This window comes from Lycium ferocissimum, chromosome 7 (genome assembly GCF_029784015.1).
Source record: "Lycium ferocissimum isolate CSIRO_LF1 chromosome 7, AGI_CSIRO_Lferr_CH_V1, whole genome shotgun sequence".
Taxonomy (NCBI): domain Eukaryota; kingdom Viridiplantae; phylum Streptophyta; class Magnoliopsida; order Solanales; family Solanaceae; genus Lycium; species Lycium ferocissimum.
The window spans coordinates 16,937,491-17,009,579 of record NC_081348.1 but is presented as its reverse complement, the minus strand read 5'-3'; the positions used below and the strand labels follow the sequence as shown (position 1 = coordinate 17,009,579).

At 37.4% G+C, this 72,089-nt stretch overlaps 3 protein-coding genes across 3 annotated transcripts; all 3 read right to left on the bottom strand.

The window, feature by feature from the left end:
• Positions 1-9,408: 9,408 nt before the first annotated feature.
• LOC132061978 (uncharacterized) lies at positions 9,409-10,601 on the bottom strand. The gene is made up of 3 exons (XM_059454646.1): positions 10,124-10,601; positions 9,832-9,890; positions 9,409-9,780 (listed from the first exon to the last, which is right to left on the bottom strand). Exons 1-3 carry the CDS (start codon positions 10,599-10,601, stop codon positions 9,409-9,411), a joined length of 909 nt encoding a protein of 302 aa, XP_059310629.1.
• Positions 10,602-35,183: 24,582 nt separating this feature from the next.
• On the bottom strand, positions 35,184-40,572 carry LOC132061977 (receptor-like protein 9DC3). The gene is made up of 5 exons (XM_059454645.1): positions 40,470-40,572; positions 39,192-39,830; positions 38,785-38,955; positions 36,766-38,679; positions 35,184-35,454 (listed from the first exon to the last, which is right to left on the bottom strand). Exons 1-4 carry the CDS (start codon positions 40,570-40,572, stop codon positions 36,776-36,778), a joined length of 2,817 nt encoding a protein of 938 aa, XP_059310628.1. The 3' UTR covers positions 35,184-35,454; positions 36,766-36,775.
• Positions 40,573-47,019: 6,447 nt separating this feature from the next.
• On the bottom strand, positions 47,020-53,066 carry LOC132061976 (4-hydroxy-tetrahydrodipicolinate reductase 1, chloroplastic-like). Its single transcript, XM_059454644.1, has 8 exons — positions 52,959-53,066; positions 50,414-50,510; positions 50,113-50,246; positions 49,943-50,017; positions 48,594-48,695; positions 47,572-47,681; positions 47,395-47,482; positions 47,020-47,211 (listed from the first exon to the last, which is right to left on the bottom strand). The coding sequence occupies exons 1-8, from the start codon at positions 53,064-53,066 to the stop codon at positions 47,143-47,145; spliced, it is 783 nt and encodes a 260-aa protein (XP_059310627.1). The 3' UTR covers positions 47,020-47,142.
• Positions 53,067-72,089: the final 19,023 nt, after the last annotated feature.

Here is a 72,089-nt window from a genome sequence, read left to right as displayed (position 1 = left end):
TGAATGTATGCATGTGGCCGAATATGTGTAGTGTAATTATGTTGAGTTTTATGTTGTATTTTAGTTGTGCTTATGATGGAATTTATATTGGAAATGAAAGATGGATGAATTTGATGGAATATGGAAATGTAGGGTGTGGCCGTGTAGTATAGAGAATTGGAATGGAAGTGAATTATCTTTGCCTAATATGTTGGTTGTATTGTTGAGAATCTTGTAATGTAAATGAAGGAAAAATGACGTAAGTTTGTAGTGAAATGGAATGTTGAAGCTTATGTTGTTTAAGTATGATTTTATGACCTTATGATAATTAAGTTGTTAAGGTGTGAATTATGATGGTTATTGATGAACTTGGAGGATAGGAATATGTTATGAATATGTATGTTAAAGATTAGAAGATTTGGATAAATTATGACTTTGGTGGAAAGTCGTATATTTTGTATAGCTTGAGTATATAGTGTAGAAATGATATGAAATGCTTCCGAATGGCATCGTAACGATTTTGATAGTAATGAATGTGAGTATGATGGTGTTGGTTTGAAAATGTGAAGTCGGAATGGAAGTTATTGTATTATGTCGGAAAGTGGGCTAGTTGCGTTATATTATGTTTTGATATGATTGTTGATGTTGTTGTTGGGTGGTTGTTGATTATTTTGAGCCGAGTTCAATTCTCGGGGTGTCGTATTTATAGGGGAGATGCTGCCAAAATTTCGGTAGGCAAATGCTAAACCAAAGTTGGAATTTTCAAGCCTCATGAATAGTAACTAGTAAAGGTGACCATTTGCAGATTTTTGGCGAAACGGGACCGGAGTTTCGACGAGCTTAACAAGCGAGGAAGGTATGTAAGGCTTTTTGTTTCCTTTTCATGGCACGACATAGGTGTGTTGGCTTCGGTTTCGACCCTTGGGGTCGCTCCTATCCTTCGGAATCTATATCTAAAGTTGAGCCGTTTTCATTCAATCGAATTGAACTCAATTAGACTCCAATTGACTAGATTGTTTTTTTGACATCTAGAATTTGTACAAATCTAATCCGATCATTCTAAAACACTTAATAATGATACTACGAGGTTCAACGAGTGTGATTTAAGTACGCCACCTCATTTGACCCGAGGTGGGCCCGCTATTCCCGAACTTACTTCTATTATGCAAATGAATGATTTTTGGACAATATTTAAAAGAAAACGTTTTAGCTACTCTTCTATTTATTACTTAAAAACTGTTTTAAATATTCCGTTAAGTTCTATGACGTGCTTTGATATGTACCATGAGTCCGAACGTTCTGTCCCGACATAGTCCGCCGTGATGTCCGAAAGGTACGCATTATGACTCCGTCCGATTTCATTGATTTGATTTGTCGTTTGATCTGCCTCATCGAGTCTCTGGACATATATATGTTCTTTTTATTGCATTTAGTTTCTCACTACTCCACTCGTGGATGCCTCAATGTTTCCCCCACTGAGCCCGGGCCAGGATTTGTTATCAAGCGCTTTCCTCTGCATTGTTCGCCGTGCCTCGGTGTGAGGGGGAAGTATGACATGTACATGGGTCCGAAGTATGATGTGCCATGTACATATATTTTGATATCTGATTATGTGATGTGACGTGGCCACTTGGTATGTTATGATTTGTTTCGGAGATATTCCCTGCTACGAAGTATGATGTGTTATGGCGCGGAGAAGGGCGCCTGTTCGTTCACCGAGTCCCATAGCGGGGCCGGCTTTGGCATATGTTTTCTGCGTGCATTACCTATGATTTCTAGTATGCATTTTTGATTACCTATGCATCTCATTTGTTTTTCCGCATATTCTGTTCTGATTTTAATGTTATTTATTACGCCTCTACGCTTTACATATTCGGTACATTTTCCGTGCGACCCCCTTTCTTCGGGGGCGCTTCGTGCCACGCGGTACGGACGTTTGATTTGCCGATCCGTACGCCTAGGTTATGCGCGTCATTTGTTTGAAGCGCTCCCTTGTCCGGAGCCTGCAATTTGGTATAGACTTTTTATTTCATATGTACGTATTTATTCTGGGTACGGCGGGGCCCTGTCCCGTCATATGGCTATGTTTTGTTCTGTAGAGGTCTGTAGACATGTGGTGTGGGTTCTGTATATGTTTCGTGAGATTTGCGTACGTTTAGAGTTTATCTATGTTTTGTGACGGCCTTATCGGCCTTCGTGCGGCATGCCCACTTGTCCTTGTTAAATTATTATTTCTGCTTATTTGTAATATTTTGCTAAGGTAGGGTAAGGTACGTATGAGTGTCCAACTAGGGCACGTGTCGCGGCCTACGGAGTTGGGTCGTGACAACAATACCGGGTCATTAATAGGAAAATAAGGTTATATGACCAGTCGAGCAAGCGTTACAATGCAGAATTAAAGCTGCATTTATTATTCATTATTAGTCATTATTGGAATTTAATCACAGCTTAAGAGCTGATGTATTTGTACTATAAAAGGAGCTAACAACCCTGAAAAGAGCATCAAATAACAACCACTTATACTCATTCTTTTGCAATTCAATCTTTACAATTTGCTATTCTACTTATTCTTTTACACCGGAATAACTCTCATTTTCTTAGAGGCGGAGTGAATATTTGTTCCACTAGAGGAAACCCATCGAAGGATTTGCTCAAAGGATCAACAAAGCCCAGACTTATTTATTCCATTATAGCTTATTTAACATCTCATATATTTTTACCTGATTGATTATAATAGTTTTCATTGGCTTTATTTCATTCATTTATAATAAAACAAATCACGTATCCTTTAAACCACAAATAAATTCAACTGTTCTCTTTTTAGGGTAAACAGTTTGGCGCCCACCGTGGGGCTAAGGATAATAGTTATATTGTTTTGTTGCTCTAATCATTAAATTTAACATTCTTAAATATATGTTACCAGGTAAAACTTGAAAATGACGAACACTGAAAACCAAACTGATGGAGTGTTGAACAATTCAAACACTCAGGAAAGAAATCAAGCAGTAGGAGAGGACCAGAGGAGGAACGAGCAAGTTCCAGATTCACCTTGTGGATCCAAGCACACCGGAGATGATTTCGTTCCTAACGATGATCGTGATCAGGAAGAAGTGGTTGCAAAAGCAGATCTGAGGATAGACAAAATACTGGATCTATTGGAAAAGCAGCAGAAAGCTGTTGTGGATTTGCAAGCAGGGAGAAATAATGTCGGAGTTGATCCATCCAATGCGGAGGCAGTGCACGAAGAAGACAGTGGTGAAGCTAGTAACAATGGGGCAGGACCCGAGGGATTCAGTACTTGGAGGCTGTTTCCAAACTGTTAGAGAGAAATGAGAAAGAACTAAACAGCTGGTTGGATCGGAGTGAAAAGGAGTTTAAGGCGTTCAATACCCGGATAGATCAGATTCCAGGAGCCCCACCAGTGCTAAAGGGGCCGGATTTAAAAAGATATGTGCAATTGCCATACCCGCCAAGTGCATCACCTAAATTAATCCCAAAGAGGTTTAAGATGTCGGATCTGCCTAAATATTACCGATCCTCAAGAGCACGTGACTGTCACGCCCCAATTTGGTGAACGAACGGGCACCTACAATATCTCGCTTCGATAGGCGAACCTGTCCCTTATTCACAACCCAATCAACAATAAAATAAACCCAATCACCAAAAATATATGATAAGTCTAACATAAATAGATAAATAAAGTAAGTACGGAATAATACATCAATCCCCAAGAATCTGGTCTAGGCCGTACAAGAGTCACTACAATAAGTCCATAACTCTGAAATACGAATACATAGTCTAAAAGTAGAATACTACCTCAGAATAATAAGTAAGACAAGTAGAAGAAGACATCGAATCGTACAATGGATCCGTCCAAGTACTCACCTAAAATGCTCGTCAATCACCATAGGACTCGATCACGAAGAGAGGAAGTCTATCTAGTCATGTACTCTGCACTCATAAAAGAATGCAGCAAGGTAGAATCAGTACAACAACACGTACTGAGTAGGCATCATGGTCGACAACAGTTAGATAACATATGCAAAAGAAAAGAGACTGAAAGATAGACATGCTTACAATTATATATAACACAACACAGTCCAAGAATATCATATCCAGTACCAAATTTACCAACTCTAGCATATCTTCTCAAGATCAACTATAAGTCTGAAGTACAACCTCAAAAGTCACTATCAAGTCCAAGTATCACCATAAGATCAACCATTAAGTCCAAATACAATATCATATGTAAATATGAGGATGAATACAACGCAAATGCAATGATACACACACACGGGCGGAATGTCTTGTCGCCTCGACGATATAACCTATGGGGGACCGCTAAGTCCATGTACCTGCTGTGGCGCACAGCTCGATCCAATAGTCAATGTTGCGGAACGTGCAACCCGATACAAGTCAGTGTTGCGGTACGTGCAACCCGATCCCAGTAAGTGTTGTGGCGCGCAACCTGATCCCGATATATGTATAAATGAGTGTATGCATGATAACAATGCCAACAAAAATATAAGAATCAATCGTGCCACACATGGATACATATCTCAATCACAATATCAGTATCATAACTTTACTTTCCTTTCCAACAATCTTAATAATGATAAATACGCTCTCCAAGTCATAACGCAATCACTAAGCATCAACTCTAGAATCAATCACGTGGCGACAAGCCAATAAATCACAATAAGACAATAACTCAATAGAACACAATAAGGCAAAAAGCTGTAGTCCACAACAATACCAACCTAAGTATTCCATCCAAAACTCCATACCCGAAGGTTTACATGCTTTCTCTAACAATCACTAACTCTACATATGATTCACTAACCGAAGTATAACTAAAAAGGTAAGCTGTAACCTACCTGAATGCCAAACAGGAGTCACGAACCGTCAAACCTTGGCCTTGCCCTTTCTTTGTGCCTTCAAATACCCAAAGTCTAATCATATTCGAGTTCTTCATTAGGAATCAAGAAGAAAAATACCCATATTGCTATACTTCTAATTTAGGTCAAATTCTAACTCATGAAATTTAGGGAAATAATTTGGGGAAATGGACCCACAAGGGTAAAATGGGAAATTGGCAGGTGAAATATGCAATTCATGCTCTAGATGATCAAACCCACTATTCAATTGCTAAAACAACTCAAGATTAAGCCTAATTCGGATTTAAAGTGAAACCCCCAAATTTGGGTATGAACCCTAATTCTTTAATCCTCAAATTAATCACTAATAATGGAAGAACTAAGGTTAACAACAATGAATTCATCAAATTCTATGTTTATCTAGTCAATTTCACCATCAATTTCCATTTAGGAAGTCTAAAACCCATTTCAAGAAATTATCAATAAACTCATCTTCCCCACTTTTATTCTAATGATTCTAAGCATGGATTAAGGATTTAGGAAGGTAAATAATGAAGTCTAAGGTCAAGGATCTTACCTCAATGAAGATTCAGTCCAAAAGCTAGTTAATTCGCCCAAAGTGTGCTTAGAGAGTGATGAAGGGAAATGATAGGGTTCAAGGGTTTTAACTTAAGAAAGAAAGAAATAATCTGCCCGTCATCATTTGCCGGATCGGCCCCGCACCGTGCGAAAGCGAGCTTGCTATGATACCACGTGGCCTACTATGGCCACCAACATAAAAACTCGACCAGCCGCTACGGCGGTTTCACTTTTGCTATCGCGAGTCTGCCACAACGGATATCTGTACGCTGGGGCAACTTGCCACAATTCCTCACATACACTCTATAGCAGTCTGTTCCTCGCTACAGTGGGACCGCTACCGTGAGTCTGGCCCCACTGCAACGGACACAAGACACCAGAAAAATGCTAGTTTTTGACAAGTTCCAACCCGAAATCCAGCTATCACCCGAGGTCTTACAAATACAAAACAAACATGCAAACACACATAAAAATGCACTATGAACTCATCCGTGGCCTCGAAATTTCCAACAGAGGTCTATTTGACCAAGTCAACCCCCAATGGCCTAAAGCCAAGTTTCCAACCCAAGTCCCAAAACGCTCCCAAGTGCCTTGGGAACCGAACCGAACATCCCACCAAGTCATAAACGGTCATCCCAACCTCTCGGAATCAATGAAATTCCAAAAATGCTCTGTTTATCTAAAAGTCAACTTTGAGTCAAACATATCTCAGTTAAGGCTCAAAATTCCAAAAGTCACACTAAAACTCGCCCGATGACCCCGGAAAAGGGTCAAGAGGGGTAAAAGGGCCAATAGTAATATAACGACCAATCGGGCCATTACAGTGACCACATACACATGTCTTTGTTAAAGGAGCGATATGCGGCCGGATAAGATGAAATTGAATACGATACATTCTCGCTCAAGAAATTTGGTGAGATCTTATCCAAGGGGGCAATGGCTTGGTACTCATTGCTTTCGGATGCCTTATTAAAGCCTAAATGCTGGAGCAAAGAAGGTGTCAGCAAGAAAAGCGAATATATTTAAAATTGATCAAGGTGATGATGAGTTGCTCAGAGAATTCGTTATCCGATTCCAAAAGGAACGTATGCTGCAACCGACTGTTCAGGATAAGTGTTCAGCGGAGGCGTTTACTAAGGGGTTAAACCTTAAAAGTTCTAGTGCTTCATTAAAATTAAAAGAAAACTTATTGGAGCTCCTTGCTACAACATGGGCAGACGTTCACAATAGGTACCAGTCAAAAATCCAGGTGGAGGATGACCAGTTCGAATTGCCAGCTAGGTCAACTGGTCGGAGTTGGAACTACGACAGGCCAAGAAAGAATGTTGATTCTGATTCCATATTTGGAAAGGATAGGTATCAACCGTATGGTCATCAGGAAAGGCCTCGCTCAAGGCTAGAACAGAGCCGGGGCAATCAGTATGAGAGACCAGTTTCAAATAGGAAGGGTGAGTCTAGTCAGAGTAGACGAGGATTGCAGCCCAAGGCAACAATAGTTGATTCTGTTACAAGTAAAACAGAGAATCAAAGATTGTTGGAGCACAGCTTCAATATTGACTTGGTGGAGTTGATTAGGTGATAAATAAAATTGATGGCGTGAAATGACCCAGATCCATGAGGACGGATCCAAGCCAGAGAGAAATGAGCTTGTTTTGTGATTATCATGGGACTCATGGTCATCGAACAATTGACTATCGGCATCTCAGGGATGAGGTAGCATGATTGTTGAAGGACGGCTACTTGAGGGAATTCTTGAGTGACAGGGCCAAAGATAACTACGGAAAGCATAGGGACTTGGTTAAGCAAGAGCCTCAGAATGAGCCTCACCATGTTATTAACATGATAATTGATGAACCCGAGCAAATAAAAGAAGTACCGAAAGAAATCAAATTGTACTTTTAGATCAACAACCGAAAAAGAAGGTATACCTGGGCATCAGATTATCCTCGGAGCTTAGGTTTAATGTTGTAAATTTTTCTTATAGATAATGCCGATTGTTTTGATTGGTCCTATTTAGGTAAAACAGGGATCTCGTCGGAAATACTACCTTTAGTTAAAAGGAATGAGACGACGGGTGAGTTCGGACAAATGAATTCGGGACTGGAGCGGATGGATGTGTTATCAATAGGGAACATAAGTATAAGGGAAGTTTTACCTCGTCCTAATGATCTGTTAATTTTCGCTTTGATCAATAGTATTATGGTTTCTGGAATAGCGGTAGTTCTGAGAAGTGTGGTGAACATTATTCAGTGGGGAGTCATACAACAACTAGTTGAAATGGACGAAATCGAATTGTCCGAGGAGGGAGCCATTGACTTACTTCAATCTGTAGTTATGGAATTAATAGTAGCCACAGGAGGCGGAGAAGGAAATGTGAAGTTTCAAGTAGTAGATGAGGACTAGAGTTTCAAGGTTGTACTTGGGAAACCCTGGATTCAGGATACGAACGTCGTGATCTCAGCTCCCCTCAAGCAGTTAGAATTTCTGACCCTGGAAAGAGTGGAGTACGTCCTGACAAGAAATTTTAATTAGTGGAATGCTCGATAGTGGCACAGTCGAAGAGATTGGCACAAAAAAAAAACTTGCAGATAAGCGGGAAGAATAAACTAATGATGAGTGAGCAAAGAATATAAGCGAAGAACTGTTTGGTCGGAGAAAGTATCCGAGAAGAAAGTGGAACCAAAAATCTTCAGGATTTTCAGGCCAAGATCAATTTGAAGTAAGCTTAAATTATTTGAATGGGTCTTTCTCTAAGAAAGTTTTAATATTTATTGCATAAACAAAGGATTGATTCCGGAATGCTTCCCAGCAAGGATGGAGCCTGGAGGCAAGAAAGGATGACAAGGATATTTGGAGGACTTAGAGAACACATCTTTGCACTCTTTTTTCCTTCGCCCGGTTTTTGTCCCTTAAAATAGAGAAAGGGTTTTTTCGGCAAGGGTTTTAATGAGGCGGCAATAAATGTGTTACTCTCGATAAAAAGTCAGAAATTGGGAATAAACCTAGAAAAGCTTTCAAGAAGAGTGGTAGCAAGAACTTGATTAATTCACGATCCATAGCAACAAACCTTAAAGTTAGGTGTTGTAAGAACTAGGGACTGTTGACCAGATACTAAGCTTGTTAACCAAAGTTTGTACGATTGCAATAAATTTATTTCTCAAATGCTTGATTAAGAGCTGAAAGAGAATTATATTGGTCAAATAGGCTTTTCAACCAAAACTTTGACTGAGTATTATTCATACTCAAGTTATATACAAAACTACGAGTTTGCAATTGAGCAAATAATGTTCAAATGAATCGGAGACGTCTGATTCATCAACATAATTATAAGGCCTTATTCATAAAAAAAAAAATTGAGTCGGATGATTCATTCCCGACCAATAACTCAAATACGGAGGTAATTAACCCCACAAAAATCAAACTCGAAGATACATAAAACCCGAGTAAATCAAATATAAAAGCAATAAAATACAAAAAGCCAGACTCTAGGACATTCAAATCCGAAGGAATCAAGCTCATAGTCAATTGAACCAAAGAAGATATTTGAACTTTGAAAAGTTCCTATTAATCCATAAAAAAAATTACTCCGGATAAGCAACAAGATTACTTAATCTAAACGAACAAGAATTCGCTATGTGCCCAAAGTTCAGCTAAAAGTATTGCATGAGTACAACTCCCCGTAGCTAACCCTGCTTAGTACACTTGCAGTTCGACCCTTCAGCATGGTATGCACATTCAAATCCATGAGAGAGTGTCTTACCGACTTTTTCTCACATAAAGAGTGCATTATCTCTTCATGTTATTACTCGACATACTCACCTTTCAAGGCCTTGAGTGAGATAAGGTTAACTATTTCTTGATTTTGCGCTCGGAGCGGTCACCTTTACCAACCCACTTGTTGACTACTCCTTTCTCACTCCACTCCTCTCATCCAATTACTTATAGAACTTAGGAACACAAACCAGCTTGGGTCCTAAGTAATGATAAAATGGATGAACTTGGTGTCTCTTCGCGCGAGCGGGTAACAAGCTCTCTTTTCTTCGAGGACCAAGTTCCGATCGTCTTGGTTTGCTTTCAACATCCTCTCTATTTCTTCGTGCTGACAGAGATTTTTCTTTACTAAGTCCTCAAAATGACCAGAATAATCATAATGAGTCCAAAGCCAGTCGTCAGATCTAGAGATACATTTTTCTTCCTTGTCATTCTCATCTTCTGATCTTGCCATAAGGGAAAAGTTAGAATTATATCCTGGAGCTTCGTTATCAGTATTCATCATAAGTATCTCCCTTGCATCCCTGCCATCTTCAGATTCATTAGGGAAGTCTTCCCAAGCAGCTAGAGCTTCCTGGACCAAGGTATCAGCTTTCGTTTTTTAGCTAAACGTGTCCTCAAGTACCTGGTACTTCTCTTTTTCTTCTTCGACATTTCTGCTGCTGCTTCCTAACTTTGACAAGCCTTTAGTGATGTGTATCATTTCAAACTCATCTCCACTTGAGTCACTTTTCTTTTCTAATTTGACACATTTCTTCTTCTTCTTCTTCTTCTTTTTCTTTTTCTTCTTCTTCTTCTTCTTTTTCTTCGTTGCTTCTTCTTTTTTTCATTTTTCTTTTTTAGCTCATAAATCTTGAGGTCATTGATTAGTTCATCGAGTGTCAGTTCTTCCAAATCCATGGATTCAAGGATAGTACTAGCTTTTACTTCCCATGAAATTGGCAGCGCCCACAGCAGCTTGCGAACTAAGAGATGCTCCTCAATAATTTTACCAAGGGAATGAAGTTCTTCAATGATGGAAGTGAATCTAGTGTACATATCACGAACAGACTCACTTTCCTTCATTTTGAAGAAATCATACTTTGTGGTAAGCGTCTCAATTCTGAGTTGCTTTGCTCTACAAGATCCTTCATAGACTTTCTTGAGAGCATCCCAGATTTCCTTTGCAGTTTTGCAAGAAGCAATAAGATTATACTCTTCTGACCTAAGACTGCGAATAAGAATTTTCTTGGCCTTGAGATCCTTTTGTACGGCTTCTTTGTCAGTATCACTGAGTTCCTTCTTTTCTTTTGGATCTGATTTTTCTTCAAACTCACAATCTTTGGCAGAAGCATAAGGGTCGTCACAAATAATGTACCACAACTCAGGGTCCTTGGTCAAAATAAAATCCCGCATTTTTGCCTTCTACCATTCATAGAATTCTCCATTGAACCTTGGTGGTCTTGTGAAAGATTCTTCTTTCTTCATGTTTGGTGAAATAGCCATGACAAGGATCCTTTCTAAGTATTACCCTTTTAGAAAGAATTTGCTCTGATACCAATTGATAGAACCTATGGATTCACCCTTTCTGGTTCACCACCTTAAAGTTCACCAAAACAGTCTAAGGGACCTGGTCCCTAAACTACACACATGGACTACAACGTCTTCTGTATTTTTACCAGATTTTTCCACTGACTCACTTTTATTTGTTGCATCATCTGACACAGCCCTTCCTATTTTAACCTCGGTATCCAGGATAATAGCCCTTGCAGGCAACCTCACCTCTTTTTCACAACTACCAATCACAGTATCAACATTTATGGTACTTTCTACTTCTTTTATACTGGCTAAGAGGTTGGAGATTCCTGATTTTTGAGGTTGTTCTTCTAAAACCCTTTCCTTAGTCTCATGCATCAACTCTACTAACCTATAGACTTCATCACCTTTGTTTTGACTTGACACCTCTATCCCATCATCACTATCAACTGTTTCTTCCGTAAGACCAAAATGTTAGGAGGTAGTAAAGGTTTTGGCACTGATGTCAGAGTCGGGGTTATCAGACAAAGAGGGTTTTGTGGATTCAGAGAAAAAAACTTTTGATTTTTGTTTCTCAGTTGTAGAGGGACCAAGAACAGTTGGTTTATGTGAGAGCACATTGGGTTTTTGGATAGTAGAATTGTGACCTTCTTGAGAAAGGGAGGATGATAGTGGGTCTGTCGGCATGGGTTCTTTGGAAGATGAGCAAGTGGGGCTGGTTTCTGTTCGAATAGAAGATGAGGACTCAAGATTCGACATGGTTTATTTTGAGCAGAAAGATGAAGAAGAGAGTGGAATTTGATGGAGTGTAAGGGTTGAGTAATATATGTGAGAGAGAAGAGGAAAGATTGTAAATCTGCTTATAAAAGGAGAAGGAACCGATTCCCATTGGTTTAAACACAGAGTACTTTTACACTCGGGTCGGTTCAGAAGAAAAATGAGACGTTTGGGCTTAAAAGTAAGTGGGAACTGATGATGACATGGCACTTAGGCAAAATTAAAAAGTATGTAAATGCTTGAACAGACCACTAACCTGAGTCATAGGGACCTGGTCCCTTGACCTTTTGTCATGACCTATTTTGCCTAAGTCGTGCGGGTACATACCTTTCCCACCTCGATAAGCGAACCCGCAATCATATGATAATAAAAACATAAATAATTAAATCAAGCAACGGGAAAGAATAAATACGTAAGTCTCACGATGATATATATAGTAGAATAGTGTGAAATAATAATAATGCCCCAGGGTCAGTCTAAGGCATACAAGAGCATCTAAAAGGAAATAGTACAAGTCTAGAATAATAATACATAAAAATGTCTATATCTCTGAATAGGAATAGGACATAAATAATAGAGAAGTCTTCAAGGCAGCGAACGGCCGTGCTCACCTAGAAAACTCAGTGCTAATGCGAAGACGATAATCGACCACGGGAGATGGAGACGAGAACCAACTTCCGATACTACGCATTCAAGGAATGCGACAGGGTGTAGGTTAGTACAAAACAATGGTACTGGTAGGCATCATCGGCCGACTAAGCATAGCTAACATAATTCAGATGTCACGACCCAAGCCAATGAGTCGTGACGAGTGCCCGACCTCTACTGACCAAGCACCCTTAACCTCGTATCTGGATCTCACTGAGCAACCGGGTGGCCGATATATAGTTTATAACTGAGCTATACTAACTCCTGTATGCATCAAGAACTCACAACCAACATATATATATATATATATATATATATGTATATGTATATATATATACACACACACATACGTGGTGAGAATAACAGTGCAAGCCGACTAGGCCGCTACATATGCTGTACAATAAAAATAAGAGCCGACAAGGCTACATAACATCCCAGCTACATACAACTATCTACAGACCTCCATGGAGTATGAGCTGTAGAAAGGACAGGACAAGGTCCCGTCATACCCATATATACATGTCAAAATAGCTTACCAAAAAGGACTGTAACTCCGAGCCAAGTGGAGCGCGCGTCCGTAGCCGAGTGGAAGACTTGCGAGCCGGATCGCACTGTCCGGCTACCCGAACTCGCGGGCGTGAAGAACGGCGCCCCCCCGAAAAGGGACGTCGGTACAAAACAATGTGCGAGTATGTAATAACCGAAACCGGGCGAAAACAATACAATGCGGGAGGCCAAAGAATGCCCCGAATGTCTCACACGACTGTCTCATATGAAATGCAATATAATGCTATTATATATCTCGGCGACCAAGTGGCCGGAGCAGCAACCGAAAAATCTCCGACCGTCGGCCGTGCAATCCGTCTCACCGACCCATAGGCTAGGCAATCTGTCTCACTGACCAAGTGGCCAGGCTAAAAAAAAATATATATGTATATCATGCATATCTTTGAAAAATATTTATTCTGTAACATGTCTTTTCTGTCTCTCTATAAACTCAAGGACATAGGGAGGAGATATGGCCCCTTGGAAGGAATAACATAACACTCGAAAACTATGCCATAATATGACAAGCTCTACTTTGACAAATCCCTAGTCATAAGGTTCTTTACGCTCCTACCATATATGGAATCATGCCAAGAAAAGAAGGAACGACCTTAACATACCTTTTGGGTCTCCTTAACTACTCAATGCTTATCCTTCCGAGCTTGTAAATCTAAAGTTAAGATGATTCGCACTAAGGGTAAGTCATTGAAACGCTTATAAGGTCAAATTAGATTAATTGGTAAGCTAAAGAAAATCGGAGAACATTTCCCTTGTATCTTCTACCTCTTCCAATCTTAAAAACAACTCCCAAAACACAATAAAACATCAACAATTCCATAATCAAAAGATTGCATTCAAACTATACTCAATTCAATCCCAAAACTTCTTTTCATAATCAATCCATAACAACAACTCCTTATACACTTGTATACGACAATTCCTTAACATCAATATTATCCCTCATAACAAGATTATGCTCAAAACATGCTAATAATTATAACACAAGTTAATTCACAACTCAAAATATCATCAAATGCATATTTGAACTTTTCCGCCAATTTCTTCTCCTCAAATCTTAACATAATTACAAGACAAACTCATAAACATGAAACTAAGATGACATCTTACCTCAAAATTCAAGAACACTTCAATTCCATGGTTACTCCACCTTAAAAATACTCACCCAAACATCTTCAAGAAGAGGAGACAAGTGTAGACCTCACTTGGAACTCTTAACCACTTTAACCTTCACTTTGATCCTTGGTTTAGGCTTGGAAATATGTTGGAATATGTTTGGAGAGGTTTCTAGACTTGTAGGAATATATGTGCATGTTGTGGAAGGGTCTAGAGTTGGGAAATGACCCAAAAATGACCAAAAGGGGTCCTTTTATACTTGCCAAGGTCGGTGTAAAAATTTCGCGCCTTTGTAGCTAACGCATCGCGCATTGTAGCTGGCTCATTCGCGCACTGTAGCTGCACGTCTCTGCTCCGCCGGCCTAACTTGTAACGTCCATAACTCTCTACTCCGATGTCATATTGATGAGCGGTTTGTTCCGTTGGAAACTAGACTTCATGAACTTCATTTTAGGTTGTTACTTTACTTCAAAAATCTTCATATACTAAAAGACATACTCTCTAAATTTGACCCAAAATTTCTGTCCAAAATTCGCCAAATTTTTTCAAATTTTTGACAAACTTATTTTTTTTGATTTGCTTGATCCCTTAACCTTTAGACACTTGCTTAACACTTGTTAAGAATATTCCTTAACGTTATAAGGGTTTCATGACCTCTCCGAGCTTACGTTAGTTTACTCACGACGCAAACGACACAAACGACGCGAAAATTTTCGAGGTGTAACATCATATAATAAAGCAAGAAAAGCAGATAAACCAACAAATACGAGTCAAACATAATAGAAGCCAAATATGCGTCAGCACCTAAGTGGAGCATCTAATCCCAAGTGCGCAAAGTCTCAATATATCGAGTCTGAATCCAACATCACAAGTACAACATCAAATCATCTCCAATCAAGCCGTGATGCAATGCAATGCAATAATGTATGAATGCCATGCAAATGCTGTACACATGTACCCCGGACGGAAATATCGACATCTCGGTAGCACAATCCAAGGTGACTCGCGAAGTCTAAGTGCCAACCATCCCGGATCTTTGGCCAACAGACAGACGAGACCCCGGATCTTTGCCCACGGGGTGTTCTCATTGGCACCACCCTGGGGGGACTCACGGAGTCCATGCACTCAACGAACATCGAATATTGAATTCTCACGTCACTCAAGTAAAAATCGAGCCCAGCTAATCACAGTGTTTCATCAAGTATCATCGATATCTCAACGGATATCATGAAGAATGAGAGTGAGTACAATGCATGTATCATCATCAATAATCATGCTTAATATCACAAGTACCAACAACGGGTACGTCAACAATAATTTGAATCACAAGTACCGACAGTGGGTACGCCAACAATATATCAGAGTCACAAGTACCAACAGTGGGTACGCCAACAATATCATAATCAAGATGGAACAATAGATTCCAATATCTACTAACAACACGTGGCATCAAGCCAACACAATAGAACAATCAAATCACAACACACAGGTGGCTAGCCCCAAACACACAATAAGGCCCAACCTAAGGCAATATCCAATCCAACTTCATACCCAAAGGTTCACATGCTGTCTCCGATAATATCGTCTAAATATATATTTCGCTACACGAAATCTCACCAAGGGTAAGTCATAACCTACCTGGATGGCCGAACCGCAACCACCAGTAACTCACTCTTTTGCCTTGCCTTTTCGCTGAGCTTCAGAACCAAAGTAGTCCAAGCATAATCAAAATCTAGATTAGAAATCATGAAGAATGATACTAATATTGCTACCATTCAATTTAGGTCAAATCCAAACCTAGAATTAGGGAAACGGGGCCCACAAGGGCAAAACGAAAAATTCAGAAGCAAAATATCAAATTAAGCACTAGATGATCATAACCCAACCATAATTGCTGATTCAACTCATGAAATCCCCTAATTTTGAAATTGAAGCAAAACCCCCAAATTTCGGTATAAACTCTAACTCTTTGATTTAAGAATTCAATACTAATAATGGAAAAATAAATGATTTAACCTTAGATTCATCAAAATCTAGCATAAACCCCATTGATTTCATCATTAATAAGCCTAGATCAAATGTTCATCAAAACCCACTTTCATCTTCCATTACTAAGGGATTATTAAGAGAAGGGGGAATTTATGATGATTAGGATTAATGGAATAGTAAAAGGATTAGGGGAACTTACCACTAAGAATCTCCACTAAAAGTCTCCAAGAACAGATCCCAAGAGTCTATTTTCGTAATGGTATAGAATGAGGGACTAAAGGCTTTTAACACTTCATTATTAAGTATACCCACTGCCCGTAACTCGCTTTGGCGACGTTGGGACCGCCCCAACGCAGCCGCTCCGGCGGTCTCCGGCGGTAGGGTGGCATGAAGGCATACTGCCGCCGCGGTGGTGGTGCCGCCAAAGTGGGCACCGAGACACCGTAAAATTCACCCAAGTTTCAAAATTTAATCAGATTTTTTGACTAATTCCCGATGCCATCTGCTAACATACCATACACATAGACACACATAAAAATACGCTACGAACGTGCTCGTGGCCTCAGAATTACCAACAGAGGTCTCGTTGACTGAGTCAACCCCCGATACCTTAATTTCAAGTTTCCAACCCAAGTCCAAAAATGCATCCGAGTGCATTAAGAATCGAACCAGATATACACACCAGTTCTAAACGACCCTCCAGACCTCTCGGAATCAACGGATTTCTGAAAAAGGTCCGTTTACCCCAAAGTCAACTTTGGGTTAACTATTTTTCATTTTAAGCCCAATTTCACCAAAAAGTTTCCCGAATCCGATCTAGATGCCTCGAGAAGCGTGTCAACGGTCCCCTCAGGTCAAAAGTGAGATAATCAATGCTCGGGAAAGGGCAAAAGTGCCGGAAAGACTATAACGACTAAACGGGTCGATACATCAGATACCAATTGAACTGTCGCTCGTCCTCGAGCGAACAAAAGAATAGAAACAAAAAAATACTCGAATCGATGGCGGGGATATCGGGTACGTACATGTGTCGGACTCGACCTCTCAGTAGCCTCCTCAACGAAGCGGTGCTTCCATTGCACCCCCGTCGAAGCTATCTTTCGACCTCAACTTTCGAACTTCCCTATACTAGATCGCAATAGGCTCCCTCTCATAAGTTAAATTCTCATCAAGCAATATAGAATCCCAACGAACAATGTAGGTACCGTCGGCATGGTACTTCTTCAGCATCGAAACATGAAAAATCAGATGAACTCCCGCCAAGCCTAGCGGCAATGCCAACTCATAAGCTACATCACCTATACGGTCAACAATCTCAAATGGGCTAATATACCTGGGGCTCAACTTGCCCCTCTTACCGAACCTCATAACACTCTTCATGGGTGAAACCATCAATAGAATTCGATCACCAATATCAAACTCCAAATCCCGGACCCTTCTTGTCCGCATACATCTTTTGTAGACTCTGAGCTGCCAAAAGCTTAGCCTGAATAACTCTCACTTTATCAAAGGACTCTCTCAACAGTTCCGTGCTCCAAGGTCGAGCCTTGAATCCATCAAACCAACCTACCGAAGATCTACATCTCCTACCATATAAAGCCTCAAAAGGCTCCATACCAATACTCGAATGATAACTGTTGTTGTACGCAAACTCTACCAATGGTAAGTGCTGATCCCAATGACCACCAAAATCAATAACACACGCTCTCAACATGTCCTCGAGCACCTGAATGGTCCCTCGAACTGACCATCGGTCTGGGGATGAAAAGTTATACTAAGATCCAATCGGGTACCCAACTCCTCATGAAACTCCCTCCAAAAACGGAAAGTGAAAATAGTACCCGATCAGATACAACAGAAATAGGAACCCCATGCAATCTCATAATATCCCGAAAGTACAACTTGGCTAACTTCTTCACGGTATTGGAAACCTGAACTGGAACAAAGTGAGCGGACTTAGTCAACCGATCAGCTATCACCCAAATGGAGTCAAACTTGCACAGGTTGTTCGGAAGATCGGTAACAAAATCTATGGTAATCCTCTCCCACTTCCACTCGGGAATGGGCATTCTCTGAAGCACCCCACCGGATCGCTGGTGCTCATACTTTACCTGTTAACAATTCTCACAATTAGACACAAAATCAACTATATCTCTCTTCATCTGACACCACCAACAGTGCTGTCCCAAATCACTTTACATCTAAGTCGCCCCCGGATGAATAGAATAGCGAGAGCTATGAGCCTCAGACAAGATCAACTGAATTAAATCACCAACACGAGGAACGTACGCGTGTCTATAATCCTCAAAAATGCCTCGAATCAATCACGGCCTCCTTTGCCTCACCCCTCAAAACTCTATCTCGAATCTTGTTCGGCGAGTATCCTCAAATTGATGAGTCGATCCGGTCCAATAAGGATGACCCCCCTCTACACAAGCTAAAATCCTACCTGGAGCCGAAAATATCAAGGCGAACAAAAGCTGTCCGCAGTCTAAACCTCCATGGCAAACGGACGCTCGAAAATAATCAATCAAGCTAAACTCCCCATAATCACTTCCTTGCGACTCAAGGCATCAGCCACCACATTGGCTTTCCCGGGATGATAAAGAATAGAGATGTCATAGTCCTTCACGAGCTCCATCCATCGGCGCTGCCTGAAATTAAGATCTCTCTGGGTAAACACATGCTTTTAGACTACAGTGATTGGTAAAAACCTCACAATGAACACCGTACAAATAGTGCCTCCAAATCTTCAAAGCGAAGACCACGACCAAAAACTCCAAATCATGGGTAGGGTAATTCTTCTCATGAATCTTCAACTGACGAGAATAATAAGCTATCACTTTACCTTCCTGCATTAACATAGCACCCAAGCCTATAAGGGAGGCATCACAATAGACAGTGAAATCCTTACCCTCCACGGGTAATGCTAAGATCGGGGCTGTAGTCAAAAAAAGCTTGAGTTTTTGAAAGTTCTCCTCACAATCATCTGTCCACTGGAAGGAAACATCCTTCTGAGTCAATTTGGTCAAAGATAAAGCAATAGCAGCAAAACTCTTCACAAAGTGACGGTAATAAGTGCCAAACCCACAAAACTACGAATCTCGAATGTGAGCTGGGCCTCGCCCAACCCCTCACAGCCTCAATCTTGACGGATCAACCATAATCCCATCCTTAGACACGGATGGCCCAAGAATGCTACAGACTCTTACCAGAACTTACACTTACAAAACTTAGCAAACATGATATGCTTCTTCAACAACCGAAGAACAGAATGAAGATGGCTCACATGCTCCTCTCTACTCTTGGAATACACCAAGATATTATCAATAAACACAACCATGAAGGAATCAAGGAATGGCCTAAAGATGTCATTCATTAAAGTCATAAACTCAGCCGGGGCATTGGTAAGCCCAAAAGACATCACTAGAAACTCATAGTGGCCATATCTCGTCCGAAATGCTGTCTTCGAAATATCCTCCGCCCTGATCTTCAACTGGTGATAGCCGGAACGCAAATCAATCTTCAAAAACACCGAAGCACCCTGAAGCTGGTCAAACAGATCATCAATACGAGGCATAGGGCACTTGTTCTGAATAGTAACCTTGTTCAGCTGGCAATAATCAATGCACATCCTCATTGTCTCATCTTTCTTCTTCACAAATAACATAGGAACACCCCAAGGGGAGACACTCTGTCTAATGAACCCCTTGCTCAACAAATTTTGTAACTGCTCCTTAAGCTCTCTTAAGTCAGTAGGTGCCATCCGATATGGCGAAATAGAAATAGGACGAGTTCCCGGATCCAAGTCAATATAGAAATCAATGTCGCGATCGGATGGCATACCCGACATATCTGACGGGAATACCTCTGCGAACTCGTTCACAATAGGAATAGACTCAAGGGGTGGAGATGCAACAGTCGTATCACGAACATGAGCTAAATAGGCTAAACACCCCTTACTTACTAACTTCTTCGCTCGAAGGAAGGAAATGATCTTCTTCGGAGTGGGACTAGGAGTACCCCTCCACTCAAGCCTAGGAATGCCCGGCATGGCTAAGGTGACTATCTTGGCGTGACAGTCCAAGATCGCGCGATAAGAAGAAAGCCAGGACATTCCCAATATAATATCAAAGTCCACTATATCGAGAATCATCAAATCTACCCAAGTGTTATACCTCATAAAAGTAACCAAACAAGACTGGTAGACTCGATCAACAATCACAGAATCTCTGACCGGAGTAGACACATGAACAGGTATATCTATGCTATCACAAGGCAAATCCCAACCAACGGCATGAAATGCAGATACATACAAATAGGTGGATCCAGGATCAAATAACACAGATGCTGCTCTATGACGGACAAAAATGGTACCTGAAATCACATGACGGAAGCCTCTGCGCCGGCCTACCAGGAAATAAATAACAATGGGCTCCACCATGCCCGCCCTGAGATTCCCCTCTCGTGCTCTGAGAACCACCTCTAACTGGCTGGGAACCACCTCTAGAACCATGAGAAACATCGCGACCGACCGAGCGGCGCTCCGAGAAGCTCCTACTTCGATCACCAGATGATGTCTGGGTCCTTGGCGGCTGATAATCCCACCTGGATTGGGGACATCTCCTAGCAACATGCCCGATCTCTCCACAAGAAAAACAGGTAATAGGAGGCGAATATTAATACACAGAAGCTAAGCCGGATGGAAGCAACCACGTCCCCCGGTCCCGAGAACGAACTCTCGGGAGCTCTGCCCGGTGGCTGGGGAAGCTTGTAACACTGAATGCACAGGACAACCAGAATATGGCTGATACAGCCTCAAAAACTGACCGGCGCCCCTCGAACTAGAACCACCATAACTCCAGTCTGACATGGCCTCTTTTACCGCCACCAAAAGCACGGGCCTTAGCGCCCTCAACCATGGAAGCATGCTCGATAATAGATTGGAAGTAAGCCCCCATAGACTCCATCTGAAGACAAGAAATATGTAGAGAGCCCACTAGTACCCCAACAAAATGCCTGATCCTATCGGCCTCGGTAGGGATCGAAAGGAGTAGAATAGTGGGCCGTATATAGAAATGGGTCACATAGACTCCAAAGACATGCCCCTCACTCAAGATGTAAAAACTCCTCCCTACGCGCTCGCAAGGATCGGGGCACATACTTCTCGAGAGGCCCGCAAACCGAGTCCAAGTCAAGGGAGGGGAAACCTCGGTGCGCGAGCCACGAAATACCTCCTCCACTACGTCTTCGCGTTGTCGCGAAACCGGTAGGACATATAATCAACCCCGCGGGTCTCCACGATCCCTATCCGTGCGGCCGTAAAAGAACTCACGCACATATCCGAATAAGCTCATAAGCATCCCTGCGAAGAAGTACCCGGAAACTTAAAACTTGGCGGCTCTAACCCCGAATCTCCCCAACAAGGTCCCGATCTAGCGCGTTTACAAAGACCCTCCACGGGCCCTAATATCATCTCCGGGAGCGGGTATCGCGTCAATGCAAGGAGCCATAGCCGCAACCGGACGTGCTACCCGCAGGTCCTCGCTCGGGGGTCCGCGCCCGACTCTAGTCTCCGCGAACCCCCACCGGGAGTAGTAACACCCGGCCGCCCGCCCGGACATCAAGATGAAGTAATACTCTGGCCATAGTATCATGCATGGCCTGATCCGAAGTAACCTCAGGCTATGTCTATGCTGGGGCCACTCCATCGTCTGTGGCCTGGCCTCGATCCGGCTGATACTCAAGCTCGGGAGACAGAGACCTCTCCCGCCGCTGCCCCACTGCCAGAGCCCTCCCCGGGCGGGGCGACCTCTCGTTCTGCCGCGCGCTCTAGTTGTCGCTCGCCCTCGGGTGCTAGCCATAGCTGCGGGCTCTGGTATCTAACCTTAGAGGTCGTAGTAGCTCAAGTCCTGACCATCTGTGAGAGAAGAGATAAGAGTCAAATACCAATTTGATCTTTCCAGATACCAATTAGAATATAAAGTAGCGCGAAAGAATGAAAGAAGGTGAGATTTTCTAAATGTCCTATAGCCTCTCGCAGATAAGTACGGAGCTCATCGTACCGATCCACACTAGACACGCTCTTGTATTATAGACCGGGTAACCTAGGGCTCTGGTACAAACTTGTCATGACCTATTTTGCCTGAGTCGTGCGGGCACTAACTTTTTCCACCTCCGTAAGCGAACCCTCAACCATACTATAAATAAAGACATAAATAATTAAATCAAGCAACGGGAAAGAATAAATACATAAGTCTCACGATGATATATATAGTAGAATAGTACAGAATAATAATAATAATAATAATAATAATAACCCCAGTGTCTAGTCTAAGGCATACAAGAGCATCTAAAAGGAAATAATACAAGTCTGAAGTCTATGTCTCTGAATAGGAATAAGACATAAATAATAGAGAAGTCTTCAAGGCAGCGAACAGCCGTGCTCACCCAGAAGACTAGGTGCTAATGCTGAAGACGACAATCAGCCACGGGAGATGGAAGCAGAACTAACCTGATACTCTGCATTCATAAAGGAATGCAGCAAGTGCAGGTCAGTACAAAACAACGGTACTGGTAGGCATCATCGGCCGACTAAGCATAGCTAACATAATTCAGATAATAAAGTAAGAAAAGCAGATAAACCTATAAGTATAAGTCAAACATAATAGAAGCCAAATATGCGTCAGCACCTAAGTGGAGCATTTAATCCCAAGTGTGCCAAGTCTTAAAATATCGAGTCTGAATCCAACATCACAAGTACAACACCAAATCATCTCCAATCAAGCCGTGATGCAATGCAATGCAATAATGTATGAATGCAATGCAATGCCATGCAAATATTGTGTACACATGTACTCCGGACGGAAATATCGACAGCTTGGTAGCACAACCCAAGATGACTCGTGAAGTTTAAGTGCCACCCATACCGGATCTTTGCCCAACAGACAGATGGGACCTCGGATCTTTGCCCACGGGGGGTTCTCACTGGCACCACCCTGGGGGACCCGCGGAGTCCATGCACTCACTCAATCCACGATTCCGGAACGAACATCGGATATCGGACTCTCACGTCACTCAAGTAAAAATCGAGCCCAGCTAATCACAGTGTTTCATCAAGTTTTATCAATATCTCAACAGTATACCATGAAGAATGAGAATGCGTGTAATGTATGTATCATCATCAATAATCATGCTCAATATCACAAGTACCAACAATAGGTACGCCAACAATATATCTGAATCACAAGTACCAACAGTGGGTACGCCAATAATATGTCAGAGTCACAAGTACTAACAATGGGTACGCCAACAATATCATAATTAAGATGGAACAACAGATTCCAATATCTACTAACAACACGTGGCATCAAGCCAACACAATAGAATAATCAAATCACAACACACGTGTCACGACCCTAATTACCGATCGTGCGGGCACCTACCTTATTATCACCAGTAGGAGAACCCTTAACCCATTAATCATTAGCCAATTTTAATTTCTTTAATCATTTATGCTTAAACAATCAATGATCATGTGAATAAATAAATAAATAAGCAATTCATAATTAATAGATAATGTAAGTGCGGAAGTCTTAACTATTACACCCCCAAGATCTGAAAATCATCATACAAGGACTCTAATCAACAATGTCTAAAGAATGAAGTATAACTCAAATATAATAACAAGTAATGTCTGGAATGAAAATAGATATCTGGAAAGAGAGATCTCCAGGTGGCATGGCATGGATAGAAGCTCACCCTCGGATCTGATCGAGCAAACTAGTTTCAAGCTAGAGATGTAATCTGGATGAAATCTGCGGAACACAATACGCACTCAAAAAGGGTGCGAGAAGGTAGTATCAGTACAAACACTATGTACTGGTAAGCATCATAGGCCGACTAAGATTAGTTCACGTATATAAGCATAAAATCAACAAGATAAACAGATAGGCACTTAATACTTAATTCCAAGTCATAGAATATCCCATAACAGAGTCACAACCTAAGGTGAAGCTTCTAACCCACAAGTTTGTCAAGTTCTAATAATCTCACCTGACAATCACAGCCCAAGTTCCTTCCCCAGGTAGAGTCACTAATCCATAATTTAACTCAGTTAATGATCATATCTATACCACAACAGCCATTTCAATAAACACACCAAAATCAAAACTAAACGAGCCATATAATAATGCAGAATAAAATGTAACGATGTGCAATGCAAAATATGATGATGTGCAATGCAATAATGCAAACACACATCGTACACACATGCTACTCGATGTCATAGCTCGGTGGTCATGACTGCGGGGGACCCATGGTGTCCATGTACCCTCGTTTCGGATTCACTCTTCGGACCCGAGTCATAAATCCTCCGCCTCGGAAAGAACCTCAGTCGCGGCCATATCAATATACCTCTCGTCTCTGGAATGGACCTCGGACCACGAGCCCATAATTCAGGTCATATTTGTGCCTTTTCATATATATATATACCACTCATTTTCGGAATGAACCTCGGACCACGAGCTCACAACTAGCCTCAAATAGCATCATCGGTTCAATAAAAAGATTATATTAACTTCTTCACTAATTACACATCACAATGTATGTCTCAATGTATTTCAGTTCATTAGTATGTATGGACTATGAACAATTAACAATATCATTGTCAACCCAAGGCATCATGCCACAAGTCTTCCAAACCATTTCCATCATGCATGAGGGTATGAATGCATAAATGAGTGTAAACGTGTTAAATCAATGCAAACCAATAAAGCAACAGTGAAGGTACAAGTCACAAAACCATAAGTCATATCAAGACTTGGATCAACTCAGTCATGAAATAAATCATACAATCGTCTCAACCAACATAATAGTCTATGTCCCTCTTTACTTCCACGTGTAGCAAGTATGCCTTACAACTAAGTCTTGTATTACTAAGAAGCTCCACTTTTCTATGTATTATCATCGACGAGCAAATCATACATCAAGGGTTCCCTACGTATTATCATAAATATATCAATCACGATTCAGGTCTAAACCCAGTATTCCTTCCTTTCTCCGATGATATGTGTCACAATAGAATTGAGTACAACACGACAATTCAGGTAATAAGTCTAATCACAATAACGGGGCAACGAGCCACCATCAACAACAATCAACCTAATAGAAATCCATCCCGAATCGCCACGGTATGAATACAACTACACCTCATATTTAAAAGACATAAAGTAATGGGACGAGCCCACAAAATCGAAATCATACCAACCTAGCTAATATCCATTAAACACCATGTCCGAAGACCTAATCATGCTTTCTCCCGTCAATTCTACACAATACATATGTTTCGCTAATCAAAGTCTAACTAAAGTAAGTCATAACCTACCTGGAATGCCGAGTAACAGTCTCGAATCGCCAAACCTTAGCCTTGCCTTCCTCTTTGGAGAACCTCAAAATGATTAACGTCTATCAAATATGAATTTTACATTAGAATACGAATCTAAGGACCCATATTGCCATAGCTTTACCTAAAACCTAAAAATGGACCCAAAATAGCAAAACCCGAGCCCTAAGGGCAAAACCATAATTTTATTAAAATTCGGATACAATATAGTCAAAATAGTACTCTACGAGTCTAAACGAGTCCAACGATACCCATATTGCTATACTTTTAGAAAAATACCCAAAATACCCCTACAATGTGAATCCGGGTTCATGAGGGTAAAACAGGAAATTTAGTGCACAATTATGTTACCCATCATCTAGTTAACCTTCAATCTTAATTTCATGGAATTATGTTCATCACAAGATATATAATTTAATCTTTTCTATTTTTAGGCCTAAGGTTCTTAACCCATTAGTTCTTCACAATTAGTCTGTAGGATGACTATGAGATGATGATAATCGACAAATAAATAAAGAATACTAGGTTAGAATATTACCCCAAAGTGCTTATGAATGATTTTCCATTTCTCTCTCCCCAACCCTTCAACTATTGAAGGTTTCATCAATTTTTGGGTACTAATCTTTCACCCACCATTAATGGAGCTTAACCTTGTCATGGGATTTGAGGAAGGAAAGATAATGAATCACATACGGGTTTGCACTTACTTTCAAGGAGGAACTTCACCCTAGCCTTAGGAAAATAGCCTCTCACATTCTAAGGAAGTGTTTTTGGGTTTATGAGGGGAAAACTTGAAAAAAAACAACTTAAAAACGGATTCTGCCTAGTGCGCCCCTTTCGCTATAGCGGGTGCCCTTTTTTCTGATTTGTTCAAAACTTCGTTTTAGCCCCCGGAACCTCCTGAACACAAACCATATATGCTTTTTGATTGTAAACCACGCTACGGACGCAACCGTGACCTCGGAATTCCCAAAGAGATCATTTTAACTCGGTGTTGACCAAGTCAACCCCAACACTATGAAATTAAGCCTTCACTCGAGACTCAAAACATCCCCGAACGCTTTGGGACCCAAACCAATGGCTTCACTAAGTCATAGGTCGTACTAACGGGACTCGGGAAAAGGGTCAACAAGGTTAAATAGGTCAAAACACTATAACGACTAAACGGGTCGTTACAACACGGGGCGGCTAGCCCCAAACACACAACAGAGCCCAACCTAAGGCAATATCCAACCCAACTTCATACCCGAAGGTTCACATGCTGTCTCCGATAATACCATCTAAATATATGTTTCTCTACACGAAGTCTCACCAAGGGTAAGCCATAACCTACCTGGATGGCCGAACCGCAACACCAACAACTCACTCATTTGCATTGCCTTTCCGCTGAGCCTCAGAACCAAAGTAGTCTAAGCATAATCGAAATCTAGATTAGAAATCATGAAGAATGATACTAATATTGCTACCATTCAATTTAGGTCAAATCCAAATCTAGAATTGGGGAAACGGGGCCACAAGGGCAAAACAGAAAATTTGGAATCAAACTATCAAATTAAGCAGTAGGTGATCATAACTCAACCACTAATTGCTGATTTAGCTCATGAAATCCCTTAATTTCGAAATTGAAGCAAAACCCCCAAATTTCGGTATAAACCCTAACTTTTTTATTCAAGAATTCAACACTAATAATGGAAATATAAATGATTAACAACCTTAGATTCATCAAAATTTAGCATAAATCCCATCAATTTCATCATTAATAAGCCTAGATAAAATGTTCATCAAAACCCACTTTCATCTTCCATTACTAAAGGATTATTAAGAGAAGGGGGAATCTATGATGTTCAGGATTAATGGAATAGTAAAAGGATTAGGGGAACTTACCACCAAGAATCTCCACTAAAAGTCTCCAAGAATAGATCCCAAGAGTCTATTTTCGTAATGGTATAGAATGAGGGACTAAAGGCTTTTAACACTTTATTAATTATACCCACTGCCCGTCACCCGCTTTGGCGAAGCTGGGACCGCCCCAGCTGAGCCGCTCCAACGGTCCCTCGACTGCTTCAGCAAGTCAAGACCAATTTGCTTGGACCACTCCGCCAAAGCGGGCACCAGACACCAGAAAATCCACCCAAGTTTCACAATTTAATTCGATTTTCTGACTAATTACCGAGGCCATCTGCTCGCATACCATACATATAGACACACATAAAAACACGCTACGAACGCGCTCGTGGCCTCGAAATTCCCAACGGAGGTCTCGTTGATCAAGTTAAAACCCGATACCTTAATTCCAATTTCCTAACCCAAGTTCCAAAATGCATCCGAGTGCATTGGGAATTGAACCAGATATACACACCAGTTCTAAACGACCCTCCGGACCTCTCGAAATTGGCGAATTTTCAAAAAAGGTCTGTTTACCCAAAAGTCAACTTTAGGTCAACTATTTTCACTTTAAGCCCAAATTTACCAAAAAGTTACCCTAATCCGATCTAGACGCCTCGAGAAGTGCGTCAATAGTCCTCTAGGGTCGAAAGTGAGATAATCAATGCTCTGGAAAGGACGAAAATGTCAGAAAGACTATAACGACTAAACGGGTCATTACACCTTTATAAAGACAGCTTAGGCAAAAGCTCTGAAGAGTGCAATGTCTCCAATGCTAGGTTGTCCTGAAATTGCCATGTGAGCATACCTGTAACAGTATAAGAACGAGTTAGATATCTCCAAAAAACACTTCATGCATTGTACCTCTTTTCTCAACATATCCATTCATTGAGGAGCTATTAGATAATTTGAAGCATCCACATTTTCAGCTGACTTAATCTATGATGCTCAGATAATGTTTCAAGGATTTAGATGGCATCACTGATTGTATATTCAACTCCACTCCATGAATTCTCTTTAAATTCATAAAGAACCCAGTTCTCAGACTTTAGCATATCCAGCAGGCTTATGTTGTCTCCTGACAGGGAGTGATGACCAGGTTCTTCGATTGTTTAGGATATGGTTGTCTTTTCTTAGATACCGTCAAAAGAGAGCCTTTTGAACTTGGTTGAGTTTTAGTATGCGACTCAGCACTTAGCGCAAGTATAGTGGTGTTTAGCCTTTGGATACAATAGACTTCAGAGATTTTAACATCGTCCTTCCTAACCTTTATTCAAATCCTTGATTTCACTGGAGTAGGGAGCCTTTTGATGGTTTACAAGTTTGCAAACACAAAGGACGATTTTCCTTATTTGTCATCCTTTTGTTCAGAACTTTTGTCCACGAGGTGGACTTCCCTCTCTTTTCTCCTCTTGAGTCATCTTTAGGAGGAACTTTTGATATCCAAAGCTCTTGCCTTGAGAAATGAGGAACCTTATCAAGCTGAAGTGATAGCTTAGAAACCTCAGGTCCTATATATAAAGGGACCAGGTTCTTTTGCATTCTTTGGTCACTGGACTGTACCTACTTCATTTGCTATCCTTAGCTTGAGTTATCATCTCGACCTTACGCTTTGTTCTCCTCTGCTTTTGTGATCTCCGTTCCTTTTTAGAGGACAGTTCACAACGAATCTCCAGGAACAGGATCCCGAACACACATTCATTAAGCACAAGCCTAATGAAATAACCACCTATCATCAACAAGAATTACCCTTTTCTTGTCTTCAGCACACCACTTGTTGTCATTTGCTATTGATATCATGTGGACCTGGTCCTCCAGACTTTGTATCCTGCTCATTTACTTTATTGATAGGGACCAAGTATACATCTGTTGACAGGATAAGATTGGCTATGTTGAACTCCCTGTAGCTAACCCTGCTTAGTACACTTGCAGTTCGACCCTTCAACATGGTATGCACATTAGAGAGAGTGTCTTGCCGACTTTTGCTCACATAAAGAGTGCATTATCTCTTCACGTTATCACTCGACATACGCCCACCTTTCAAGGCCTTGAGTGAGATAAGGTTAACTATTTCTTCAATTTTGCGCTCAGAGCAGTCACCTTTACCAACCCCTTGTTGACTGCTCCTTTCTCACTCTAGCCCTCTCATCCAATTACTTATAAAACTTAGGAACCCAAACCAGCTTGGGTCCCAAGTAATGATAGATTTGATGAACTTGATGTCTCTTTGCACAGGCAGGTAACAAGCTCTTCTTTGTTAGAGGACCAAGTCCCGGTCGTCTTAGTTTGCTTTCAACATCCTCTCTGTTTCTTTGTACTAACTGAGCTTTTTCTTTACTTAAGTTCTCAAAATGACCAGCATAATCATAATGAGTATAAAGCCAGTCTTCAGATCCAGAGATACATTTTTCTTCCTTGTCATTCTCATCTTCTGATCTTGCCATAAGGGCAAAGTTAGAGTTATATCCTGAAGCTTCGTTATCAGTATTCATCATGAATGTCTCCTTTGCATCCCTGCCATCTTCAGATTCATGCAGAAGTCTTCCCAAGCAGCTAGAGCTTCCTCGACCAAGGTGTCAGCTTTCGTTTTTTAGCTAAACTTATCCTGAGGTACCTGGCACTTCTCTTTTTCTTCTTCGACATTTCTGTTGTTGCTTCCTAACTTTGACAAACCTTCAGTGATGTGTATCATTTCAAACTCATCTCCACTTGAGTCACTTTTCTCTTCTGATCTGACACATTTTTTCTTCTTCTTCCTTCTTTGCTTCTTGTTTTCTTCATTTTTCTTTTTTAGCTCATAAATCTTGAGGTCATTGATTAGTTCATCGAGTGTCAGTTCTTCCAAATCCATGGATTCAAGGATAGTACTAGATTTTACTTCCTATGAAATTGGCAGTGCCCACGGCAGCTTGCGAACTAAGAGATGCTCCTCAATAATTTTACCAAAGGGATGAAGTTCTTCAATGATGGAAGTGAATCTAGTGTACATATCACGAACAGACTCACTTTCCTTCATTTTGAAGAAATCATACTTTGTGGTAAGTGTCTCCAATTACCGAGTTGCTTTGCGCTACAAGATCCTTTTAGACTTTCTTGAGAGCATCCCGTTTTTTGTAGTTTTCATAAGATTATACTTTCTAAGACCGTGAGAAGAATGGCCTTGAGATTTTTCTTCTTTATGTATCACTGAGTTCCTTCTTTTCTTTTGGATCGATTTTTTTCAAACTCACTCTTTGGCCTAATGAGGGTCGTCACAAATAATGTACCAATTTTCTTGTCCTTGGTCAAAAATAAAATCCCGCATTTTTGCCTTCCACCATTCATAGAATTCTCCTTTTCTTTTCTTGTGAAAGATTCTCCTTTCTTCTTGTTTGGTGAACTAGCCATGACGAGGATCCTTTCTAAGTATTACCCTTTTAGAAAGAACCTGCTCTTATACCAATTGATAGAATATATAGATTAACCCTTCGGTTCACCACCGAAAGTTCACCAAAACGCCTAAAGGACCCGGTCCCTAAACTGTTTTCACAGATAATGATGGAAAGTAAATAAGGCAAGATATTTACGTGGAAAACTCCTTGCTCAAGGGACTAAAAACCACGACCTACCCCAGTGGGATTTTCAACTTCACTAAACTGAGCAATGTTCATATTATAACCTATTGCAACCTAGGAATTAAACTCTTAATTTCTCTCCCTCACAATATCCCTATTGTAAGCAACTCTCGACTACCTCTAGCCAAAACTAATACACCTTTGCCTATCCTAGACAAGTGTACCACTCAAAGGTTAGTAGGTGAACAGCCCACAAACAACTTCTGAGAATTCAAACTAATACACCTAGACTAACTCTAGCCTAGGGTACCACTCAAAAGCTTGTGAAGATAAACTTCTTACAAGCAGCCCTTGAAAATTCAAGCCCCTACAAACAACTTCTTAAAAGAGAAGAGTAGGTTTACAATTTGTAGAACAAAGGAACAAAGACTCAACAACCTAAGGACTTGAAACATCTTCAGTTCAGGGATCTGGTCCTTTGGCTTGTTGAGGCTTTGTTCTTGAGAGCACCTTGAGAGGGGTTGTGGCTGCACTTGAGAGAAATATAATTTTCAGATTTGCAAGTGTTAGGTTAAACAATGCCAACATGTTGTATATATAGGGGGCCAAGTGAGGAACATGTGAGAAGCATGTGACCATGGATAGGGACCTTTCATCTTTTCACATTGGCTACAAGTTTGACCTCCAGCATGTTGAACTTGTGCTACTGCAGTTCTGCCAGTCAGAGCAGTGCACACAGCTTTTCCAGCTGTCATGTTTCGTATAGTACCTAGGGGACCTGGTCCTTGGTGTATTTGTCAAATCATCAAAACTACAACATATCATAACTCATCAATTTGATTTCTCATCGTCAATAAATTGTTTCGTATAGGGGTGTCAAATTTGGCCCAGAGGATTGTCCGCCCAACCCGCCCAAAATTTTAGGTTGGTCCTTGGTGTGTTTGCTGATTTTTAGCCCAACCCAACATAGCCCATTTTCAAGTGGTCTCCAACTTACAACAGCTCGCTTTTTATATTTGCTTAAATTTGGGTTTACTCATTTACTCTATTTTTTTTATGTATATACTTTTTCTTGTATCATGATCTTATAAGTTTGTAATATGTTTGATATGAAGGGAAATATTTTTCACGAAAAATGTTTTGCTCGAAAATATTTACCACGGAAAATGTTTTCGAAAAATCCGAGAAAATATTTTCGCAAAAAATGTATTTCTAGAAAATATTTTCCACGAAAATGTTTTTCAAGAAAATAGACCCTTAAAAAAAATTGGTCAAGCATGGTCATGACCTAACCTATTTTTAGCCCATTTAAGCAACTTGCAAGCAAACAATAAACAATTTTATTCCAATTCTTAATGATCTACCGACTCGCCATGAAGTGATCTTCAGAGCACTTGCAAGAAATAAGAAACAAATTCAGCTCTTAAACATTAAGCAACATTAAATCATAACAAAGCAACATTAAATTCAAAAGCCATTTGGCAGTCTCAATATATGCTTATCTCTGAAGGAAAATAAATTATGTTAACCTCATATACATTTAAGGGAAACCGAAACCAACAACATCAATGCAAGTTGTGCAACTAACCACCTTTATGGTAAAGAATGAAAGCATGGACAAAATGCAGTTAACATTTCAAGTCACTATCAAATTGTTTTGGTTATCATGGTCTCAATAACTATAAGAAACATTGGCTGAACATGCAAGATCTTGGAAACCAATCACTCATAAAAAAATCACTATTTTCCCACTGAAAAATGTTCAGTGGCAATTCCCATTAAATGTCGGTGGGATCGAAAAACCCTAAATAGTAGTGTTTTCACACGAAAATATTTGAAAGTTTCCCGGCGTTTCAATAGGATGGGAACCTATTCCCCGTCATGCGTTTTTCAGTGAGCTAGTTTTGGTGGGAACGAGGTGGGAAAATCATGTTTTATAGCACAAATTTCCCACCGAATATTGGTGGGAAAAACCTCTATTTCTAGTAGTGAATGGTCAACTCTCATAGGTGCTTTGGGTATCATGCTACTTTTTTTAAAAAATTATTTATTTCTTTTTAATTTTTGTTTATTAATCTGGGTATCGTGGAGATTACTAGAGAAACCAGCAAGGAACAATTTGAGAGCAATGTAGATTATATGCGCCATCTCGTGAATCTGTCCGAAAGCTTCTTGTCTCCCAACAAGCAAGATGAAAAATCATTCTCTTCGTAATGGACTTTCTTTACTTCGATAGATACAATCAATTCAATTGAAATATTGTGTTGGCGCTCTAAAAGATGTTTGATCTGATTCAATTCTGTTTTGTTGGACTTAACCGTACTATTGTTATATAGAGGTTTGTGGGTTGTTATATATAGAAAACATCTTTAAAGTGTCTTTCAATTTTCTCATGTTCATTTGGAGGAAATAATTGTTGCTACGACATTTTCCGGTCCTATTAAAATGTTTTTCAATTTGACTCATCCTTTGTTTGGTTTTAAATTTTTTTTCAAATTTTACGTGTCAAATTTTTTTAAAAAAAATAAAAAACTGAATTTTCTTAAAAAAAAAAAAAATTTAAAACCCGTTTTTAAAACCCTTTAAAAAAAATTGATTTTTTTTAAAACCCTTTTAAAAAAAATTAAAAACATGGATTAAAAAACTGAATTTTCTTAAAAAAATGATTTTTAAAACCCGTTTAAAAAAATTGAAAATATGAAAAATAAAACTGAAAACATGATTTTTTTAAAATATGGAAAACTTGATTATTAAAACTTAAAAAAAAATTTTCCACCCAACTTTTATTTTTCACCCCCAACCACCAAAATGTAACCACTCGAATTTTTATAAAAATTTGAAAAATTAATTATTTTTTTCCCATGAGGAAAACCCTTTTAAAACTAAAAAAAAAAATTCATATTTTTCGATTTTTAAGAAAAAAAAAAGTTTTCTTAGTCTCTCAAAGAATTTTTTTTTTTTTTTTTTTTTTTAGGGGGTAACCACCCCTACCCCCAACTAAAACCCCAACCACTTCCGCAACCATGCACCACCCTTTTTTTTTTTTAGGAAAACCCCTCAAAAATTCCCGCAACCCATGCACCACTCTCCCCACAAGTGCATTCCACCAACCACCAAACCCCAACCCACCCCCCACCCCCTACCCCCACTCTCCAAAAAAAAAAAAAATTTTTTGAAAAAAAAAAAAAAATTTTTTTTTTGCACCACCCTTTACCAAACCCCAACCATTTTCTACATGCACCACATCCCTCCATCCCCAATCGATCTCCCCACCACCACCCCCGCCATTTTTTTAAATTACTCTTGGTTTCTACACCACCACACCCCCAACCAAACCACCCCCTAACCACCCGCACCCTACCCCTACCCACCCCCAAATTTTTATCTTTTTTCTTAAAAAAAGTTTTAAAAGTTTCTTTTTTTATTTTTTCACCCCACCCTTCCTCTCGACACCCCACCACCCCCTCCAAATTTTTTTTTTTTAGAGTTTTGAAAAGTTTTCTTTTTTTGATTCTCTAAACCCACCCCCCGCACGCACCCCCTACCCCCTCCCGAATTTTCTACTTCCTATTTAATTTTTCCTTTATTAAAAAATTATAAAAATTGAAAGTTTGTGTAGTTATTGGAAGGGGTGGTGGGGTCGTGGGGGTGGGTGGTGTAAATATCCAAAAAAAAGTAACTTTTAAAACTTTTTAAAAAATATTTTTTGTGGCGGGGAGGGGGAGTTCTGGTGGTGTAGAAAACCAAGAAAAGAAAATTTAAAACTTCAAAATTGGGGGGGGGGGGCGTGGGTGTGTGTGGGAGTTGGTGTGGTATGGGTCCACTCCGGGGGGGGGGGATGTGGGGTTTAGAAAATCTAGACAAAAAAAATTAGGGGTGGGGGTGGGTGGTTGTGGGAGTTGGTGTGGTATGGGTCCCATGGGGGGTAGGGGATGTGGTGGTTTAGAAAATTCAGAAAAAAATTAAAAAACTTCAAAAAAAAAAAAAAATTGGGGGGTGGGGGTGGGGGGGGGGGGTTGGTGTGGTATGGGGTGGTGGGGTTGGGGTGTAGTTGTGGGGCTTGGGTGAGTATTTTCCTGAAAATGTTTTTTACCAACTAAATGAAAATAAGAAAAATAAGTAAGAAATTCACTTATTTTCCTCTACCCATAAGAAATTCATTTATTTTCCTATATCCAAACGAACATGAGAAAATAAGTAGAAATTCACTTATTTTTCAATAACACATTTTCCAGGAAAGCATTTTCCTTGAAAAATATTTTCCTTCATACCGAACACACCCTTAGTTAGTTTATGTTCTTGTAGGTCTTATTAAGAGGCTGGACTTGCAATGGAGACTGAAAGCCACGATTCCACTTAAGATCACAGAGTTATTTAGTTTTTCTTTCATAGAAAATAAAAAGGTGTGATAAAATTAGACAAAAGCATGCTGTCAGTACAGAGGATTTGTAAAATAGTTAAACACAGGTGATTTGACTGTCTGGAGAACTTCAAAGACTATTTTGAGTTACGAGGTCTACAAAACTATAAGCACTAGGAAATATTTGAACTTATATAATATGAGTTACAAGAGAAGCAACAATTCTCACAAGAAGTTGCACGAAACACATCAATGTAGAATTTATTAAAACAGCGCAATGATAAGTATCTTAAATAGACGTATTCAATACTGAACAAACACTAACATGATAATGTAATCCTTTATTATTTGCACATATTGCAAAATTATAGAACACTATTTTCCCAGGCCCATGCTCCCAATCTCTCTCTTGGCTCTTGGTTGATACTATATTGCCATCTGAAGAGCAATAATAAACAATGAATTACATTAGGGTCTTTTGATTGTGTACACTTACTGTGATTCTTGATGGACAAAAATAAAAAGGAGAAAGAAAGAAACAAAGTTGTAACTTTTTGAATATCGAAGGAATTAAGGCAAGTACTGCTATTATCCCCTTACCTCCGCATGCCTTTTCTTTTCCTCTCATGAAATTAAACCTCTGTTAACTGAATAAGGACATCATATGTCCAAAGTAGTTCACAGCCATCAAGAACTTAGCTAAGTTAAGTGCAACAATACTAAGAGATCTAGGAATATATAAGATTCACCTTCTCTAAGGTAGAACACATCCTCTGTATGGCTTTCGGAGACTTGCTTTTTAATGTTTTTTGGTTAGTAAACTAAAGAGAACTATGAATAACCTAAAAGGTCATTTGATCGATCTTTTCGCAAGAAAGTAAAGATACTGCATAAAATTACTAAAATAAGTGATTGGTCAGGAGGATAGTACGGAACAATATAATTACATAGAGAAGATGTGAAGGTGACAGTACCGCTTCATCAGCTCATTAAAACAACAACAACAACAACATACCCAGTATACTCCCACTAGTGGGGTCTGGGGAGGATGGGTTACGCAGATCCTACCCCTACCTTTGTGTGGTAGAGAGGCTGTTTCCGATAGACCTTCGGCTCAAGAAACTCATTTTTCAAGAAAATGGTTTGAAATAAATACAATAGTAAAAGCTATAGCAAAGGATTTGAAGAAAGAAAAGTAGTGACAGTACAAATAATTAAAAATAACCAAAGTGAAAGAAACAACAGTAGTAATAGAATCAAAGCATAAGATGATGCTAGCTTCATCAGTTCATTAATGAGCTAAACCATTATGTTATCGTAATAGGAGGTTCGTCGATGAATTTTAACAACTTATCTTTAATTCAAAAGACGTCCAGAAACTAGACAAGATTGTATACTTCAAGTGTTTATATAGGACAAGTAAATGAGCTAGAAAAAAGTTTTCACAAAAATAAGTTCAGTGACAGGCCAATGCAAATTTAAAGTATACCCGCTGTATTGGCAAGACACTGCATCATCCACCCGTCAAATATGAAGGAAAAAAATGCTAAAAATCATTTCCCACTCAAAATATTTGTTTACATATCAATTTGCGACTAGAGGTTGAACAATTCCCATTAATGGCTTATGTTGTTGTTCTGATAACTTCTCTTTTGTAACTTTCCAAAGGAAGAGCATACTTTTAAAATGTACACTAAATTCGGTATTGCTAATAAATTATGAACAATAACGCGACTATTGATTAATTACCTCATAGATTTCACAGTCTTCTTCTGCGAAAGTTCCTGCTTCTTTGACCTCTTCTCTTTGCTCTGTATGCCATTTCATGAGTGATAGTTGCAAAAAAGTCTATGAACCATCTTGGCCTTTCAAAGTGGTATATGAGATACAGTATGGTAAATCCAAAAGTCAAGCCACAGCCATAACCAATTACGACAGATTGCCAAGTCATTTCGCTAAGAAAACTCGGCTCATCTTCTTCCTGTTCAACCAACGATACTGGTTCTGGTGCACTCTTATGCTGCCCGCATTCATTTGACAATGGAAATCCACACAATTCACTGTTTCCAAAATATGAATCATTTGGAAACGTATTGAACTGGTTACTATGAGGAATAGGTCCAACAAGATGGTTGTGTGACAGATTTAGGACAGCAAGAAATGTGAGACTTGCCAATTCCTCAGGAATTTTGCCGGTAAGCTGGTTAAATGAAACGTCCATAGCTTCAAGCGTGCTCATGTTCTTCATTTCAACAGGAATATGTCCACTGAGGTTGTTATGCGATAAATTCAGCAGCAGGAGTGCATTCAAATTCCCAATGAACTCTGGGATTTCTCCCTCAAACTTGTTCCTTGATAAGTCGATTGTTGTGAACATCTTCAAGATCTTTCCGAATTCAGTGTCTTGATTTTTCAGCACTAGCTCCACTGATTGATCCTCATAGTTTTCTTTGTAAAGTCCAAAATCAGCTTGTTCCCCTATATATTCCAATTTTGATTTGTGTACATCCATGTTCATCATAGCTTTGAAACCTTTTAGAACCTCCATGGGTAAAAAGCCGGTAAACGAATTGCCAGAGAGGTCAAAGATCCTCAAATTTGGAAATGGCAATTTTGTTTTGAAAGCAATGATGGGTCCATAAAATCTATTAGATTTCAATATGAGAATCTCCAACTCGTGCAGCGTCTCCAACCAGGTGGGAAATGTATCACGAATTTTGTTGTTTCCCAAATCAAGGACTTGTAAGGATGGACAGTTGATTAAAGATTTCGGGACTGGACCTTCCAATTGATTCTTCCTCAAGCTAAGATGAACTAGTGTACTATTCTTTGGGAATTTGTTTGGGATGGGACCATCAAAGTTATTTTCTCTTAAGTCTAGGACCACTAGCCTGGTAGAAGCAAACAAACAATGTGGAATTTCAGCACTCAGATTGTTATAAGACAAATCTAGTAATGAAAGGTAAGTTGATGAGCAAAGAGAGGACGGCAGAGGTCCTCTGAGTGAGTTTGATTGAAGATCCACTATCGTCATTGTCTTCCAATATAGATGGTCTAAACTTGTAAGGTAGTTGTGGGAGAGGTTAAGGAATTGCAATGAACTCAAACCTGCAAACCATTTTGGGAAGGGGCCATGAATTTCGTTCTCCGAGAGATCCAAAGACCATAATTCCTTGGCGTTTAACAAGAGATTTGGAAAATCTTTCACACGACAAAATCCTAAATCCAAATAACCAAGAAGAGGAAGGTTGATGATGATCTTGTCCTTATTGCTACTCCATGCTAAACCACTATGAGAAAGATCAAGATAGTAGAGGTTTGTCATGCTTGAAAACATTTCTGATCCAACCTCCCCACTCAAATTATTTTGTCCAAGAATGACATCGGTTAGGTTCACAAGATCTCTAAGTGATTGAGGTATGGGACCATTGAGTTGATTATGAGACATATCTAGCCGTTCTAGAGAGTTGGTCTTAAACTCGGGAAGTGGTCCACTGAAACGATTCCTCCCCAGCCACAAATGAATCACTGAAGGAAGACTAAGCATCCAAGATGGGATTGATCCATTGAGCGAGTTTTGAGACAAATATAGTTGTTTCAGATCTTGAAAGCCGCTAGCAATCAAAGGAAGTGGACCACCGAAAGTACAATTGTTTCTCAAGACTAAGCATCCAAGCTTTGATCAAGTTGACAAGAGACAAAGAAGTTGTTTCATATTCAAGGACCAATGAAATCATTGTTGCCTAGAGAGTGAATTGTTTCTCAAACTCAAAACTTCAAGCTTTGTCAAGTTGGAAAATGCATCGGAATTGTTGTTGCTTCCAAACGTAAGCTTTTGCAAGTTGGAAAATGCATCAGGAATTTTGCTTTCCAAATGGTTGTTTGAAAGATGCAGTTCAGTGATATGTGAAAGGTTCCTGATGGATTCTGGAATAGGTCCTACGAGGTTGCACCGAGAAAGTTTCACAAGTTTTAAGGCTTTGAGACTCCCGAATGAACTGGGTAGTCCTCCGGAAATATTCATTGAAGAGAGATCCAACTCCCTTAGTGAATGACTACTACTCCAGTTAAACTTGGGTAAGGAAATGTCAGATCAATATTGTGTGACAATCTGAGAGTTTCCAGATTGGGTAGGAGGAAAATGCTATTTGGCAAGTCTCCATGCAAGTTAGTACCTCCAAGATCTAGATATCTCAAAGTAGAGGATGACACATTCATAGGTATCTCGGATGAGATGACAACATTAGAAAGAGAAAGTACCTCTAACTTGGTAAAGTTTCGAAAGAGCATGTTGAAACCTTCCCGGCTAAAGTGGACATCAGAGTCAAAGTTAGAGAGATCAAGCGAAACCAAATTGGACAGGTACGAGATTTCTAATGGAATCCTTCCTTTGAGATAACAATAAGAAAGGTTGAGATGCGTCAAACGGACCAACTGAACAATACCCTGGGGAATATGAGATTCTAGAAAATTATTAATTGAAAGATCAAGCTTTTGAAGATGTTGAAGCTGGAAAAGGCTACTATTGGGATGAATAGTTCCTTCAAGTTTGCTACAACTGAGGTCCAAACCAATCACATGCCCGGTGAGGCTATCACAAGTAACACCATTCCACGTACAACAATCCATACTACTATTCCAAGACGTCATCTTAGGAACAGAAGATTGGCAATGGAATTTGTCGTCATAGTAAAGATCATCAGAAGAGCAAAGTGGATAGTCCGCCACGACAAGTGAATGCTTAAACTGTAAAAGTGCAAGGGAATCATCAAAGGAGCAAAGTGGATGCCCAAAGGAAAAAGAAACCACTTCAACTGCATAAAGAAATAGAAACAAAGAATTTAGTGACATCATTTTCTTTCTCTCTCTTCTATGTCTAATAGCAAATATAACTAATTAAAAGATGTTCTATCATTTATATAGAGTTGCAAACTAGCTATTACGAAACCAATTAAAATATGAATAAGGAAAAACATCATAACGACTAGAATTTGTGCATCTGTTGCTAGCCCAAACAATACGTACATAGTCGATTTCATTACTCAGATGGTCACTCAACATGAGGTACTTGGCCATTAAAGTCATCTATCTTCTTTTTATCTTCCAAAGTCACTATACTTTACCTAATTAGCTTGGATTTTATATTATTTATTTTTTTGAAACTGGTAACTATACTTGGATTTTATATTTTTCAGTGAGATTTAATGACGTGACAAGTTTAAGTTTAAGAAAAATTAGTTAAAACACTAACTAAAAATCTGAACCAATTTAGAACACAACCCAACACAAAACCGACTCAATACCTGACCCTACCCATCCCTTTTTATGCAAAAGAAAAATGTCTACGCCTTCATATTTTAGTTCACTGGTTTATAACATCTTCATATGTTGAATGGTTGTTTTAATCAACACTAAGTCAATGTAATTGTTAAAAGTAGTTAGCCCCATCACACCATTATTGATCTCTTCACCAGCAGCCTCTTGAATTTGCACCTCAAGATCATCAGATTCCACGATTGGTTCTTCACAAAATTGATAGGAGTTCACCTCATACATATTCCTGATCCATGAATGGCTCAACCGAATTTACCCCTGAAAGTCACCTTTGTATCCACCTTCTCTTGTGCAGAATACTCCATAATAGTTGGTCAGATTGCTACTTTGATTAAAAGAAGGAATTTTTCTGTTGGACATCTTCTTATGAGTAATTATCAATAAATTTAATATTCCATCAGTTTAGGACATTTTAGTAAATTTACCAGTTATAATGCAGTACAATACACTCAAAACCAAACAATAAAAGTGTTATTAAACAACAGCAAGGATGCATTATATCCCAACATTGTATCTCCAATACAGTACAGTACAGTCATACATTATGAATCGACATGTAACAATTCAGAATGTTAGTATTCTCATAGCCAAGACTCTTCCCTTATCTTGCTGCTTCCAAGATAATTACATATTTTCACAACTCATAATTACATATTTTCCCTTATCTTGCTGCTTCCAAGTGCCTAATTTTTACCTACAGTCCTGCAAAATCTGCCTTTTTTCTTCTTCATCGAGACCTTGAGCATTTTTTTAGATTAAAAAGGGATGGTCGGGTAAGGTATTGGGTCCGTTTTGGATTGGATTGGAATCTAAATTAGTCCAGGTTCATAATTATTGTTTTAACTATTCCCTTTTTAAAAATTTGTCACGTCACTAAATCTCACCGAAAAATATAAGATCCGGTAAAGATGATCACAAGAACTAATTAGGTAAAGCGAAGTGACTTTAGTCAGATAAAAAAAATGGCTTTGACGATCACTTAACCAAAGTTAGAGTTACTATATGATCTTGCTCGGACTCTTCAAAAATATCAACGGGTGTGTGTCGGATTTTCTAAAATTCGTGCATTTTTGTTTGATCCGACATGAGTGTTGCAGCATTTTTGGAAGTATCCGATCAACATGGCATTTGAGCAATCAACTCGTGGATGGTCAAATTAATATTATTCTAAAGACTCCAATAGAAAAGAAAGTAGAAAGTTGCAATCACATAGAAAACAAAAAGTTAATATAGGTCATAAGAAAGACTTGGAAATCTGTGTTGAGGTCATTCATAATTTGCAAAAAGCTCCATCAATATTAAACTATACATATCAGTATTTTCCACATAACTTTCACTTGTAGAAAGCGTGTGAGGCCTTCTGAGCATTAGCAGATGACCAAAATTCAGTTTGTGAGTCCACCAAATATCCAATTAATTACCAAACGGGGCCCTATAGATAGGAAAAATCACAAACAAACAGCTCTCTCTACTGACTCCAGCTTTGTCCCCAACTTTAATCAAACTATGCTATCAGCTTTGCGTATCGTCCCATTTTTTTTTTTAAAAAAAAAGATATATTTAATTAGCAAATCGTGTAGGGGTACACGATTTGCCAAAATACCCAATATTTTTTTATTTATTTTTTTAAGTTCTCTTCACAACTCGTGGACTGCACCACGCTTTGAAACAAAATGCCTAAAAATTTAATGCAATTATACCTTTGAAGTTCACGATTTAGGCCCTAAGTTGTTTTTGATACATTGATAAAATCCTAATAAATGTCATCCACACACCGAGAGATAATGTTTTAAAGTTGGCATATATAATGTAAGGTCCCAAAAAGAAATGACCAACTAATACAGATCTAAAGCAAAATCTCCGGAAAGCTCTTCAAGTATTTCATAACATTTTTTTTTTTTACATTTAAAATATTTTGATTCGGACTGAAGTTTTGTTTTCATATCCTAACAATAAATTAACACATAAATATCAATTCCAAAATCGAAGGAATTTCGCCTGATTTTGGAGCAATTTCTTTATCAAAAATCTTTTGTTGCTATATCTAATTTAAGGTTTTTTTTTTTAACTCATATAATATTGTGTATTTATAATAGATATATGATATCGCGCAAAAAAAAATGATTGTTACTTTGATTAGATTTTTTGTTGGACATTGTATGTAATTATCAATAAATTTAATTTTTTGACTGTGTTATGATTTTTAGCTGAACTTTAAACAATGTTATTCTTGAAATATCCCAACATTGTTACAATACAATACAATATATACCTGTGATTTGTTAATCGACATGTAACAATTATCCAAACAGAATGTTAGTATTCTCATAGCCAAGACTCTTCTTTCATGCGATAATCAAAAAAATATATCAGATATATATATATATTTTCCTTATCTTGCTTTCCAAGTACCAAATTTTTGCTTACACCTGCAAAATTTTTCTTCTTCATTGAGAGCTTGAGCATTATTTTAGATTAAAAAGGAATGATTAGGTATTGGGTCCGTTTTGGATTGGATATCTAAATTAGTCCAGGTTCATCATTATTGTTTTAACATTATTTAAAAAGTCACGTCACTAAATCCCGAAAAATATAAGATCTTTTCTGATCCAAAAACTACCCCACGATTTTTTAGAATAAAAAAAGTGATCACTTAACCAAAGAAAGAAGATATTTCAACATAAATGTTGTAGGAGATTTTGTTTTGGTACTTGAGTTAATTTTGACAATCAACATGCATTTAAAATCAACTCTGGATAGTCAAATTAATATTATTTAAAACAGTCCAATTTTGCAATCACATAGTTAATATAGGTCATAAGAAAGACTTGGAAATCTTTGTTGAATTATAATTTTTCAATATTAAATTACATATCAGTAAATAACTTTCACGAAACCCTTTGAGCATTAGCTGACCAAAAATTGGCAATCTAATTAATTATTAGATAGGAAAAATCACAAACAAACAGCTCTCTCTTTATTGTATTTAATTAAACTATGCTATCAGCTTTCAATCATTTAAAAAAAAAGATATATTTAATTGCAAATCTTAGAGGTACAGGTTGCCAAAATACCCAATATTTTTTTATTTATTTTTTTGAGTTCTCTTCGCAACTCGTGGACTGCACCACGCTTTAGCCTTTACCCCAAATATCTTCCACGATTTGCCCTAATTTGTTTTTGCCTTCTCCTTATTCCACCATTGTTTTACAGTTCTTACTCCCCCAACTTACAGTCCTTCTCCTTCACTTTTTTTTTTTTTTTTAAAATATTTTGTTCCCTGCATTTTGGTCTCCCAATATTGTAAATATCAATTCCAAAATCGAGTATTTCGCCTGATTTTGGAGCAATTTCTTTATCAAAAACCTTTTGTTGCTATATCTAATTTAAGGTATTTTTTTTAACTCATATAATATTGTGTATTTATAATAGATCTATGATATCTGATTTTTTTAGATTTTTTCTTGATTGTATGTATTTTTTAATTTTTTGATTGTGTTTGATTTTTAGCTGAACTTTAAACATGATTCTTGAAAGCATTGTTGTCGTTATAACCTGTGATTTGTTAAGTAGCACTTTTGAAGAAATTTGCTCTTATGTTATTGTTATTTTCGTGAGTTTGCATTGTTGCACCTAATTTTGCTATTTTCGTGGGTTATTTGCATTTAGATATTATATCTGAATATGAAATATGATGAAGTTTCAACATTATATATAGCAGGTAGGATTTGTCTCATAGTGAACAAGAAAGATGTTGTAGGAGGGGAGTCATCACCGTCTAAAATTTATTAAAACAGTTTTTGATGTAGTTTTAAAATTATCGAAAGAACGAAACCCTTATGCTGAAAATTGGCAATATTTATTTTAACATTATTTATTTTATCTTCTCTCAATCATTGCGTGAGGCGACGATCACATTACAAGGTTGTCCTATTCGAGCTTATTTGTTTTGTTTACGGATCTTCCACGGTGCCTACTTTCGATTCAAGCTGTGTTAGAAATATGAAGCATCGATCACAGGCGTGTGTGGAACAGACAAGGACTCGATCCACGAGCTTACCGCTGTCGGAAGCACGTGAGGCGTCATCGAAGGATTATTTTTGATGTGGATTAGGAGTAGTAGAGGGTGAAGGATTATGTAAATTAGTTGAATATATGAGACGGCTTAGATGTCATTACCTTTCATTTGCGTAGATTACGCGACGAAATTGACGTTTGGCAAAATGGTCGTAGATGGTGACCTCGATTGTACTAGAAATATGAATTATTGGCCATCGCGGCAACACCGAGGATTGTTTTCAAGGCGGGCACGATATTTTTTGATAAGTAAGAGGTTAAAAAGCCTTAATTTAGACTATTTGTCATTACGACGACCACGTAAATTGCGACCTTAACACAATGGGTACACAACGATATTTCGGGGATAAGGGACAAGCTTAACTCGCATTGTCATACTTGTATAATTCGGGTACTATGTCGAGCTTCGATGTCCAAGTCGCGCGCTTCGATGTCCAAGGCCAGCGATGTGTGTGGATTCATTTCCTTGTTGCAGGTACGTGACTTTTAAAATTATGTGATTTTATTTGGTTGTCTTATTTGATAGTTATAATCTTTATATTTTTTTAAAATTTTTAATATAGGTTTGGGCTTGGGAGCGACTTATACCGATGCAGCCACCACACACGGCTCTTCACTCACACACTGCTCTTGCACGGAAGTGGACTCATCGTAAAGTCAGCGAAAATGAGACACGTGATGTGCTAGCCATATGTAGGGATGTATTGGACAACCTAACAGATGGTCAGGTATTTTATTTTAATTATGTTTGTTATTGGCGTTTTCATATAATAGTTACACTTATGCGTAATTTGTTTCTTTTATTATCATGTGATTTTATGTTCTTTCTATTATAGTTTGTGTGGCAACCTTATTCAGAAGCCATCATTAATGGACTCCCTGAGTGGTGTTGGCGTGGCCGAGATGTTTGGATGGCGCAGGTACCCCTCATTTGTGGGATCTACCGTGAGTGGCACATGGTAGACCGCGTTCTCAGACAGTTTGGTAGGAAGCAGCATATTCCGGGACCATGTGCTGAGTTTGAGCCTTTTCATTTCAAACGTGACAAGCGGTATGCTATAAAAAAGCAAGATGAACAGTATTTTAAGTATACGGTTGGTTTATGGGCAGATCGTCGAGGAAAGTTAATTCACGCCGAGCATATGACTGAAGAGCCAGGAGCACTATCAGAGTACTTTAGTTGGTATCGGCGTCATTCGCGCATTTTCATAGGAAATCCTTTCATAGGAAATAATGTGGATAGGATGAGGATACCAAAGATATGGCAAAAGTGGCACGAGGTAATCGGTACGTACATTACATTGCTTTAGATGTTTGATATTTTTATACATGTCATAGACCACTATCATATCTTATTATGTAATTTATTTTAGGCTTTAGGACATCAAGAATCGTACAGGTTGGCTCACAATATTATCCAAGATCCCACCGCGTCTAATGAAAAAAAGGAATTGGCAGAGAAGTTTAGACGCATTAATATAGAGTCTATGACTGCTGCCTCCCTTGGGACGATGTTGAGTTTCGCTCCACATTATACACCACCAGCGGAGTACGAGGAGCCGCCTAATGTGCATGTTCCACGTTGTCAACGGCCCAATGTATCTAGAGCTGGGGCGTGTGGTAGAGGACGTCAAGGGGAAGCTGGTAACAGATGGGGTCGAGGCCGTGTGGATCACCAGTTGGTTGATGAAGATGACGTTGTAGCTGATCGAGAGCCAGACGCACCGACACAAGAGGAGATTCCCCAACGTAGATCTAAAAGAGAGCGTCGGCAAACTCAATGTGGCACGAGTGGAAAGAAAGGACAGTGTGACTAGCTTTTTTGGAAATTTATTGTGTGCTTCCTAATGTCTAGACTGCTATTAGTTATCTTATATTTTATTATGTACTTTCTCTTTTAGTTTTGTAATCGCAGTGTTGATGTTAGTCTTAAATATTGTAATGGACCATTTTATTTTCATAAAAATTCTAAATAGTTAAATACTCATGTTCGTGACATCCTTTATCGGGTACTTTCATTTTTGACACTTGGACTAGGCCTAGTTCCAGTTGACCTCTTATGCAATCCAAAATTTGTACGAATTAAGCATAGCGGCTGTCCTAAACAGTTTCTGAGTTTTTTTCAGGAAAAAAAAAAAACCATTAGTATAGATAGAGTGAGAAATAAAGGAAAAACTGTGATTATTACACACACAAGCTTGGTTGGGAATTTGTAATACTACAACCATATATAACTTTAGTATACTATTTGATTCTACTCAAGATTAAATCTAAACCCAGGCATAATTACAATAACTAAACCAGATAACTTCAAATCAAACCTCTTGACTGTAAATCATGTAACTCAACAGAAAATAGCCGAAACTCAATATATAGTGAACATTGTACTTCTCAAAAACATTGGGATCCTCCTACTAACATTCTTTCTCTTCTGCTAGTACAAATGAAAAGGGAATAAAAAGCATACAACAAGCTCTTCAAGATGAGCGCACACAATGCTTGCATGCAGGCTGGAACTAAACCTACTAGTCATAATAGAATCTTCAAACTATTATTTTGATTGCTTCATCTTAAGAATCATATGCAGCTACAGATCCGAAAGCATCATGAACCGCTGGAAGGGTCAAATCCAAGAAAATTGAACCCACTATTCGTTTCTCTCCATTCCTTGGTCTAAATGCTATACATCCTACTCCACCATATCTAATTAAGCTGCTACCGCATGTTTCCCTCCCGCAGCACATCGATCATGTTGTATATACGCTTCTCTGCTTTCAACTTCACCTATATTCAGAAACATCCGCTGTTATCCCCTGCGAATGCAGAATAAAAAACTTGAAGCCTAACAATCGCCAGAGCAATAGTTCGAGACTTCTATTTCTAACTGAGGTAGTTCCTTGACATGCATGGTGAAAGCAGGAAAGAGAAGCTCTAATAACAAATTTAGACATTTTAAGTTCAGATTACCTTCTTAGCAAGGAAAAGTATAGCATCAACTGTGCCCTCTGCATAGATTGATCTACCACAAACATTGTGTTGAAATTCTAATGAAACCCTGAAAAGAGATGAAACCAAGTTAATGTTTGTTCAACTTATAGACATTGGCAACAAAAATAAGAAAAAGCAAAGGATAGACAGTATTACGTTCTGTCTGGTGAGGTCAGATGGTACATGTGGAAAGCATGGCCTAACAAGTATTCTTCGGGTACACCAACCATCTCAACTTGTTGCACAGGATCTCGTATTAGTTGTACCTGAAAGAAAATTCATGAGGATAACTAGAATATTCTGTTTGGGATCTGAGAATATATAATTCTACCTTGTAAAATACTAGTTACACAGAAGAAATCAATTTCAAGGCTTGAGAGCAAATTGAATTTCTCTATATGCTCCAAGCCTCCAACTCCAGTTTAATGGGAAGAGATATAGGACCAGATAGAAGAAGGTATGATATAGGAGCATGTAGCATCACAATAAAGTGCCAGGGGTGACATAGCTTTGCAAGAAAAATAAGGGGGTGTTCTCTGTACTCTATTATCTGGCAGATCGTGTCACTATTTCAGAAAATTGATTCAGTATACAGAAAAATTTTAAAGCAAAAATCGCCATTTTGAAGCAATACACAGGACTGGGGAGGTGATACATTCATATTGTACTAGTCTGATGGCTTTATCATCAAATCCTCTCATGAAGCCCATTGCAGCTATCTAAAACATGGTTAAAGTTAAAAACACAAATAATTTGTTTGTGGCAGTTATTTCCACTCAACTTGGCTCCAACCTAGACCTGAAACTCTCCATCATTGACCATGAATTCACTTTAAAGCTGTGAGGCATAAGAACTTCCACGGACCAATAAACTCAAGCTTTTTCTCTACGCTATCGTATTATTCCGCGTTCAACTTACTGACACAGGACACTGAAATTGGGGTACTAGAAAATAGTCAAATTTTGCAAAGATGAACTCATGTTCGTAAAAGCATGGAAGATCACGATCAAATACATGGAGTAACTTTATTTCATAAGAAAGTTCACCATATAGTGAAAAGGTCAAAGTCACGACGAACTAAAATAGTAAAATGGAAGAAGGAATTCAAATTTGGGACAGGAGGATGTGAAAGAACCATAATAGTTGTCATCACTAAATAAACGAAGTTGTAGACGCACCTCATCCAAATCAAAAGAAACACCTAGTTTCTGAAAGCAAGAGATAACAGCCTTCACAGTTCCAGATGTGTCCAATTTACTTGCTTGATGAGACTCCATCACCTTATAATTTGATAAAGAGAGTCAAAATTCAGACTTCAATCATAGAATACTATAAAATCAAACTGAATATTCCGTTAACACGTTGAGATGAATAAGACTGGGTCAGTAAATAAGGAAATAATAAAGGGTAAGCAAAGAAGAAAACAAAATGCACTATGAATGCACAGATAAATATACGTGGAAATGAGCATGTACTTCACATATGTGGTTGGATACCCAGATTTGCCTAATTAGATATAATATCTTATTGTTAAACAGCACAATCACACAGAGTCAGAACTCCAATCATTCTTTGCAGACCAGTTCCTTAATATTTCAGTACATGAGGTTTGTCCTCTCTATGTCAAATCCGAAGCAGAAAATAATAAAGAACCAACCCCAAGAAAGACAGAGTCTTTAAATTGCTCTGTCTAATCCAGGAGCATTCAAATAGTAACCTAAAACACAGGCAAGACATCTGGTGGGTACTAAATGATCTAGTAGGCGTTTGGAAAATATTTGGTTGAAGTTGAAAAAGAAGTTAAAGATGAAGCTGAAAAGGAGTATTTTAATGTTCAGCCATTTCCAAGTTATTTCAGACCCCTTAATGATCTGCCTATCTCTCTCCATCCGTGAACTGTAAGAGGCAAACCAAAACCCGGATTGTAAAAGGAACAGCTGCTAAAGAGCTCCTCATTTAGTGAGGAATAGCCATTTTAATCATGTAGCAGCCAAGATGAAAAAACGACATCCTGCAACCTAGTGGCCCAATCAAACACGAAGCAACAACTGGTGGTTTCATTTGTCCCATTAGATATCCAGCCACAATATGGACATGGAAGTCCAACTACAGCAATTCATGTCTACCCGAAACTACTGCTGCTTGTTCTCAATATATATCTTCAGTGTTAACAGCTTCCTATACACAATCTCATGCAATTACTATTTCTAATGTCCTTAACTCTAAATTCATCCATAGAACATGTAATATAAAGATGGATAATAGTGGAACTGTAAAATTGGATACAGCTATTTACTGCTTAATCACTAGTCCAATTCTGCTGTCTTCCGTAAAACTAATTTTGTAGAGCACTTCAAATCAATTCCAGTTCTTAATTGGTGCACTGATCTTCATAAAGTAATTCCCAATAGCTTTAACATTTTCTATAGCAGCATTAAATCCAAGAGCCATTCGGGTCTCAATTTGCAAATCTCCGGATGAAAAGAATTTATCTTAACATCATTTACATGTCGCGAAGGAGACAAACCTGTAAACTGTACCCAGAGAAAGATCCAGGAAATTGTTCTGCCATGATTTCCATGGCTGCGAGAAAAGCTACTACCTAAAACAGAGGCAAACACAAAGGTATACCTCCTGTTAAATTAAAGTCTGGTGTACTTTAAAAAAAAAAAAATAGAAAAGCAAAAATGTCTAAACCTGCTTTCCCATTTGTGGGGAGATCACAGCATAAACTTTTGAGTCTGCCACTGTTTTGTGCAGTTTCTCCCTATCTCCACCAGTTGTTCCCATTACAAAAGGCACTCCAACTTTGCTGCATAATTCAGCATTATCTGCAGGTTCATAGTGGCAACAAGAACATTACAATGGCTATGTCAATGGAATCTCCAGCAAAGAATGCAATAGATATCATTTTGGTGCTTTTGTATTTTATACCTCATTCCACACCCTCTTCTGCCATCCACTAAAGACATGCGTAATAGATATAACAGGAACCTACCTATGCTGGTAAATCTTTTATTAATAAGAACCTCAGCATCAAGACGATTGTATCTATACAAAAGAGCTGGGCTCGTTCCTCTGAGTGTGTAGACAATCTTTAAAGTCCAGCATTTTATCAAAAATCATTAAAAAACTTCCCCATACACCAAAAAATTTAAGTTACTAGTTCTGGACACGTGCGTTGCACGTTAGTCCCATACAAGCCCATTGTAATCAGTATCACAAACTATTCGGCGGAAAAATTCAACTGAAAATTGATGAACAATCAGTCTACTAAAATGACTTCGTTGTTGGATAAGAGATGATTAGATATCCTCTGAACCTGCGAAATCTGAACAACAAACTTAAGTTGATTATTTAAAATGTATAATGAGTAACGTTTTTATGTTATTAGATGCAAGTATGTACTATAAGGAGATGATACACAAAACTGTGCAAAGACTACTTTGATAGTTAAATTGCTTCCATAGGCATCCTTCTTCAGTAATCATGGAAAGTTAATAGAAGCAAATGAATTTAGAAATACCCATGTTTATTGAACCTTGTAAATACAGAAAAATAAACGCATAACTCAAATCCCTGAGTTTAACTTTCCTCCTCACTGAAAACCTTCTCATCCTAATAACTACAAGAAACTCAAACCTTAAACTGGCACCAGTTGTTCCCTTAACCTAATACTATAAATAAGTTAATGGATATTTAGGCTTAAGAAAAGGAGTTGATTCGCTAACTTTAAATTTCTAAAGAAATTTATGAACGCATCTGACAGCATTATCCATATAAAACGGTCACCACGTGTCTAGCAACTACGCCACCATTTCTTAATCACACCAAACGATCTTGAACCAATACTTTTTCCACCCTTACAAATCGTTCCTGAGAAACGACATATGTACACTTTTCTTGAGAATAAATTTATACAAATAATCAACTTACGCGTACCATATGTGTATATATATATATATATATAAACATGTGGATGTACATGGTATGTTTTTCCAAAACGTACGTAGTATATAAATATACTGGCTGAATTATGGAATTAAAATCCAACCAATTTCTTCTATTTGGCTGAAAGTTGAAGCATATTTTCCTTAAGTTATAAGAAGATTTTCTTCCTTGTCAAAAGGTTATATCACACAGAATTGAAAAAGAAATCTTTATTGGTTCTACCTCCTATTTTTTATGAAGAGAACGAATCTTTTTCTCGAAGGATCAGAAAAAAATGGGTCCGAATCTCCTGCGGAAATGATTTGGAAGATCTAAAACCCTTAGAGCTACTTGAAGCTATAGTACTCAAAGAAGGCCTACAAAGAAAACACAATTAAAAGAACAAATAGCAAATTTTTAGGAATAATAACTAAATGGCTCAGAACTGAAGAGGCAGGCAGAAGGAAATATTTTAAAATACCTGGTAATTAAGTTTGTGGCTGTGCATTATTGTTTCATCCAATGGTCAGGTTAGGCATGTTCTTAAGGTCCATTTATATAAGATGTCTGATAAGCATAATTTAGCATAAATTCACCATTAATGCTAATTCATAACCAGAAGAAATCAAAAAGTTTGCAAGGTAGGTATTCTTTCATTGTGAATTTACCCCATTTGGGCCATTGTGGCCAAAATAATGTGGCCAAAAGACCTTATTTCAACATTTAAAATGAGGCTTACTGTGTTGGATTTCTTTCAACTTCCAACTTTTAGACTGATATATTTGTGGGTAGTTAAAGCAATTCTACATGTACAAAAGAAAGTCTTTTCTCATCCTTTATTGATTTGTTAAATTATGCTCAAATATCAGAAAGTGCACAATTAATTAGGCAATTGTTCTCTCTCAAACCATCGTCAACTGAAGAAATTTTCTTTCCCATAGAACACGTTGTTCTTTTAATTATGTGATTTAATGAGCTGCTATTAAATGCTAAATAATTGCTACATTAATTCAATAAAGCCTTTTGGCCACATTATTTTGGTCACAATGGCCCAAATGGGGTAAATTCATATGACTATTTAGGTCAAATTTACTAATTTATGCTTACTTAATATCATTTCTATCTTTTCTTTTCAAAGTTTATCTTAATTTAAAATTGTACAATGGAGGTTATGATGATTTTTACATAAGTGTGGCTAAATTTGGGTCAAATTAGTGTCATTAGGATATGTACCGGAAGATGAAAGTTCAAAGCATTGAATAGGCTGCACTAAGTGAGAGTTATGACGTGGGAAGTTCTGTTTTTTGGAAAAAAAGATTATAAAAATAGTTTTAAGTTAAGGGCAAAATGGTCGTTGAATAATTGATGGGCAATTTGGTAATTCAACTTTTCACTTGGTGCCTTCCCACTTTTATAATAATATGATATGATATGATAAGGAGATCTACACTTTACAAGAGACATATTCTATGTTTTACCCTCAACACAACCGTGGTTTCTGTCTAACAAAATTGTCCAAAATATTCATAAAGGAATGGTCCATGTCTGCCTATAATCTTAGATTCTGCAGTTACCAGCTAGTCACTGCTTGCTTCCAAGCATCATTCACTAACCTTGAAGGTTCCAAAACATACACGCAATTTGCTAAGCTGCAATGCAGCAGGATATATATCACACAGATCCAGCAGAACATTCACAAAAGGAAAAAAAGAAAACCCCATCTTCTGTGCAAGTTGTTTTGTATTATTAGTCATGCCTCATGCAAAAGCTAGTCAATAAAAAAACATCTTTGTTGGGGCTTTTGCTTTCCAAAGCATTCTCTGTAGCCATTGAGTAGATACAGTGTTTTCCTGTTTCCGCTCTTGTCCACATCATTCTGCACTCCCCTTCGCCTATTCTTGTGCAGTTCTTGTATATGAGTTTGTCTACTTCTTCTATTCCCAAGACTGACTATCTCTTCAAAAGCATACTTCCAAGGATAGACTGCACTTGCTTCTCGTGACAAGGTCAATCAATGTTGCTAACCTTTTTTTTTTTTTTTTTTTTTTTTTTGATAACTGAGAAATCCCCGAGGCTAGTAGCGCACGGTTCGAAACTCGGCAGATAATGGGGCCTCCCATCTACCTTTCTCTAGTTAAATACAATGCTTTTGACTGCGGCAGGGTTCAAAGCTGTGATTTGTATGCCCAACCAACACTCACATTATGAACTCTTGTCAGTTGCCACTAGACCAAAGCCCAGGGGCAATGTTGCTAGCCTTTTTTTCCTTTTCTTTTATAACTGAGAAATCCCCGAGGCTAGTAGCGCATGATTCGAAACTCGGTGGATAATGGACCCCCCCCCCCAAACCCCCTCACCCTACCTCTCTCCACTTAAATACCATGCTTTTGACTATGACAGGGTTCAAAGCTATCATGTGTGTGCCTAACCAACATTCACGTGATGAACTCTTACCACTACACCAAAGCCCAGGGGCAATGTTGCTAACCTAGTGTTTATGATAACACGTGGCTTCCTTCAAGATTGTGATTCACACCATTAATAACAAAACAACATTTATAAGTAAATAAAACCCCTCAAATTTCAGTTAGGACTTACTATTATTTCCTTTTATCTTCATCATCAATGATTCAGCAGGTCTAGAGTAGTTCATAGAGAATAATTAACCTTAATTACATATGAAGTATCACCGGCATCAAACACGGTATATCAACACGAAATTTATTCGAACTTGGATCATAGAAAATAAACCTTTCGCGAAGCACCTTTAACCTATAAAACCACATTTAGTATTCGAATTTAAAGTTTATTGCATTGAAAAGGAGGCAGATGCACAAAACAAACACAACCAAATGTATGAAAATTATGGTTGACCTTGCTTCTTTTGCTCATTAATTTCAGGAGGGTCACACTGATGTGATCATCTTCATTAATCATTGTGAACAATATTTGGCCTCCATTCATACTCAACATCTTGTTCAAATTGTCTACCTGCAGGGTTTACAACTAATATACCATCTGGTAGAGGTTTAGTGACATTCGTTTCAATCAGAGCTCTAGCATATGATACTCTGGACTTCTTAGCAGTGCAAGCATATGTAAATAGTGGTTTCCCAATTGCACTTTACATCCTGCTTAAAGAATTAGTGCCCCAGCAATTCATTGGCAACTTAGGAATATCCATAGTGGTATTTTGGTGAGAAATTCAATGTTGATATCAAAATAATGTGTCTAGTTCTTCAAAATCATAGGTCGATTATTCACTGAGTAAGGGCCAACACATAAAATTTCTTGCAAATCATCCCTGTCTTGAAACTTCACTATGTAATACCCATCTTCATGTAAAAGCACCTCAATATCAGCTACTTGAGACCAGATTTGAGCTATAATTTTGCTCATGTAATTGTAGCTGGTAAATCCCCAATAACATAGGCTATTAACGCATTTCCACTTGTTGGTTTCTACATCTACCTCTTATTTCTCAAGTTGAACAACAACTTGGCCGGAATCACATCAGAGGTAATATAAGATAGAGTTAAACCATTGTCAGCAGATCTGTTACCTTTGAAAAGTCCAGCCCAGTTTTGTTTTGGTGGGGGTTCGTCCTTCTGCTCGTCCGGATTCACCACTTCTTGTGTCGTTGGTATTGTTCCATTGGCTTCGGAGGCTTGCACGATTGGGGTTTTGGCTCTGTCAACCGCAAATTGCAGCTAAGTTCCCCCAAGATTGAGAGTTTTTGCAGCTTTGTTCGTCGCTCTAGAAGCTCCACTGATATTTAAAGTCAGTGGTTGGATGGGTGTTGATTTTGGTGTCATAATCCTCTGAGTAGCTCCTTGTTCCAGTGTCTCGGCTATTAATCTCGCGCTTACTGAGCTTCCCACCGTCCCGGCAGGAGTATTTGATTTTTCTTTGCGTGGTCTTCCCCGTTTAGCCATGGCCGACGCGGCCGATGTAGGTTATCGTAACCTGCGCTTCAGAGCTTAGAGAGAGGAAACCGAAAATTGAAAAGTCAGTTCATATTACTCTAAGATGATGAAAGAACTTACGGGTCGTTTGGTACGCGGACTAAATTATTCGGATTATAATACCAGGATTATAATTCCGGTACTAATTTTCCCATCTGGGAGATGTGATATAATAATCTCAAGGTTAGTGGGATAAGGTGAGATATCACATCCTTAATATTGTGCTTCATTTTATACTCTGTTTGGTAGAAGGTATAAATTCTTCTACCAAATATGGTACAAAATTTGTGCTGGGATATCCCAGCTTATACCATGCACCAAACGACCCCTTATAGGGTCATTATCTTTATTTATTAATGATGAATAATATTATAAAATTTAATATTATGCATTAATTAACCAGTTTACTTAACTAGTATAGTTTTTAAATATTGTGTCTAATGTTATGAAACTATATATAATTGGAAATAAATAAGAGAAGCAAACCAATAACTTTGTAGAGAGGAGGGAGAGATTATATTATCATCTTTTCTTGATGTTACAAATGAGAAGGCAAAGCTCTTTATTTATAGAAGAACTTTGCCTCTCAATCTACAATATACAACTTGTGCAAGTTGATGGATACAACTTGGTACAACTAATATTGCAAGTTGTATTTATCACTTTAAGTCAAGTGATACAATTTACACTTCTAGTTGTATAATCATTAATAATACATCCAAAATAAAACTTGACAAATAGTTTATAACACTCCCCCATGGATGTTTATTAATAGATAGTGTGCCTCGTTAAATCCTAGTGAAGAAAAAAGAGTACACATATCTGGTAATACGCGTTCCGATCGCTCATTAAATTAAAAACCTTTGGAAAGCCCAATAGGACAAAACTTTTGTAAGGAAAAAAGAGTGCAGAGCGTATGTTACTCCCCTTGATTAAAGCATTGCTTGATCCTTGACGATGATGTACTGCGATATTGAATATCATTTTATTGTATGTTGAGGTTGGCAGTACCTTTATGATCAAATCTGTCAAATCATTATTTGAACAAGGCGGTTGATCACTATGCCGCATCTCTTGATAGAGTTGCATCGTTGTTCTGTAATATTGTTGGAACCACATCAAGACCATTCCTGACTTGCTTTATAAACTGTTGTTATCTTGTCATGTCGAGCATGGTATGAAAGTAACCCTGCATGGGCATAAATAACATGTTTGGATCAAACAATTACGTCAATCATATGAATAACCCGTATATTCAAAAGCTTGACAATATGTGTTAGGATAAAAACATTCATGTTTTGGTGGGGGTTCGTCCTTCTGCTCTGCCGGAGTCACCACTTCTTGTGTCGTTGGTATTGTTCCATTGGCTTCGAAGGCTTGCACGATTGGGGTTTTGGCTACGTCAACTTGACAAATTGCAGCTAAGTTCCCCCAAGATTGAGAATTTTCTTGCTTTGTTCGTCACTCCAGAAGCGCCACTGATATTTAAAGCGAGTAGTTGGATGAGTGTTGATTTCAATGTGATAATCCTCTAAGTAGCTCCTTGTTACAGTGTCTCCGCTATTATTCTCGCGCTTACTGAGCTTCCCACCTTCATGACAAGAGTTTTTGGTTTGTCTTTGTGTGGTCTTCCCCGTTTAGCCATGGCCGGCGTAGGTTATCGTAACGTCGCTTGATTTCACTAGGAGAACACCGAAAATTGAAAAGTCAGTTCATATTACTCTAGATGAAAGAACTTATAGGATCATTATTTTTATGTATTAATGATGAATAATATTCTCAAATTTAGTATTATATGCATTAATTAACCAGTTTACTTAACTAGTATAGTTTTTAAATATTGTGTCTAAGTTGTTTTTTCAATCTAAATTTTTATATATTTATCATTTTTATATATTAGTGATGAATAATATTCTAAAATTTAGTATTATATGCACTAATTATGATGAATTGGATCCTAAATAAATTTAAATATTGAGTTAATCTTTTTACATATATTTTTACTAAAAATTTATAGCTGCCACGTCATTAAATAGGTACCAGAAATTATATTTCCGGCTAAAATGACCATGGAAGCTAACTAGGCAAAGTTGAGTGACTTTTGGAAGACAAAATAAAGTTAAGTGACTATATATGATGGTCAATTACCCAAAGTTGAGTGATCATCCAAGCTTTTAACTCAAAGTTGAGTGACTTTTAAAAGACAAAACAAAGTTGATTGACTATGTTGGCTGATTACCCAAAGTTGAGTGATCATCTAAGCACTCGTATAGAAACTTCACAACAAAACTATGCAATTCTATATATTCACCGCGGTAGTGGTCCATGCATCCTAAATCCTTTAAAACAAGTACAAATCATGGGAAAATCTTGAAGTAAAGACAAATTATATCTTGAATTTATAAAGGTAAAGAGTTAACAACACTCATGCTAAGATTTTATTTGTCCCGAGTAACTCGCCATATACCGGTGGTCTTGTTAGAAATGGACCATCTCTGAGACATAGTTATATATGTGTTGTTGACACCCAATTTTGACCCTCCATATTTTCTTATTAACTAGTCAAGCTTCTTGATTTTTAAACAAAGGTGAAATACGTATTTATAAAAGTCAAAAAATATTTTCTTAACTAGTTTGCCATTTCACTTGGAAAAATATCCTAATATACATTATTATATGTTCTACACACAATTTAAAGTATTAATTATGTTCAAAATAAGTGTTGTATTCGGTACTTATTTCAAATTGTCTAGTGAAAGTCATTTACGGCTTAATTACGACAATTAGTCCTTTATGCAAATAAATATTTTACTTTGTTAAGTCAAGAAGTTTACTTAATTAATCGAGTGCAATTCATCTCAATTTTTATTTGGTTTAATTGTTGTCAATTCATCTAAATCGATCCTTACCAAGCTACTTTGTTAATGTTTGATCATAATTGTAATGCGATAGGATATATTTTAGGGATAACTACATGACGTAACAAACATATAGTTGGTATTGACATTTAGTAGCTATAGTTTAACTTAATTACTTCTCATAGCAAATATTTGTATATTAATGACATTTAGTAACTATATATATATATACACACACACAAAGTAGAATACCCATTATACTATTCACTTTCAACCCAACCCAACCCTTCCATCTCTCTCTCCCTCTTCCCCACTCCGCAAAATCGATTTGCTCTATTTGAACAGAGCTAAAGAGAATATTGACGCCGCCATGGCTGCATAGCCAGAAAGGAAAGCAAGCGGAGCTCCGGCGAAATAGATTGACGCCGGAGACGGCACAACAACCACACGCCGCCAACCACCGCCTCTGTTTTACGTCGCCTCTGTTGCGCCGTTGTTCTCCCGTCTCCGATCGGAATTTTTCAGATCTGAAGGTGACGGTGATGATGACGGAGAAAAGAAGGTGTACACAGATCTGATCGAAATTTTTGACTGGAAGTTTTTTTTTCAGAACTGTGTATACATACAGTATATACATACACTGTATACATATTTTTTGGAAGTTTTTTTTTCAGATCTGTGTATATATACACGGTATATAATATTTTTCACGTTTTTCGAAGAAGATCTTTTTGTATACAAATGAATAGAGTGAATTAACGCCTGTATACAAATGAATACAGCTTGTATTTGTTGTATACATACCGAAAAATATGGTGTTTGTTAATTTTTGGTGTACATATGTTTTTATGTATTCATTTTTTACTCGCTGTATTTATGAATACAGCAAGCCAATTTATGAATATAGATAGTCATTTTCATGAATACAGTGAAAAAATAGGTTTTTTTTTTTTTGTTGTATTCATGAATAAAGCGAAAATAAAAAATGAATACAGTGAAAAAAAACGTATACAACCGTTGGTAGCTGGGTTGTTGCGACAAAATGTAAATATTGAAACATTTGCTATGTGGCTTGATTAAAGCCCAAATGTTTGTCGTTTATGTAGTTTGCCCTATATTTTAAGTGCAATTTTGGTTTATCTTTTAAACCCCCTAAACCAGCTTCTCAACAGCCCATATTGGGATTAAAAATACCCAGCCCAATATCATTAACCCGGCCCACTAATGCTCTTAAACACCCAATCATTTTTCCTTCACGTAACAGCAGCCAAAGGAGAGCTTGTTTTCTTCTCCATTGAGACCTTTTCATTTTCAAAGAATTCTTAACGAACCATAGGTTTTGGGATTCTATAAATAAGGACCCCATTCCCCGTTCTCAGACAACGGTTTGAACAGGTAATATAATTTAATACAAGAAAGTTTCTTGTGAGTTGACAAGTTTAATAATTCTTTGGTGAAGTTCAAGGTCCAATATCAACTCTCGTCGCCTCAGTTCGCTACTCCACAACAGTTAATTTTTCCTGGGTAGTTTTCTTTAGCATGTTTATTGATTAAATATTGGAATTTTCGAGCAACCTAAATACTAGCCTCTATAAAATCATAATCGCTGAGTACGAACTGTTTTCAATTCTTTAAGTGCTCTTTTCATATGTTTAGTATTTTGCGACTATCACTGTTGTCTTGTGCTTGTTCAAATTTAGCATAACTTGGTTGATTTGGATTTTGCAAGTATTTTAGTTTTACTTTGTTTAAGTATGTGAGTTGTCAAGTATGAATTGTTTACAGCTTTTAGTACTCTTTATCCATTCAAAAAATGATTTAGTCTAAGAAGATACTAAAAAGGAAAATATGGGCTGTGAGATTACGTGGTTTCCTCCTTTACGAAATAGGTGTTTAGATTCAACGAAATGAATGTTGGTGTTCACAGTAATTGCAGTTTTAGCTTTTCATTAAAATCAATTTAAGACCTCAACTTGGGAGAACTAAATTTAGTACGAGTTTGGTGATCTTATTAGTGTTTGAATCCTTCAACTTCCTCTTGTTGGGAGAATGTTCGACTAGCTGAGTGTTTCCTCTTACGTTATGGTTTTAAAATCCGAATATTTAAAGTTAAATGGATTCTGAAGTTACATGAGTACAAACTCAGTTACGTGCTACCTTAAATCTATGGTACGACTTAGTTTTTTCTTCTTATTTTGCTAAGTATGTGTTTATCTCAATGTGATTTCCCACCCTCATTTGGTTTTTCCTTGCTAAGTGTTTAAGCTCTTTCGAGTACTAGATTTTAATAGCATAAACATGAATTGGTTTAGTTCACTTGTGCACTTCTCTTTCTATATTTAACAAGCTGATTAGTAGGCTTATTTAAGGTATTTCTTATTTGAAAAAATATATATATATGATAAGAACAGTAGCTAACGTAATTCTGTCTTAGTGCTTTGCATAAGGTTTTCTCTTTCTTTTGATAAAGATGAATATGTAGTAGTTCTAGACCTTCTTTGCTGTCCAAATCCTGAAACAGTTACTAATTTAGATCTTCCATGTTTCGTATAGATGAAACTAAATTCTTTTCGAGATATAGGGCCTCAATCTGTTTCACTATCTAAAATCGGTTTGTTAGGTTTGAACTTTTAGGATAAAGTTGAAGGTTTTCTTAGTTTGTCACAGTTCTGTCCTTTTGGAATAAAATATCTGGATCATGCTTGAGTTCTTATACATATATAAATGTTGATGTTTGATTCCAAAATGACTCACTGGTTTTAATCTACTACATGGTTTGTGTTTAATTGGTTATTGGGTCATGAGCAGCCGTTAGAATCGTGGAGATTTGTTCACTGTTTTGCTAGCATGTGTGAACTTTATAATGATTTTTCTTTTTGGGTTCGGATTAGCGTTTTCCTTTGCCAGTTTCCTATTTTTCGCATGAGGGATGAATGATTTATGTGTTCTTATGTTCTGCTTCTTAGTGAGCTTTATTGATGTGAAATATTCCCTTGTTTGAATCTTGGTGTGATACAGTTTCAAACTAAGCCCTTTTAACTTTTTGCTGAAATTTCTTTGCTATAGCTATCTGGCTCTAGAAATCCATTACCTATTTGGCATTAATAATCGTTTCTGTTTTGAAATTCGGTAGTCTATATTTCAGTTTTCAATATATGTTGAACTAATGGGGATTTGGCAAGTTACTTGTATGTTATTCCATTTCTGAGAACACCAGTACCTCTCGTTCCTAATCCTTATTTTGTTTTATGCATATGTGAATGTGACCCTGATCGAGTCCACGAGGACTTCAGTCTCCTTGCTTTCGGCGTTAGGCTTCTAGCCCAACATAATATCCGCTATCGAGTCTGCCTCATCAGTCCAACAGAACGAGAGAGAATTCTGGGCCAGCAGCCCATTAGCTTCAAACAGTAGCGCAGCAGATTGGAGAAGTAGAATTGGGCCAAGAGCCTAATATGGGGAAAAAACATAACTATACAATAAGAGAATAATATTTACAAAGCTTTAGCAGAATTATTTAATCAACATTGAATGGCAGTGAGGAGTTATATATTGTGATGATTCCTCTATTGAAGGAATGTAGTTGGGTGAGATTATGGCCACTCTTTAACAACCTTGATTCTCTTCCTACATTTTTGGTAAAAAAAAGTTATCTTCACACCAACAATTGTGTTTCTACTTTCTTTCATATAAGTAATTTGATTTTGCCGTATATTATATTTATTAAATTATAGTCTTTACAAAATACATCAGTATACATCTTAAAATGAATTATACCATGTATATTATATTTATATCAGATATATTTAATAGTATACCTTAATATCATAGTATATGTTAAATTATACTATGTATCAGGAATATTAGGGAAAAGTTAATATCAGGAATAATTAAGGGAATTTACAATGCCATAACTAAAGAATGTAAGAGGCTTGAATAACGTTTGTAATAATTGGCAATAACTAAGGGAATTTATAATGCCATAACTAAAGAATTGTGATTCTGCCTTTACATAAATAAAAGGCCAAATGCATAAGCAGCTCCCTAAAGTTGTCACAAAATTTCATTTTAGCACCTCAACTAAGGCTGTTTTTTATTGAACATTTCAAGTATATTCAAAGTGTGTCTATTAAACACCTTGTGACTAACAAGTTAAACAGAAATAGTGCGTGCAATTCACATGGTGACATGGAAAAAGTAACGAATGCAAAACAACCACGTGGCTTGTTAGTCAAAATTAACTAAAAAATGGGTTTTTAGTAACCAAAAAAAAAAAAAAAAAAAAAAAAAAATGGAGAAGAGAAAAGCCAAAAATCCTTATGGTCTTTTTCCGCAAAACAGAAGCCATTCCTTCGACCATCACCTTCCCCACTAGATGATCTCTGCACCATCGCCATCTTCCCTCATTTTTTTCTTTCCCAAAACTCTGCAAAATGACATTGTCATATTGCTAAGCCAAACCCAAATAGAGTCGGAGATGGGTTCAAAAGCAACAGATCATTAACATAATCAAATATAAGGAAAATTCTGCTGGTAATTAATTTGTGTTTTACAACAGTTAGAGAAATTTTTTACATTAGAAATGTTTCAAAGGGTAAAACAATCATGAGACCAGTAAAAGCATATCATGCTAATCGATTTCAATCTCTCAACATAACTATCTTCAAAAGTTTCAGAAAATCATCAAACTTTCAGCCAGTAAAATTAATATGTCACGCCTGTTTAGAGATTGATGGGTTGTTTGAACTTTGAAGGTGATGGGTTCTTGCTCGTAGATAGAAATTAGGAGTATATAAAATGTGAGTTTTTAAGAAAGAAAAAAGTAATTCTTTTATCAATTCACGCGCCCAAAGGAAGTTGCCGAACAAATCTTTAGCTAGCATTGTGTGTTTAATTGGTATACTTAATATACTTAAAATCTTATATATATATATAAAAGCGGGGCATGGGCACGATGCGTGGCCTTATATAAATGCGGGGGATTTTCGTTTTTTTTTTTTATAATTTTGGCACTTTTAATCCATTTTAACTCCTATTAGTTATTTAGTCAAAAAACAATAATGCGCATCCTTTCGGCCTCTTTTTGTGATGTTTCCATACGCTGCATGCCTTTTTAAAAGCGAGTTATGTCAAATTTTGCCTACGTCTCTCACTCCATTATTACTAGATAAACCCACAGGCTACACCCTCTTCCTTATTCCCGTTCCTTTCTCAATTAATATCATTGCTCTTTACTTCATAATAATTTGTTTCAATATAAGTACATTGCTTTGCCTTTTATAGTTTCAATATAAGTACGAGTTCTTTGTGCCTTTTATAGTTTTATGTCATTTCTTTTTGCATTCGAGATATTAATATAGAGTTTCTTCTCTTATTTATTCTTATTATGAATTTATTTTTTGAATTTTAACGGTACTGCGCTTATTTTTGCTTATACATCGTGTCTTTTATAATTTTCTCTGTGTGCATATATGATGTCACTCAATTATTGTTTGCCCTCTTTAAATTTTTATAATTATTATAGGAATGATATGGAAAGTTAACCGGGAAAAAAACGCCATTTTTTTCAGAAGAATGACAATTTTGCGGACGAGATTCGAGGAGGAAAACGGAAAATTTAGCGGCGTGGAGAGGAAAGTAAGTGTTCTATGAATATGTTTTCTCCATTATTTTTAAAGAAATTTTTAAATGTAAAAACAAAAATCTTTATTATCTTTTACCTCAATGTTTTTGCTTTTTATTCCTTTTATTTGAACCCACTAATGCCCTATAATAATCGGCATTAACTTCCCCATAATTAGCATTGTTGAAGATGATACATACCTTCACATAATTCCCAAAAAATCACCCAACTCTTTAATTAAAGAGATAATGTATCCATTCAAAATTATCTTTAAATCCATCTAATTTCCTTATTCTATGTTACTTTATCATTAATTACTTCTATTTTATCTCACTTTCTTTTAATTTTGTGAATAAATGATATATCATTGGGCAATAGAAAAGTGATAAGTGACCCTTAAGACATTTAAAGCAAGCTTATGTTTGACAACCTTGAATTATAGTTCAAAAGAAACGTTGGATCTCCACACATATATGTATTCCTTAGTAGTTTTTTTTTTTTCCATTCAATTTATTTGAAAATTGGTGCTTAGTTTCATTCTTTTTTCTGAATTTTATTTTCTTATGCTTATGGGCACGAGTCTTAGAAGATGAAAGAGAATGAGAAATGGTTGAATGTATTTTGAAGGATGGTAGAGATAAGAAGATCAATGGAAGATTTAAGGAGAATGAAGGAAAGAAATATATTGAATGTTGTTGTAGTATTACAGCTTATTTAAAGATAGATTTAATTTTCATTGTTATATGTTCGTCTCAATTGGAAGTGTTTATCAAACAAAAGTGAAAATAACTTTTTTGTGCTTATTTCTCTTTTGTAGCTCGCTTTTTTGGTAGTTCTTTCCTTTATGTTAATCTACGGCTTATGCTTATTACCACATTAGTTCTATTTTTCATTCACATTATAATTGTATTATGCATTTTCTTTATTGAAAAAATTATTTAAGCTAAATGTAGGAATTAATTTTAAAAATGTAATAAGATTTAAATTACCGCGCGAAGCGCGGGTCGATTTACTAGTGTCTAATAAAAATAAGCCTTAGTTGAGGTGTCAAAATGAAATTTTATGACAACTTTGAGGGGTTGCTTGTGCATTTGGCCTAAATAAAATATTATTCTACAATTTAATTAGTTTTTTACTTAAGTAGATTTTGATCTGGTGTATGGGTAAAATGATAAACTAACTTTGAAGGTAGGAGCTTCCCACTTTAAGTATAATAATATCATGAGTTATAAAGGAAGCAAACAATTTCTCAAAACTTGCAGGAACACAGCAGTGTTGAATTTATTTAGAACTGCATAATTATAAGTTACTTATACAACATATTTCTTGCCATAGTTGAGATAACTACTTAACAAATACTACTAATTAACATGACGATGATGATTGCATTCCTTTATTCTTTGCACGCAAAAATTATAAAATACTTTTTTCCCAAGCGAACGTTGTAGTGTCTCTAATCTCTGCCTTGCTTGATACTTGTTTTTCAATCTGAAGAGCAATAATAAACAATGGATTACAACAAGGCAAAGTGTTCTGATTGTGTACACTCACTGTGATTTTTGATTGGGAAACAAAAGAACAATAAAACAAACAGAACAATGCTACGGCTGTAATTTAAAAGGGAAAAGAGTCATATTTGTCCCTCTTGACAAAGGTTTAATATTGCCCTCCGTTGTACTATCGATCCAGGCCCCTAATGTTATATATCGATCTCATATTAATGTTATAAAAGTGGCTCAAATATGCCAAAATGGCATGCCAACTCACCGCACCAACCGTTTTTCTTCCATCCTAACCAAAGTCACCAATACCTTCACCATATGTACCATCACCACTAACAAAATTATTCTACTTAGTATTGCATTTGTTACTCTACTTTTAATAATCACAGTGGGTCTTTGATTATCATACCAAAAGAATCACTTTTTCAATTAGTAACATTTTTGCTAATTAATGTTTAACTGTGATTTTTCACTGTATTTATCTAACATTTTGCGACTAGAGATTGCGCAATAAACAAAGTTTCTAGTTCCCATTAATGGCTTATGTTGTAGTTTCCATAACATTTTACTTAAACTTTATGGAGGAAGAGCATAGTAAATATTGCTAATAAAATGTATATTTGATTATGTAGACAATAAGATATTGAATTAACAACAATAATGCGACTATTAATTACCTCATATATTTTTACTGTCTTCTTCTGTGAAAATTCCCATGCCTTTTACGTCCCCTCTTTACTCTGTATGTCATTTCATCAGTGATAGTTGCAAAGAAGTCTATGAACCATCTTGGCCTTTCAAATCTGTATATGAAATACAGTATAGTAAATCCAGAAGCCAAGCCACAACCATACCCAATTAAGACAGATTGCCAAGTCATTTCGCTAAGAAAAGTAGGCTCATCTTCTTCTTGGTCAACCAACACTGGTGGACTCTTATGTTGCCCACATTCGTTTGATAATGGGAATCCACACAATTCACTGTTTCCAACATATGAGTCATTTAGAAATGTATTGAACTGATTACTATGAGGAATAGGTCCGACGAGATGGTTGTGTGATAGATTTAGGACCGCAAGAAATGTGAGACTTGCCAATTCCTCTGGAATTTTGCCGGTGAGCTGGTTAAATGAAAGGTCCAAAGCTTCAAGCGTGCTCATGTTCTTCATTTCAACAGGAATGTGCCCTGTGAGGTTGTTATGAGATAAATTCAGTAGCAAAAGTGAATTTAAATTCCCAATGAACCTTGGAATTTCTCCCACAAACTTGTTCCGTGATAAATCGATTGTTGTGAAAATCTTCGGGATCCTTTTGAATTCAATCTCTTGATTTTTCATCACTAATATTACTGATTCATAGAAAAATCCATAGTTTTTTGTGTAATCAACTTCTTCCTCCATATATTCCAGTGTTGATTTGTGTGCATCCATGTTCATCATAGCTTTGAAACCTTTTAGAACCTCTGTAGGTAGAGAGCCAGTAAATGAATTTCCGGAGAGGTCAAAGATCGTCAAATTTGGAAATGGCAATTTTGATTGGAAAGCACTGATGGGTCCATAAAATCTATTAGATTTCAATATGAGAACCTCTAACTCGTGCAACCTATCCAGCCAAATGGGAAATGTGTCATGGATTTTGTTTCTTCCCAAATCAAGGACTTGTAAGGATGTACAGTTGACTAGCGACCTCGGGATTGGACCTTCCAATTGATTTTTGCTCAAACCAATATAATTTAACCCACCACACCCCGAGAATATGTTTGGAATGGGACCATAAAGGTTGTTTCCTCGTAATTCTAGGACTGAGAGATCTCCAGAAATAAACAAACAATTGGGAATTTCACCACTCAAATTGTTATTGGACAAAATCAGAATATTTAGGCTATTTGGTTCGCAAAGGGAAGACGGCAAAGGCTCTCTGAGTGAGTTTGATTGAAGATCAACATACCCCAGTGTCTGCCAAGGTAGATGGTCTAAGCTTGTAAGGTAGTTGTGAGAGAGATTAAGTCTTTTCAATGAACTCAAACCACCAAACCATTTCGGTAACTGGCCGTGAATTTCATTCTCCGAGAGATCCAAAAACCCTAATTGCTTAGAGTTTAACAAGAAACTCGGAAAATCTTTTACGTGACAGAAGCCTAAACTTAAATCCTCAAGACTAGGAAGGGTGGTGTTGATGTTTTCCTTATTGCTACTCCATGATAAACCACTATGAGAAAGATGAAGACTTTGTAGTTTTTTCATTGTTGAAAACATTTCTGCTCCTACCTCACCACTCAAATTATTTGAACCAAGAGAGAGATGAGTTAGGTTCACAAGATCTCTAAGCGAGTGAGGTATGGGACCACTGAGTTGATTATTATATATATAAAGCATTTCTAGAGAGTTGGTCTTAAACTCGGGAAGTGGTCCACTGAAATGATTGTACCCCAGATACAAATCACTCAGTGAAGGAAGACTAAGCATCCAAGATGGGATTGAGCCGTTGAGTGAGTTTTCATACAAATGTAGTTCCACCGAGTGAAACCGTTCAAGTAGATTTTGAAGCCCGTTAGCGATCCAAAGGAAGTGGACCACTGAGTGAATTGTTTCTCAAACTCAAGACTTCAAGCTTTGTCAAGTTCACAAGAGAAGATGGGAAAGGGCCAGTGAAGTTGTTGTTGTCAAGTCCTAAGTGTGTAAGCTTTTGGAAGTTGGAAAAAGCATCAGGAATTTTGCCCTCCAAATGGTTGGATGAAAGATACAATTGAGTGATTTGTGAAAGGTTCCTGACGGATTCCGATATAGGTCCGACGAGGTTGCACCCAGAAAAATCCAAAAGTTTTAAGGCTTTGAGACTTCCAAGTGAACTGGGTAGTCCTCCAGAAATATTATTGTAAGAGAGATCTAGCTCAGTTAGCGTATGGCTACTGCTCCAGTTAAACTTGGGCAAAGAAATAGAAAGATCATTTCCCTGCAATTTGAGGGTTTCCAAATTGGGTAGGAGGAAAATGCTATTTGGCAAGTCTCCATACAAGTTAGTAGCTGCAAGATCTAGATATCTCAAAGAAGAGGATGACACATTCATAGGTATCTCGGATGAGATGACAACATAAAAAAGAGATAGTACCTCTAACTTGGTTAAGTTTTGAAAGAGCATGTTGAATCCTTCCCCACTAAGCTGGACATCAGAGTCAAAGTTAGAGAGATCAAGCGAAACCAAATTGGACAGGTACGAGATTTCTAATGGAATCCTTCCTTCGAGATAACAATAAGAAAGGTTGAGATGCGTCAAACGGACCAACTGACCAATACTCGTGGAATATGAGATTCTAGAAAATTGTTAATTGAAAGATCAAGTTTTTGAAGATGTTGAAGCTGGAAAAGGCTACTATTGGGATGAATAGTTCCTTCAAGTTTGCTAAAACTGAGGTCCAAACCAATCACATGCCCGGTGAGGCTGTCACAAGTAACTCCATTCCACGTACAACAATCCATACTACTCCTATTCCAAGACGTCATCTTAGGAGCAAAAGATTGGCAATGGAACAGGTCGTCATAGTCATGATGATAATCAGAAGAGCAAAGTGGATAGTCCGCCACGACAAGTGAATGCTTAAACTGTAAAAGTGCAAGGGAATCATGAGAAGAGCAAAGTGGATGCCCAAAGGCAAAAGAAACCACTTCAACTGCATAGAGAAATAGAATTAAAGAAATAGTAAATGACAATATTCTCTCCATCTCTCTCTCTTTCTCTTCTATGTCTAATAGAAACTGTAACTAATTAAAAGATATACTATCATTTATATAGAGTTGCAAACCAATTATAAAAATAAGGCAAACCATCACAAAGACTAGACTTTTTGTGCACCTGTTGCTTGCCCAAACTACACGTCCATAGACAATTGTCCCAAAAGAGACCGAGTCCGCAACTTAAATGATCCCAAAAGTGGAATTTTGATCCAAAATAACCAAAAAAAAAGAAGAAGAAAAAAAGTACCTTTTGGCACAAAATTAGTGTGCAATAGGAGTTAACTTGGGACGGCCACCGTTAACTCCTATTGCGCACTAATTTTGTTCGCAATAGGATTACCACTTGATTGGCCTTTTCTTGACAAGAGTTTAACTTTTCGAGCAGGTATATATAATACCAAAAGTTAACCCCACGTCCTAAATTATTATTTTAACAAAATATACCTATAATCATGCTAGAGCTTTCAATTCCACCCAAACTCTTCCTATTTTTTCGTTTAATAATATGACTTACTCGGATAATTATGGTATGTAGCATATTTAAGTAGCAATATTTATTATTTAAAGGTGCAATAATGGAATATAATTAAATAAAATAATTCTAGTATATTGTAAAATTGATTAAGAATACTTATTATGCAAATATAATATATATGCATATATGTTTAACAAAATTTAAAAAAAGTTAGCCGAAATACGTAATTGAAAAATCGTGGCAGCTATATATTTGCTTTCGTAACAGGATTTTTCTATCCATTAATGAGAATCTCTTTAATAACAATCCAAAATAATTATATTCTTTCTTCTTTTTTTCATCCTAAACTTTTGCTCCCATACGTAACACACAAATCATATCATCCGTCTAATCACGCTTGAGCTTTCATTTTGAAATCTGATATAATTGTGCCTAAATTAAAGTACGTAACTCTTAAATTAAAGTACTGACTCTTTAGTGTTACAATATCGATATATAGAGTGTTAGTATATTAGTAAACTAAAATTTTAATTTCATGATTACTTTGTCGAGAGATAATTAGATGTTAATACCAAAAAGTTAGGGAGGTACGAAGTCGAGATTTTTTTCATAATTAATTTAGGACGTTTGGATCTAATTATGATAATATGTCGAGATTGTTAATTTCATATATGCATATATATTATATTTGCATAATAAATATTCTTAATCTATTTTACAATATACTAGAGTTATTTTAATTAATTATATTCCATTATTGTACCTTTAAATAATAAATATTGCTACTTAAATATGCTACATACCATAATTATCCGAGTAAGTCATATTATTAAACGAGAAAATAGGAAGAGTTTGGGTGGAATTGAAAGCTCAAGCGTGATTATAGGTAGCTAAATCTTTTGTAAATTTTGTTAAAATATTAATTTAGGACGTGGGGTTAACTTTTTGGTATTAACATCAAGTATACCTCTCGACAAAGTTAAACTCTTGTCAAGAAAATGTCAATCAAATGGTAACCCTATTGCGCACAAAATTAGTGCGCAATAGGAGTTAACGGTGGCCGTCACAGTTAACTCCTATTGCACGCTAATTTTGTGCGCAAAAGGTACTTTTGTACCTCTTTTTTTTTTTGTGGGTTATTTTGGATCAAAATTCCACTTTTGGGATCATTTAAGTTGCGGACTCAAAGAGACCCCAATGGTAAGTTGCCTCGTTAAGTACGTAATTGACATTTCAGTTCTTGTAATTTGCCTCCACGGGTCTGACCCACTCCATCGATCCGATCTGCCAAAATTAAATGGGTTGAATATATAGTTAAACGGATCGAATATATAGTGCAGGGGACCCCTATGGATTCCTCTCCATCTCTCTCTTTTTATCTCTGTCTAATAGAAAATGTCACTAATTAAAAGATATACTATCATTTATATAAGTGGCAAACCAATTATAAAAATAAGGCAAACTATCACAAAGACTAGACTTTTTGTGCACCTGTTGCTTGCCCAAACTTCACGTCCATAGTCAATTGTCCCGAAAGAGACCCCAATGGTAAGTTGCTTCGTTAAGTACGTAATTGATATTTCAGTTCTTGTAAGTTGCCTCCACCGATCTGACCCGCTCCATCGGTCCGATCTGCCAAAATTTAATGGGTCGAATATATAGTGCAGGGGACCCCTATGGATTTCTCTGCCTCTCTCCCGCTAAAATCCATGGTTATTTTGACCGAGAGAGAGAGAGAGGAGAGGAATCTATATATTCTCTCTGTCCCAATTTATGTGATGAAGTTTGAATTTCGAAAGTCAAACAATAAAACCTTTGACCGCGATTTATTAATATGCCTTTAAATATATGAAATAATTAATTATTGTAACTTATAGTACTTTTTATGTAGTTTCTAAATATGTAAATTACTTTTCAAAAAACTTAAAAATTGTATGTCTGAATTAACAGTCAAAATAAAGAAGTTTGACTCTCGAAATCCAAACAGTATCACATAAATTGAGACAGAGGGAGTATGTAAAATAAAGGGCGTCCCTAGCATTATATATTCAACCCATTTAATTTAAGTGGGTCAAACCAGTGGAGCAGGTCAATTTAATAGTTAACTAAAACGGATAGCTTTTTATTTTATACTAAAGTTTGGCTTAAAAAAATTCTACATCAGCAATATCTATCGGAAATATCACTAGAGTTGGTTGAATGACAATTTTGTTAGATGAAGATAGCTTTTTATTTTATATAGTTGGGTGAATTTTTAGAGTTATTAAAAAAAAGAAAAGTGATTTTCTGAAATAATTATCATTAGTTGAGTGATCTTATGAGAAATCAACTCATGAATTCATCCCATGGATGATTAATTTAGTACTCTAAAGAATTTTGTGGATGCACCCTGTTGTGAAGATTGGAGCATTCAGCAACTTTTGGATGTTTATCTTCAGCTAATTCATAATTTGCAAGAAGCCCGTTCATGTATAAATTACGGATTTAAATTATTTTCAGTGTAAAGTTACTAATTAATAATAAGTATTATTTATAGAGATTTACGTTTAAATATTTTTTACACCATAAGCTAATACTGTATATATCTTTCA

What these genes read in the sequence shown, in the direction of transcription:
- LOC132061976 (XM_059454644.1), bottom strand. Translation starts at nt 53,066, where the DNA reads ATGGGGTTTTCTTTTTTTCCTTTTGTGAATGTTCTGCTGGATCTGTGT. An exon ending in TCTCTGGGTACAGTTTACAG is followed by an intron (nt 48,696 to 49,942) that starts GTTTGTCTCCTT and finishes TCAAATTATAAG; the next exon opens with GTGATGGAGTCTCATCAAGC. An exon ending in TTTCTTTTGATTTGGATGAG is followed by an intron (nt 47,682 to 48,593) that starts GTGCGTCTACAA and finishes ATTTTCTTTCAG; the next exon opens with GTACAACTAATACGAGATCC.
- LOC132061978 (XM_059454646.1), bottom strand. Translation starts at nt 10,601, where the DNA reads ATGCGGGATTTTATTTTGACCAAGGACCCTGAGTTGTGGTACATTATT. An exon ending in TTCATGGGAAGTAAAAGCTA is followed by an intron (nt 9,891 to 10,123) that starts GTACTATCCTTG and finishes ACATCACTAAAG; the next exon opens with GCTTGTCAAAGTTAGGAAGC. An exon ending in AAGAAAAAGAGAAGTACCAG is followed by an intron (nt 9,781 to 9,831) that starts GTACTTGAGGAC and finishes ACCTTGGTCCAG; the next exon opens with GAAGCTCTAGCTGCTTGGGA.
- LOC132061977 (XM_059454645.1), bottom strand. Translation starts at nt 40,572, where the DNA reads ATGTATGAGGTGAACTCCTATCAATTTTGTGAAGAACCAATCGTGGAA. An exon ending in TGGTGAAGAGATCAATAATG is followed by an intron (nt 39,831 to 40,469) that starts GTGTGATGGGGC and finishes TTCTTTATGCAG; the next exon opens with TTGAAGTGGTTTCTTTTTCC. An exon ending in GACAAAGCTTGAAGTTTTGA is followed by an intron (nt 38,680 to 38,784) that starts GTTTGAGAAACA and finishes TTGGATGCTTAG; the next exon opens with TCTTGAGAAACAATTGTACT.